At 42.5% G+C, this 58,019-nt stretch overlaps 4 protein-coding genes across 4 annotated transcripts; all 4 read left to right on the top strand.

Annotated features, from left to right (window-relative positions):
* Window positions 1–12,941: 12,941 nt before the first annotated feature.
* On the top strand, window positions 12,942–17,040 carry LOC114867686 (mucin-2-like; the record flags this gene model as incomplete). The annotated part of the gene is made up of 3 exons (XM_055502593.1): window positions 12,942–14,243; window positions 14,281–15,144; window positions 15,187–17,040. Coding segments are annotated over 3 exons (3,951 nt in total), but the record flags the coding sequence as incomplete, so codon positions are not given.
* Window positions 17,041–17,071: 31 nt separating this feature from the next.
* On the top strand, window positions 17,072–18,886 carry LOC114865720 (mucin-2-like; the record flags this gene model as incomplete). The annotated part of the gene is made up of 1 exon (XM_029167082.1): window positions 17,072–18,886. A coding segment is annotated over one exon (1,815 nt), but the record flags the coding sequence as incomplete, so codon positions are not given.
* A 795-nt stretch (window positions 18,887–19,681) lies between these two features.
* Window positions 19,682–21,466, top strand: LOC114867679 (mucin-5AC-like; the record flags this gene model as incomplete). Its single annotated transcript, XM_029170561.3, has 1 exon — window positions 19,682–21,466. A coding segment is annotated over one exon (1,785 nt), but the record flags the coding sequence as incomplete, so codon positions are not given.
* A 567-nt stretch (window positions 21,467–22,033) lies between these two features.
* On the top strand, window positions 22,034–33,827 carry LOC121202744 (mucin-5AC-like; the record flags this gene model as incomplete). Its single annotated transcript, XM_055502588.1, has 4 exons — window positions 22,034–24,010; window positions 33,242–33,288; window positions 33,374–33,520; window positions 33,662–33,827. Coding segments are annotated over 4 exons (2,337 nt in total), but the record flags the coding sequence as incomplete, so codon positions are not given.
* Between the last annotated feature and the right edge of the window lie 24,192 nt (window positions 33,828–58,019).

Raw genomic sequence — 58,019 nt, 5'->3', positions numbered from 1 at the left:
CCTTATATTCAACTATGATGATGAATAACTTGACTTTAGTGCATAATGCCAGGCCCAGATTATGTCACTTTTCATATAAAAAACTGTGAGTGAGGCTAGGCACACACACATTAAATCCTTTTATTAACATCTGTTAGGACTCCAAAGTGTGACTTTTTATATTGAAACTAAATGTTTAATGTTTAATATAAAGTCATGGAACAGTCAAAAACTGAATATTTATGTGTGAAACATACATTAACGTGGTGGAGGAGTTTGTGTGCCTGAATGACCCCGGGAGCTATGTTGTCGGGGGCTAAACGCCCCTGGTAGGGTCTCCCAAGGCAAACAGGTCCTGGGCTGGGGCCTAAACTATACAGTAGAAATACACAGATCTTTGTGGGGTGATAGTACACCTCTAGTAGAACAAGGGGAAATGGTCTGGGCCTGGAACTATGCATCAAAGTTAAGTTATTAATTATAAAAGTTTTACAGTATGTAATGGTATCTTTATTAGGCGACAGTTTTTCTATATATGCAATATTTTGTTTCGTAGTTTTCCATATTTTGAACAGACCAAACGTGTCGCTATGAAAAGAGGAAGTCGCGACGAGCGTGTTTTGTGCTCTGCTGTAAAGCGCGTAATACGGGCGCAAGACGTCTTTGAAGCGCGGCTGGCTGAACGACGGATGAACGAACGACGGCTCACTTGACCGCAGTCGCAGAGGCCCGGGTGCCTTTCTGTGTGGAGTTTGCATGTTCTCTCCTCATGTTTGCACGGGTTCTGAAAGTAGATTGTTTTTAACATTTAATAAACAAAATACTGATGAATGTATTCTAAAACTGAGATATAACCTTCTAAATATTTTGTATTTTAATACAAAAACTTTCTATATTCATCACCAGGTGGCGCCATCACACCTGATAATTTGTTTCTCTGTGATGACGCCTCCCATTATAAACTTACATTTTTTGTGCAGTTTTTTGACAAGAGGTTAAATTGTGATTTGAAAATGAAAATACAGGTTTGGTTTAATCTTTGAAAGAGACCTTTTGGCACGACAAAATCTGAACAAAAGCAAATCGGACCTAACCCGTTAGACCTGTAAATCCCAAGCCTATTTTCTGGATTCTTCTGGAAAATGGCATAGCCAAGGTGACAAGTTTGAGATGTGATGAGGTGTAAGAATTTGTGTAATTGTTACTGATGCAATGTTTAATAATAACAAATAATTAAATTCTTCAGTTCTGTCTGAACATAAATACATTTTCAGGATGAATATCTCTGTGAATAGAGAACTCATCAACTTCTAACCTCCATATAATCATTGCACAATTTGTGAAAATTAACTCAGTAAAAAGATGGTTTTGATAAAGTGAAGCAGGCCAAAATTATAATGATTTCAAAGCAAACAGTCAGATGAGGTTCTCAGTTTTCTACTTTGGATCTCTAATGTTGTAATAATAGTACTATGAGTGATCAATATATCCAAATAACAGTTGTTTATACCTATCTGACTATATATAAAAAGTGTCTAGTCATTGTCCAGGATTGACAGGACTCCAAGCCAGTGAGAGTCACCCAACATGTTTTATGGCCAGATTACGGACCAATAAATCACTTCAGACAAGCCAGAGCCATGGTACCAGCCTCAGCTTGAGGCTCAGATTGAAGACATGCTCCATAACTCCACACAGTTTGCCTTTGCAGGACTTTAGGAGTTTGGAGCTGTTGCCATCTGGTCCAGCTGCTTTCCCTGACCTTGATCTTCCTGAGCTCTTTTCTCATCTGGGTGCTACAGAAGGACAGGGGTTGAAGGAGTAACTCAGAGTGGTGGTAAGTGAAGGTGTGTTGGTGGGATGAGTCGCAGGGCTGATTGAGCCGGGCTTTGTGTAAAGGTGTGAAGGGCTGTGGGGGGTGGTCCAGTGGTGTGAGGTGACAAAAGGTTTGGAGGCCACTGTTTTGCTTGGTCAAACCTATAGAAGTGTAAGTTCAGGTCGTTGACCCAGCTCAGGTCTGCTGGGTCATTGGTGGTCTAATTACATCGAATTACTAGCTACAGTTTTATTTTACATGTTATTACATAGATGAAGATCAACCCTTACAGAGAGAAGAGGAATTGTACAGGGCGATGGCCACCGATAGGAAGGATCTCCGGTGGCGTTCTGTGGAGCACCTAATAAGCCTCTGGCTGAAGGTGCTCCTCTGTCCAGCCAGCCCACTGTGTAGGAGGTGGAGGTGTTGTCTAGGGTAGAGAGGATTTTGACCAGCATCCTCCTCTCAGTTACAGCATGTAGGAGGTCCAGCTCCACCCCCAGAACAGAACCAGCCCTCTTGATCACTTTATCCAGTCTGTTACTGTCTGCTACATTCATCAGGAGGACGTTCTGGGGGCGGTTGGTGAGGTGGTGTGGTGGAAATTTTGGAATAAAGGCAGATGAGAGAGTTGTCCTTTTGTGCGATTTATTGAAATAATAAAGAAAATAACAAAAAATAGTCAAAAAAGCCAGCTGGGGAGATCTGAACATGCACTACGAAGGTATATTGCTGAGATCGCCCCGTTCTGAGGTTGTCTCTGCCTTTTAACCCTTCTCCTGGGGCCTGGTGGAATCTCCTTATCACACTGTGGGTGAAGATGTTTACATTTTCACTCCTGCATTCTGGGTGCCATGCTATCAGAAGGAAAAGGGCACAGAGAATGCACAAGGTTTACGGCCTTGGGTCTGGTGAGGCATCAGATAGAAAGGAGCCAGAGACCAGTGGTAAAAGACAGACACAGACCATAAAAAATCAGTCAGTCAAACACAACATTAGATGTCACCACTTAATGTGCCGCAGAACCTTGATAGGGAGATATATTGTTTGTCTAAGAATGTTCAGTTCTAGGTCTAATCAACAAGTACAGAATGCATGGTTGCTATACAGAGTCAGAAATGAACACAAGAAGCATGAAAGTACAATTTTTCCATTACAGGTGGTTGTAGGTGCGATGGAGCAGATGTATGATGGCGTCATTCACTCCTATGGGGTTGATATGCAAACTGGAGGGGGTCGACTGACGGTTTGACCAGAGAACGCATGGAGTCCAGGATCAGCCTCTCAAAAGCCTTCATGATGTAAGAGGTCAGAGCCACGGGTCTGTAGTCGTTGATGTCAGGTGGCTTAAAAATTGGACCCACATGCACGGAGACCGCAAGGTAGGTTATACATGTTTTAATTTCCACAACAGAATCCAAGTACAGGTACAGTTTTGGCACAAAATTACGGTGTGTGGCAATAAGAGGAGCAGGCAAAATCGGTGGTCAAGGCAGTCCGGGTCAGAGCAAGGTAAGCTCAGCTACGGTACATAAGTACTGGGCTAATGCAAAAAACAGGTAACTGGCAAGGTCGCTAACAAGATACATACAAGGTAAACGCTGGAAACAGCAGATGACTCGCAACAATCTGGCGGAGGTCTGAGGTGAGTACTGGGTGTTAAATACCAGGTCTAATTATCTATTGAGAACAGCTGGTGAGCACGTAGCTGGAAGCAAAGCTAGAACATAGCGTGGATAAACAAAACCTAGAAGTAATTATAAAATAAAACAGGAAATGGTAACCATGATCGTGTCAAGAGATAAAAACATGACAGTTGAGGACTCTGGGACGTGGTGTCTTATTCACTGGCACAATGCATGACTTTGCATTGGAACTCTCTCCAGCTGCAGGCTCAGGTTGAAGATGCTTTGGAGGACACCACAGAGCTGGGGAGCACAGACTTTCAGCACCCTTGGGCTGATTCCACCAGGCCCTGCAGCCTTTGTTGGATGAAGCTTGTTCAGCTCCTTCCTCACCTGATCTGCTGTGACTGTGTGTGAGGTGGGGGTGGATGAGCCCTGTGGGTGATGTGAAGGGGGGCCTATCGTGGACAGCGGGGGTTTATGGGCCCAACCTGGAATCTGTTCAAGAAGTTATATATAATGGCCTCATGCCCACCCCTAACAGCTCAATGTCTCTGTTACAAAGCTTCATTTTAATTGCAATGTTTACAAACACAGCCAGGCCCCCTCCCTTCCCTCCTGTCCTCCTCAGCAAAAATTGTCTAGTGTCACTGTTGAATCCGGAATGAGTGGAATCAGCCCGGTCTCTGCAAACAGCAGGCTGCTGCTTATCATGTACTCCAGCTGATGCCGTCCATCTTGTTGGGAGAAGATCTGACATTTCCCAGATGGATGGGAGCATGGGTCTGAAGTGCTTCTTCTTTGCCCAACGTTGTTTTCCAGTGTGGCGTCCTCAGCGGGTCTTTGACAAACTTAGAAAACATATATTCAAGTTGTGTACAAGTTATGTACACAATATATGTACAATATAATTAACAAAACATGAGAAAAATACGGTTAAATAACCTAAGAACAAATAGAGGGAAGAGGACAGGATCTGTTGTGATCAGCAGTCAGATCGACCGGTGCCTGAAAAAAAGTTATAATTTATATGGTACAGATGACTCTGTGCCATATTGGTATCTTAACAAAGGTAACAAAGTAAATGGAGACTAATAATGTGTAATAGGTTTTTCTTAATTATGTGGCTGTGTTAAATTTCATTCCTTACTTCTAGGGCCCTTTTTGGTTTAAGCTGCTGTAGCAGGTGTTAGAGGCCTCGTTATCACAGTGTTTATTTATCTTGCCTCACAGCATTTTGAGAGAGATTTAGATTAGGTTAGGCCAGGTGTGTGCCCTGTGTTTGCATTAGGTTTGTAATAATATTATATTAAAACATTAATTGTTTTAATGAGCTCTAACTGTAAGGCTCTGCTTTAGTTCCAGACTGTACTGAATAAATGATGTGTTTCCCTTCTTTAAGAGTTCTGTACTTTGCAAAAAGAAACACACAAACCTTTTAAATTTGCAACTATATTATAATTATAATAATATTACTACAACTGAGCATCTTCGTTAGAACAATTGTTGATAAATGCCAGGAATTTGCAGCTCATACAATAAATCAGAGGCCTGGTATTTCATTATGTTGCCTTGTCATGTTGTATCTGGTATCTGGCACTCCTTTTAATAGATAAGCCAAGAAGGAATCTTGACCTACAAAGGCACTGAAACCTAAAATGATCTGACCTACTTTTCTTTTATGTCTAACCTCACAGGGCCATTGTAAGTACTGCCGGAGTTGATCTTCACTTTTTTACAGTGTTCAGCCATTAGCTTTTTTGATCATTTGAATTCTATTCTAAAGAATAAAGCTTTTATTGGTCATTGGTATAATGTGTTGAAAAACACTGTAGATAATATACTGTATACTCCAATCAAATTAAGTATGCAAAAATATTTAAAATAATTTTAACAAGTTTTAATGGGGAATAACATTCAGAGGAATAGAACCATTTACCTACAACAAAGTAAATCCTGGTAATGTCTGGTTGCTGCTCTGACTTTGACAAATGTTGAATACAGTCTAAAGTCTGTATTCTCAATACATAATTTCTCAATCAGCCTGCGAAAGAGAAACAGCAAGTCAAGGCAATGTCCCATGACATATTCATCATCAGGGCAAGTAGGTTTCCTTAAAGAGAGCTCACTGCCTGAATGTTTAACTTCCTTGTCATTTAGGTGTGGCGTGACTGGAGGAGGTGAAAAAACAGGAATATGAGTTTGTACTAAATACAGGTGTGTCACAGTAATTTGATTTTCATCAAAACCTTTTTTTTAATTCATTACTTTAATTAAATTCAGAAAAAAATCAATTGAAAAAGAACAAGAAAAAGGAAGACCATACATACAAGTTATGCAATACTCAATATTTTAGTATCAGAATGTTAATGATTATATATCTTCAGTGTGGCTCTACAAAAGAATCATTATGAATAAAGTTAATCTTTTTTGTGTACCAGGATGGTGACCCCTCTTTGTTTAGAATTCTAACTGGCTAAGAAAGCATGTGGGAACTGCCGTGATGCGTGATGGTGATGAGTATAAGCTTTAGTTTAGGGAATATGAGTTTCTTGTAGTAAAGCGATGTCTGCTTGTAGGATGATTAATTACTTGAAATCTTTTCTCCTTATTATTGAATCCTCAACTTACCTGACCGGTGTGGCTTACTCTTCTTGTGTGCATGTTGAGAAACCAAAACTCCTTTCTTGGCTTTTGTCGTTGCTTCTTGCACAGCAGGTTCTCATAATAAAGGAATGAAATATTTTTTCTCTGATTCTATAGTACAACCACAGCAAGGTCCTAGCAGACACTAACATCAAGCCCATTATTTATATTTCCTAAATTTCTATTAATTTCTACCCAACCGTATTAATTTTTTTTATTTTTTAGAATGGCAGTCTAAAGGTTGCTTCAGGCTTATTATGTGTGAAATCAAAACTAATCACTAATACGGACATAAGGACATAAGAAAATTGATTGCACATTTCTGACATTAGCTGTGTTCATCAATTGTTGTCACAACAAGGTCTGGGCATAAAGGTCAGATGTTAATCAAGAATCATCACTTTGCTTTGTCTTAACGTTTCCAGATAGTTTCCCCTACAGTACTGTAGCAAGCAGTCAATGTGGCTACATTCCTGTAAACATTATCACTTATATTGAGATATGGAGGATACCTAGAGGAACACACATGCAACCTCCTTCATTCAATGCACATGTACGGTTGTAGTACATAACATTTTCTCTTACCATCTACGTCTGAGGGTCATCAGTAATTGTGTAAGCAGCATAACCTTAATGGTGATGCATGAACATACTCATCTTCTTAGGCCCTCTAAGTGTTACGGGTAAATGTAACCATGACAACTAAATAAACCTAAACCTAACAAACATACCAGCCCTCGGGTGCTTTGGGGAGTGAAAAGGTTTTCTCACTTCTCTATAAATACACACAAATGCACGCAGGTGTGTGTCATTTCGAAAAAAAAATTAACCTTTGACATTTTGACCCACCTTTGCCATTTGTCATTTTGAAAAGCCTTACAACAGAAACAGAAACATATTTTCAGGGTACTGCACTATTATATATTAATGAAAACTAATTGTTTTCAAATTGAGACAATTACTGTGGATTTTCTCTACAGAATTACAAATTCATTGCACCTGTCATCAGTGCAATTAAAAGTGATGTCTAAATACCTAAAATGGCCCTTGAAGGCACTCAACAAAAAGGTGATAGTACAAATGAACCTAACAAAACTGTTTCATTGTGGAGCTGCCAATCTTGAAATTAACACTCATATTAGACTGTACACAAAGGAGGATGTCTCCCTGCACATGTGCTTTACCGCTGTATTTTCCAAAATTATCACTCCTCAGTTCTATAACTCAGCTTCTAAAGTCAATTCATAATGACATAACTGATGTGATAAAACAGTTAGAATTCTCCATTAACAGTTTAAGATTGTATTGTATTTATAAAGCTTTTATGTAGCTCTTGATTGTTTTTGTCATTTTTGTTTTTTTCAGTTTTTGGTCAAATAATACAGTTCTTGAAGTTGTTATATGGGTTAGATTTAGACACAAAGAAGGGCATACAGGACATAGTTTTAATCATAATCAGTTGATCATAATCAACGATTAGTCATCTTTCAGTTTCATTATTATTCACACTTCATAAGCTGGTCACATTCTGAAATTAAAGATCACTTTTCGTAAACTTTAATCACTGTGGCTTTATTTTGATTTATGGTTCTGACATATCAGTACTTGGACACTTTGATTGTCTCATTGTACAGTTGGCATGACTTCCAAAATTTGAAGAAGCTCTAATTGAAGTGAAATGTTTAATATCAGAGATGCTGCTGCTTTCATTTCAGTTTTCCTCATTCAATAGACTACAAGTCAGCAATAGTCATACTGTAACTATATATATAAATTTAACTGCAGAGGCCAACATGTAATGTTATGGTTGTAAGTGGTCTGAGATTCCCATTTCAAGTCAAATTATTTCTGCTGAGCAATCAAATAATGCCGTTATCGCGTCTTGTCTTTTTGAAGTCTCCAGACTGCTTTCACTTTGCAGGCATCCAATGTGACTGCTCTCCGGTGAATGTCATCACTCAATAATCCTGCCTGGTAAGTGGGTTAGTGCGTGAGTGGTAAGTGGTGATGCATGAAGAGGCCATTACATTTAGTTTCTATCTATATGCAAACAAGGATGTATGTAGGATGGAGGAAGCTGAATAAGAGTGATCTTTAGGTGTTGCCACATTCCAAACATTTCACATAACTGAAACTCTTCCTTATACATTTAACAGACTACATCCTGTAAGATTACTGTTTCATTGTTCACCATGTGAATAAAGTCTGTAATCCAACTAATTATTAAACTATTATTAAAATTAATAAAAGGACACAAATTTATTTTCACAATGTAACAGACAGAGAGTTATTTTAAAGGACAAGCATTGCAGTTTCCTCTGTTAGCCCATAATACTAGTACTGATGATGATTGCAGCAGGGGCAAAGGATGAGTGTAGCAAGCACTCCAGGGCAGGGCTGACCTTCCTTATCAGTTTGTCTAGTTTGTTCCTGTCTGCCACTGTGATGCCACTGCCCTGACAGACCAGTTCAAGGAGCATGCTCACGCCGAAGAAAATGAGTCCCAATACCAAGCAAGCACACAAGAGCCCTGCAGTGTTGTCAGTTCATGCCAAGTTGTTGTTGATATTTGTGCATAGACACAAAAGACAGATAGAGAAACCAGGCGCTTTCACCTACAGATCTTTTGTTTGTAGACTGCATTTGTGTAGATGGACCTTGACCTGGCCATGAACACACACACACACACACACACACACACACACACACACACACACACACACACACACACACACACACACACACACACACACACACACACACACACACACACACACACACACACACACACACACACACACACAGGCACAGTTGGTGAAGTTGTTGTGACTGCAAATATCATTTTACAATTTGTACAATATGACACACAGGTTGTATAAATTAATTAGAATACATTCTTTAGTGACACATCTCATTAATTTGTGGCTACATTTTGTTCAATTTAAACATGTCAATTAAATCCCCAGGCAGTTACAACATAAGGAATATCATTATGAAGGATGTCAAAAGAAACACTTGTATTTTAATTGTATCATTTCCATTTTACCAACCCAAGAGGTCAGCTGGGATCTATTAACTAATGCTCATCACACAAATTCCTTGTGACCTCACCTTGTTAACCTTTTTGGCTGTTTTCAGATTCTCAGGTAGCAGGTGGACCAATGGTCAGTGTTGAATCACAGATGAATGCTTTTGGGTTCCAGTCAGCAAAATCCCCTGATGTCTGGGTGAATTCTTTCTTGCTTCATAGGATTTTTCCCATCAGCCCGAAATTTGTTATAGTATTAATTGTATTAATTTATCTATTTACATACATTTATATTGCATCACACCATAAAGTTTGACAGTCCACACAGTTCATTAAAGCTGCCTTTCTATGATGATATTGAATATTTTGCATTTCCTGCTATTCCACCTTATTTATTTGTTTTACATTGCTTCCTGTAAAACTGGTAGAACTTCTTTCGATCTATTTTTCTAAAAAAATGAAAGGAGTGTACCATAAAACTGAGCCAAGAATGTGGCCACAGTTCCAATGTAATCTAGTTAATTGCTAAAGCTTCTTGGTAGGTATGAAAAAGGTGCATTAGGCATGACTCACATCATTACTAGCCACTGGTCTGCTCCATATATAAAGGAAGCAAAACAAGTCTCACTTGTCACAGGCACTGCAGAGGAGAAGTGAACTGAAGGAGGAGAAAGATAATTAACCTTTCATCTAAAGCTTCGCATTTAGGGTATGTACATTTTTACTTACTTACTTACTTTTTATTTTATTTTTTATTTTATTTTATTTGTGTCTGTGTGTATGATGAAATGTGAACTGTATTATACTGTACAATTTTTTTTGTTTACCTCTGTCCAATTTTGCAAAGTTTAAATTTCACAGGCATTCATGTGTGATATTTATTTAGTCTGAAATCAAATATTATCTAATTTTTAATTTCATACCAAGACATTGGCCACATAATCTAATAGTGACATAATTACACTCCCGAATATATCCACTGGTATTATATGTTTATCAGGTAGCAACCACATGTTACTTTGGCTGAGTTTAGCCAAATGTGTGCATTGGTTGTGACCTTATTCCAAATCATGTCTCATTAAGAAATAGCACCTAGCAGATTATCCATCTATCCATCTTCTATTCCGCTTAATCCCGTACGCGGGGTCGCAGGGGGACTGGAGCCTAACCCAGCTGGCTATGGGCAAGAGGCAGGGTACACCCTGGACAGGTTGTCATTCCATCGCAGGGCAACACATTTACACACATACACTTACATCTACGGACAATTTAGAGTGACCAATCAACCTAATGCGTGTTTTTGGACCGTCGGAAGAAGCTGGAGAACCCAGAGAGAACCCAGGCGAACACGGGGAGAACATGCAAACTCCACACAAAAAAGCACCCTGTCCGCCTTAGCAGATTATTTAAATGATTTTATCTTTCTTCTATGACAAGTAAAATAGCTGCAGGTCACCTACCGTAGATGTTTAAATTATTCTGATGTAACAAATGTGTAAAACATTCACACAATCTACTTGTAAAAACTTGTACAATGTAATATAATATACTATTCATACTATACATTCAATATACAATATGAAGCAAAAATGTGTTTTTCAGTTTCATGTTTGCCAATACATGGATTAAAAAAATGCATACCTGTTTGCTTGAACACATTTTGCATCCTTATTCCAAGTTGAGTACAGAAACAATGAGGCAGACACTGGTCAAAATGGAATGCAAAAAAAGAAGTACTGCTAGCTACACAGTCACTATAACCACAGTTAGAGTAAATACTTTAAAATTACTAATAATAACTTTAAAACACTTTAAAAATGATTACTTTGCAGTTTACTAGTAAATGTGCTGCTGCTCTATAGAACATTCTTCCTTAACTTTTTCTTTTAACTTTAACTTTTGGCTATTTTGTAAATTATAATTAAATGTAATTGTAAACTTGACCATTGGCTTTACAGATTGAAAGATGGGTCCCGTGTGGATGTCCATGTTGATTATTTTAATAGGTAAGTTCAGTAATACTAAACTCTAAGTGAAATTATACCAATTAAATCCAACAAAGTTGGTTTTGTTGACTGCAAAGTTACATCAAAATTAAATATTATTTATTGCAAAGTTCTCTATATAAACTTACATGCTTGTTTAAAAGATTTGATTTACATTTACAGCAAAAACGGGAGAATCCGAAGCGGCTCTCACAACAACCCAATCATCATCAACAACACGAACTCATCAACCCACAACAACTCAAGCACCTACAGTGATGAAAACAACTCAAGCAACGACAGCACCAACCACAACAAAGGCAAATTTAGTGACCACTAGTAACATAAAAACTCTATCAACAACACAAGCACCTACAACAAAAAGAACAACCCAACAACCCACAACAACTCAAGCACCTACAACAATAAGAACAACCCAACAACCCACAACAACTAAAGCACCAACAATGATGAAAACAACTCAAGCAACCAAAACATCAACTACAACAAAGGCAAATCTAGTGACCACTAGGAACATAAAAACACTGTCAACAACTCAAGCACCTACAAAAAGAACAACCCAACAACCGACAACAACTACAGCACCTACAACAAAGAGAACAACCCAACAACCCACAACAACTAAAGCACCTAAAATAATCAAAACAGCTCAAGCAACCCCAAAGCCAACTACAACAAAGGCAACAACTCAGCCATTTAAACCAAAAAAGAAATCACCTCAAACAAGAAAAAATGAACCATCCAGTAAAAACATTAAAACAGAGATACAAAGTGAAAAACACAAAACAAAAGACACTCAGTCACAACATGACAAAAAAACATCTGAAGAAAGAGAAGAACACAAAAAAACAAAGGAAACAAAACATGAGAAAAAAACAACAACTAAAGCGCCCAAAACTGTACCAACAACAAAAAGATCTAAGATGCCTACAACCATCAGAACTAAAGCAACAACTAAAAGTAAACTAACAACAACCACCAACAAGGCAACAACTCAGCCATTCAAACCAGGAAAGAAATCACCTCAAACAAGAATAAATGAACCGTCCAATAAAAACACCAAAACAGAGAAACAAAGTGAAAAACACAAAACAAAAGACACTCAGTCACAACATGACACAAAAACATCTGAAGAAAGAGAAGAACACAAAAAACCAAAGGAAACAAAACATGAGAAAAAAACAACAACTAAAGTGCCCAAAACTGTACCAACAACAAAAACATCTAAGATGCCTACAACCACCAGAACTAAAGCAACAACTACAAGTAAACTAACAACAACCATCAACAAGGCCACAACAACCACACCTACCACAACAGCAACAACTGAACCAGCAATAACCACAACTGATGCAACAACAGCCACAGCTGAGACAACAATAACCAAAACTGACGCCACAACAACCACAACTAAGCCACCCACAACAACCACAACTGAGGCCACAACAACCACAACTGAGTCGACAACAACCACAACTGAGTCACCCACAACAACCACAACTAAGTCACCCAAAACAACCAGAAATGTGGCCACAACAACCACAGTGGAAGCAACAACAACCACAACTGAGTCACCCAAAACAACCACAAATGAGGCCACAACAACAACAACTGGAGCCACAACGACCACAACTGAGTCACCCACAACAACCATAACTGAGAAAACAAAAATAATAACTGAACCAACAACAACAACATTTGTGGCACCAACAACAACCAAACCTGAGGCAACAACAACCACAACTGAGTCAGCCAAAACGATCACAACTGAGTCAACCATAACAACCACAACTGAGGCAACAAAAACAACGGCAGAGGCCACAACAACAACAGCTGAAGCCACACCAACCACAACTGAGTCAACGACAACAGTCACAACTGACGCAACAACAGCAACAGCTGAAGCCACAACATCCACAACTGAGTCACCCACAACAACCACAACTGAGGCAACAACAACTACAACTGAGGCCACAACAACCACAGCTGAAGAAATGAAAACCACAACTAAGTCGCCAACAACAACCACAAATGAATCATCCACAAAAACCACAACTGAGTCACCCACAACAACCACAGCTGAAGCAACAACAACCAAAACTGAGTCACCCACAACAACCACAACTGAGGCAACAACAACCACGACTGAGGCCACAAAAACCACAGCTGAAGAAACCACAACTGAGTCACCCACAACAACCACAGCTGAAGCCACAACAACCACAACTGAGTCACCCACAACAACCACAGCTGAAGAAACAACAACCACAGCTGAATTCACAACAACCACATCTGAAGTCACAACAACCACAACTGAGTCACCCACAACAACCACAGCTGAAGTCACAACAACCACAACTGAGTCACCCACAACAACAACAACTGAGGCAACAACCACAGCTGAAGCCACAACAACCACAACTGAGTCACCCACAACAACCACAACTGAGTCACCCACAACAACCACAGCTGAAGCAACAACAACCACAACTGAGTCACCCACAACAACCACAACTGAGGCAACAACAACCACAGCTGAGGCCACAACAACCACAGCTGAAGAAACCACAACTGAGTCACCCACAACGACCACAACTGAGGCCACAACAACCACAACTGAGTCACCCACAACAACCACAACTGAGTCACCCACAACAACCACAACTGAGGCAACAACAACCACGACTGAGGCCACAAAAACCACAGCTGAAGAAACCACAACTGAGACACCCACAACAACCACAACTGAAGCCACAACGACGACAACTGAGTCACCCACAACAACCACAATTGAGGCAACAACAACCACAGCTGAGGCAACAACAACAACAGCTGAAACCACAACAACCACAACTGAGGCCACAACAACCACAACTGAGTCACCCACAACAACCACAACTGAGTCACCCACAACAACCACAGCTGAAGCAACAACAACCACAACTGAGTCACCCACAACAACCACAACTGAGGCAACAACAACCACGACTGAGGCCACAAAAACCACAGCTGAAGAAACCACAACTGAGTCACCCACAACAACCACAACTGAGGAACCCACAACAACCACAGCTGAAGCAACAACAACCACAACTGAGTCACCCACAACAACCACAACTGAGGCAACAACAACCACGACTGAGGCCACAAAAACCACAGCTGAAGAAAACCACAACTGAGTCACCCACAACGACCACAACTGAGGCCACAACAACCACAACTGAGTCACCCACAACAACCACAACTCGGTCACCCACAACAACCACAACTGAGGCAACAACAACCACGACTGAGGCCACAAAAACCACAGCTGAAGAAACCACAACTGAGTTACCCACAACAACCACAACTGAAGCCACAACAACCACAACTGAGTCACCCACAACAACCACAGCTGAAGCAACAACAACCACAGCTGAATCAACAACAACCACACCTGAAGTCACAACAACCACAACTGAGTCACCCACAACAACCACAACTGAGTCACCCACAACAACCACAACTGAGTCACCCACAACAACCACAGCTGAAGCAACAACAACCACAACTGAGTCACCCACAACAACCACAACTGAGGCAACAACAACCACGACTGAGGCCACAAAAACCACAGCTGAAGAAACCACAACTGAGTCACCCACAACAACCACAACTGAGGCCACAACAACCACAACTGAGTCACCCACAACAACCACAACTGAGTCACCCACAACAACCACAACTGAGGCAACAACAACCACGACTGAGGCCACAAAAACCACAGCTGAAGAAACCACAACTGAGACACCCACAACAACCCCAACTGAAGCCACAACGACGACAACTGAGTCACCCACAACAACCACAATTGAGGCAACAACAACCACAGCTGAGGCAACAACAACAACAGCTGAAACCACAACGACCACAACTGAGTCACCCACATCGACCACAACTGAGTCACCCACAACTACCACAACTGAGGTCACAACAACCACAAATGAGTCACCCACAACAACCACAATTGAGGCAACAACGACATCTGAAGCCACAACATCCACAACTGAGTCACCCACAACAACCACAACTGAGGCAACAACAACCACGACTGAGGCCACAAAAACCACAGCTGAAGCAACCACAACTGAGTCACCCACAACAACCACAATTGAGGCAACGACAACCACGACTGAGGCCACAAAAACCACAGCTGACGAAACCAAAACTGAGACACCCACAACAACCACGACTGAAACCACAACGACGACAACTGAGTCACCCACAACAACCACAATTGAGGCAACAACAACCACAGCTGAGGCAACAACAAAAACAGCTGAAACCACAACGACCACAACTGAGGCCACAACAACCACAACTGAGTCACCCACAACAACCACAACTGAGTCAACAACAACCCCAACTGAGGTAACAACAACCACAGCTGAAGCAACAACAACCACAACTGAGTCACCCACAGCAACCACAACTGAGGTCACAACAACCACAACTGAGTCACCCAAAACAACCACAATTAAGGCCACAACAACCACAGCTGAAGCCACAACAACCACAACTGAGTCACCCACAACAACCACAACTGAGGCAACAACAACCACGACTGAGGCCACAAGAACCACAGGTGAAGAAACCACAACTGAGACACCCACAACAACCACAACTGAAGCCACAACGACGACAACTGAGTCACCCACAACAACCACAATTGAGGCAACAACAACCACAGCTGAGGCAACAACAACAACAGCTGAAACCACAACGACCACAACTGAGGCCACAACAACCACAACTGAGTCACCCACAACAACCACAACTGAGTCACCCACAACAACCACAACTGAGGCAACAAAAACCACGACTGAGGCCACAAAAACCACAGCTGAAGAAACCACAACTGAGACACCCACAACAACCACAATTGAGGCAACAACGACAGCTGAAGCCACAACAACCACAACTGAGTCACCCACAACAACCACAACTGAGGTCACAACAACCACAACTGAGTCACCCACAACAACCACACCTGAAGCCACAACAACCACAGCTGAAGCCACAACAACCACAACTGAGTCACCCACAACAACCACAACTGAGGCAACAACAACCACAGCTGAGGCCACAAAAACCACAGGTGAAGAAACCACAACTGAGACACCCACAACAACCACAACTGAAGCCACAACGACGACAACTGAGTCACCCACAACAACCACAATTGAGGCAACAACAACCACAGCTGAGGCAACAACAACAACAGCTGAAACCACAACGACCACAACTGAGGCCACAACAACCACAACTGAGTCACCCACAACAACCACAACTGAGTCACCCACAACAACCACAACTGAGGCAACAACAACCACGACTGAGGCCACAAAAACCACAGCTGAAGAAACCACAACTGAGACACCCACAACAACCACAACTGAAGCCACAACGACGACAACTGAGTCACCCACAACAACCACAATTGAGGCAACAACAACCACAGCTGAGGCAACAACAACAACAGCTGAAACCACAACAACCACAACTGAGGCCACAACAACCACAACTGAGTCACCCACAACAACCACAACTGAGTCACCCACAACAACCACAGCTGAAGCAACAACAACCACAACTGAGTCACCCACAACAACCACAACTGAGGCAACAACAACCACGACTGAGGCCACAAAAACCACAGGTGAAGAAACCACAACTGAGACACCCACAACAACCACAACTGAAGCCACAACGACGACAACTGAGTCACCCACAACAACCACAATTGAGGCAACAACAACCACAGCTGAGGCAACAACAACAACAGCTGAAACCACAACGACCACAACTGAGGCCACAAACAACCACAACTGAGTCACCCACAACAACCACAACTGAGTCACCCACAAAAACCACAACTGAGGCAACAAAAACCACGACTGAGGCCACAAAAACCACAGCTGAAGAAACCACAACTGAGACACCCACAACAACCACAACTGAAGCCACAACGACGACAACTGAGTCACCCACAACAACCACAATTGAGGCAACAACAACCACAGCTGAGGCAACAACAAAAACAGCTGAAACCACAACGACCACAACTGAGGCCACAACAACCACAACTGAGTCACCCACAACAACCACAACTGAGTCAACAACAACCCCAACTGAGGTAACAACAACCACAGCTGAAGCAACAACAACCACAAATGAGTCACCCACAACAACCACAATTGAGGCAACAACCACAGCTGAAGCCACAACAACCACAACTGAGTCACCCACAACAACCACAACTGAGGTCACAACAACCACAACTGAGTCACCCACAACAACCACACCTGAAGCCACAACAACCACAGCTGAAGCCACAACAACCACAACTGAGTCACCCACAACAACCACAACTGAGGCAACAACAACCACAGCTGAGGCCACAACAACCACAGGTGAAGAAACCACAACTGAGACACCCACAACAACCACAACTGAAGCCACAACGACGACAACTGAGTCACCCACAACAACCACAATTGAGGCAACAACAACCACAGCTGAGGCAACAACAACAACAGCTGAAACCACAACGACCACAACTGAGGCCACAACAACCACAACTGAGTCACCCACAACAACCACAACTGAGTCACCCACAACAACCACAACTGAGGCAACAAAAACCACGACTGAGGCCACAAAAACCACAGCTGAAGAAACCACAACTGAGACACCCACAACAACCACAATTGAGGCAACAACGACAGCTGAAGCCACAACAACCACAACTGAGTCACCCACAACGATCACAACTGAGGTCACAACAACCACAACTGAGTCACCCACAACAACCACAATTAAGGCCACAACAACAACAGCTGAAGCCACAACAACCACAACTGAGTCACCCACAACAACCACAACTGAGGCAACAACAACCACGACTGAGGCCACAAAAACCACAGGTGAAGAAACCACAACTGAGACACCCACAACAACCACAACTGAAGCCACAACGACGACAACTGAGTCACCCACAACAACCACAATTGAGGCAACAACAACCACAGCTGAGGCAACAACAACAACAGCTGAAACCACAACGACCACAACTGAGGCCACAACAACCACAACTGAGTCACCCACAACAACCACAACTGAGTCACCCACAAAAACCACAACTGAGGCAACAAAAACCACGACTGAGGCCACAAAAACCACAGCTGAAGAAACCACAACTGAGACACCCACAACAACCACAACTGAAGCCACAACGACGACAACTGAGTCACCCACAACAACCACAACTGAGTCAACAACAACCCCAATTGAGGTCACAACAACCACAGCTGAAGCAACAACAACCACAACTGAGTCACCCACAACAACCACAACTGAAGCCACAACAACCACAACTGAGTCACCCATATCGACCACAACTCAGTCACCCACAACTTCCACAACTGAAGTCACAACAACCACAACTGAGTCACCCACAACAACTACAACTGAGGCAACAACAACCACGACTGAGGCCACAAAAACCACAGCTGAAGAAACCACAACTGAGTCACCCACAACAACCACAACTGAAGCCGCAACGACCACAACTGAGTCACCCACAACAACCACAATTGAGGCAAAGACCACAACAGCTGAGGCCACAACAACAACGACTGAGTCACCCACAACGACCACAACTGAGTTACCCACATCGACCACAACTGAGTCACCCACAACTACCACAACTGAGGTCACAACAACCACAAATGAGTCACCCACAACAACCACAATTGAGGCAACAACGACATCTGAAGCCACAACATCCACAACTGAGTCACCCACAACAACCACAACTGAGGCAACAACAACCACGACTGAGGCCACAAAAACCACAGCTGAAGCAACCACAACTGAGTCACCCACAACAACCACAATTGAGGCAACGACAACCACGACTGAGGCCACAAAAACCACAGCTGACGAAACCAAAACTGAGACACCCACAACAACCACGACTGAAACCACAACGACGACAACTGAGTCACCCACAACAACCACAATTGAGGCAACAACAACCACAGCTGAGGCAACAACAAAAACAGCTGAAACCACAACGACCACAACTGAGGCCACAACAACCACAACTGAGTCACCCACAACAACCACAACTGAGTCAACAACAACCCCAACTGAGGTAACAACAACCACAGCTGAAGCAACAACAACCACAAATGAGTCACCCACAACAACCACAATTGAGGCAACAACGACAGCTGAAGCCACAACAACCACAACTGAGTCACGCACAACAACCACAACTGAGGCAACAACAACCACAGCTGAGGCAACACCAACAACAGCTGAAACCACAACGACCACAACTGAGGCCACAACAACCACAACTGAGTCACCCACAACAACCACAACTGAGTCACCCACAACAACCACAACTGAGGCAACAACAACCACGGCTGAGGCCACAAAAACCACAGCTGAAGAAACCACAACTGAGTCACCCACAACAACCACAACTGAGTCAACAACAACCCCAATTGAGGCCACAACAACCACAGCTGAAGCAACAACAACCACAACTGAGTCACCCACAACAACCACAACTGAAGCCACAACAACCACAACTGAGTCACCCATATCGACCACAACTCAGTCACCCACAACTTCCACAACTGAAGTCACAACAACCACAACTGAGTCACCCACAACAACTACAACTGAGGCAACAACAACCACGACTGAGGCCACAAAAACCACAGCTGAAGAAACCACAACTGAGTCACCCACAACAACCACAACTGAAGCCGCAACGACCACAACTGATTCACCCACAACAACCACAATTGAGGCAAAGACCACAACAGCTGAGGCCACAACAACAACGACTGAGTCACCCACAACGACCACAACTGAGTTACCCACATCGACCACAACTGAGTCACCCACAACTACCACAACTGAGGTCACAACAACCACAAATGAGTCACCCACAACAACCACAATTGAGGCAACAACGACATCTGAAGCCACAACATCCACAACTGAGTCACCCACAACAACCACAACTGAGGCAACAACAACCACGACTGAGGCCACAAAAACCACAGCTGAAGCAACCACAACTGAGTCACCCACAACAACCACAATTGAGGCAACGACAACCACGACTGAGGCCACAAAAACCACAGCTGACGAAACCAAAACTGAGACACCCACAACAACCACGACTGAAACCACAACGACGACAACTGAGTCACCCACAACAACCACAATTGAGGCAACAACAACCACAGCTGAGGCAACAACAAAAACAGCTGAAACCACAACGACCACAACTGAGGCCACAACAACCACAACTGAGTCACCCACAACAACCACAACTGAGTCAACAACAACCCCAACTGAGGTAACAACAACCACAGCTGAAGCAACAACAACCACAAATGAGTCACCCACAACAACCACAATTGAGGCAACAACGACAGCTGAAGCCACAACAACCACAACTGAGTCACCCACAACAACCACAACTGAGGCAACAACAACCACAGCTGAGGCAACAACAACAACAGCTGAAACCACAACGACCACAACTGAGGCCACAACAACCACAACTGAGTCACCCACAACAACCACAACTGAGTCACCCACAACAACCACAACTGAGGCAACAACAACCACGACTGAGGCCACAAAAACCACAGCTGAAGAAACCACAACTGAGACACCCACAACAACCACAACTGAAGCCACAACGACGACAACTGGGTCACCCACAACAACCACAACTGAGTCAACAACAACCCCAATTGAGGTCACAACAACCACAGCTGAAGCAACAACAACCACAACTGAGTCACCCACAACAACCACAACTGAAGCCACAACAACCACAAATGAGTCACCCACAACAACCACAATTGAGGCAACAACGACAGCTGAAGCCACAACAACCACAACTGAGTCACCCACAACGACCACAACTGAGGTCACAACAACCACAACTGAGTCACCCACAACAACCACAATTAAGGCCACAACAACAACAGCTGAAGCCACAACAAACACAACTGAGTCACCCACAACAACCACAACTGAGGCAACAACAACCACGACTGAGGCCAGAAAAACCACAGCTGAAGAAACCACAACTGAGACACCCACAACAACCACAACTGAAGCCACAATGACGACAACTGAGTCACCCACAACAACCACAATTGAGGCAACAACAACCACAGCTGAGGCAACAACAACAACAGCTGAAACCACAACGACCACAACTGAGGCCACAACAACCACAACTGAGTCACCCACAACAACCACAACTGAGTCACCCACAACAACCACAACTGAGGCAACAACAACCACGACTGAGGCCACAAAAACCACAGCTGAAGAAACCACAACTGAGTCACCCACAACAACCACAACTGAGTCAACAACAACCCCAATTGAGGCCACAACAACCACAGCTGAAGCAACAACAACCACAACTGAGTCACCCACAACAACCACAACTGAAGCCACAACAACCACAACTGAGTCACCCATATCGACCACAACTCAGTCACCCACAACTTCCACAACTGAAGTCACAACAACCACAACTGAGTCACCCACAACAACTACAACTGAGGCAACAACAACCACGACTGAGGCCACAAAAACCACAGCTGAAGAAACCACAACTGAGTCACCCACAACAACCACAATTGAGGCAAAGACCACAACAGCTGAGGCCACAACAACAACGACTGAGTCACCCACAACGACCACAACTGAGTTACCCACATCGACCACAACTGAGTCACCCACAACTACCACAACTGAGGTCACAACAACCACAAATGAGTCACCCACAACAACCACAATTGAGGCAACAACGACATCTGAAGCCACAACATCCACAACTGAGTCACCCACAACAACCACAACTGAGGCAACAACAACCACGACTGAGGCCACAAAAACCACAGCTGAAGCAACCACAACTGAGTCACCCACAACAACCACAATTGAGGCAACGACAACCACGACTGAGGCCACAAAAACCACAGCTGACGAAACCAAAACTGAGACACCCACAACAACCACGACTGAAACCACAACGACGACAACTGAGTCACCCACAACAACCACAATTGAGGCAACAACAACCACAGCTGAGGCAACAACAAAAACAGCTGAAACCACAACGACCACAACTGAGGCCACAACAACCACAACTGAGTCACCCACAACAACCACAACTGAGTCAACAACAACCCCAACTGAGGTAACAACAACCACAGCTGAAGCAACAACAACCACAAATGAGTCACCCACAACAACCACAATTGAGGCAACAACGACAGCTGAAGCCACAACAACCACAACTGAGTCACCCACAACAACCACAACTGAGGCAACAACAACCACAGCTGAGGCAACAACAACAACAGCTGAAACCACAACGACCACAACTGAGGCCACAACAACCACAACTGAGTCACCCACAACAACCACAACTGAGTCACCCACAACAACCACAACTGAGGCAACAACAACCACGACTGAGGCCACAAAAACCACAGCTGAAGAAACCACAACTGAGACACCCACAACAACCACAACTGAAGCCACAACAACGACAACTGAGTCACCCACAACAACCACAACTGAGTCAACAACAACCCCAATTGAGGTCACAACAACCACAGCTGAAGCAACAACAACCACAACTGAGTCACCCACAACAACCACAACTGAAGCCACAACAACCACAAATGAGTCACCCACAACAACCACAATTGAGGCAACAACCACAGCTGAAGCCACAACAACCACAACTGAGTCACCCACAACGACCACAACTGAGGTCACAACAACCACAACTGAGTCACCCACAACAACCACAATTAAGGCCACAACAACCACAACTGAGTCACCCACAACAACCACAACTGAGTCACCCACAACAACCACAACTGAGGCAACAACAACCACAGCTGAGGCAACAACAACAACAGCTGAAACCACAACGACCACAACTGAGGCCACAACAACCACAACTGAGTCACCCACAACAACCACAACTGAGTCACCCACAACAACCACAACTGAGGCAACAACAACCACGACTGAGGCCACAAAAACCACAGCTGAAGAAACCACAACTGAGTCACCCACCACAACTGAGTCAACAACAACCCCAATTGAGGCCACAACAACCACAGCTGAAGCAACAACAACCACAACTGAGTCACCCACAACAACCACAACTGAAGCCACAACAACCACAACTGAGTCACCCATATCGACCACAACTCAGTCACCCACAACTTCCACAACTGAAGTCACAACAACCACAACTGAGTCACCCACAACAACTACAACTGAGGCAACAACAACCACGACTGAGGCCACAAAAACCACAGCTGAAGAAACCACAACTGAGTCACCCACAACAACCACAATTGAGGCAAAGACCACAACAGCTGAGGCCACAACAACAACGACTGAGTCACCCACAACGACCACAACTGAGTTACCCACATCGACCACAACTGAGTCACCCACAACTACCACAACTGAGGTCACAACAACCACAAATGAGTCACCCACAACAACCACAATTGAGGCAACAACGACATCTGAAGCCACAACATCCACAACTGAGTCACCCACAACAACCACAACTGAGGCAACAACAACCACGACTGAGGCCACAAAAACCACAGCTGAAGCAACCACAACTGAGTCACCCACAACAACCACAATTGAGGCAACGACAACCACGACTGAGGCCACAAAAACCACAGCTGAAGAAACCACAACTGAGTCACCCACAACAACCACAACTGAAGCCGCAACGACCACAACTGAGTCACCCACAACAACCACAATTGAGGCAAAGACCACAACAGCTGAGGCCACAACAACAACGACTGAGTCACCCACAACGACCACAACTGAGTTACCCACATCGACCACAACTGAGTCACCCACAACTACCACAACTGAGGTCACAACAACCACAAATGAGTCACCCACAACAACCACAATTGAGGCAACAACGACATCTGAAGCCACAACATCCACAACTGAGTCACCCACAACAACCACAACTGAGGCAACAACAACCACGACTGAGGCCACAAAAACCACAGCTGAAGCAACCACAACTGAGTCACCCACAACAACCACAATTGAGGCAACGACAACAACAGCTGTGGCCACAACAACAACGACTCAGTCACCCACAACAACCACAACTGAGTCACCCACTACGACCACAGCTGAGGTCACAACAACCACAACTGAGTCACCCACAACAACCACAATTAAGGCCACAACAACAACAGCTGAAGCCACAACAACCACAACTGAGTCACTCACAACAACCACAACTGAGGCAACAACAACCACGACTGAGGCCACAAAAACCACAGCTGACGAAACCAAAACTGAGACACCCACAACAACCACGACTGAAACCACAACAACGACAACTGAGTCACCCACAACAACCACAATTGAGGCAACAACACCCACAGCTGAGGCAACAACAAAAACAGCTGAAACCACAACGACCACAACTGAGGCCACAACAACCACAACTGAGTCACCCACAACAACCACAACTGAGTCAACAACAACCCCAACTGAGGTAACAACAACCACAGCTGAAGCAACAACAACCACAACTGAGTCACCCACAACAACCACAACTGAGTCACCCATATCGACCACAACTGAGTCACCCACAACAACCACAGCTGAGGCCACAAAAACCACAGCTGACGTAACAACAACCACAGCTGAAGCAACGACAACCACGACTGAGTCAGCCACAATGACGACAACTGAGGTCACAACAAGCACAACTGAGTCACCCACAACAACCACAACTGAGGCCACACCAACCACAGCTGAGGCCATCACAACCAAAACTGAGGTCACAACGACCACAGATGAAGCAACAACAACCACAACTGAGTCGCCCACAACAACCAGAACGGAGTCAACCACAACAATAAGAACTGAGGCCACAACAATTACAGCTGAAGCAACCACAACTGAATTACCCACAACAACCACAACTGAAGCCACTACGACCACAACTGAGTCACCCACAACAACCACAACTGAGGCAACGTCAACAACAGCTGAGACCACAACAACTACAACTGTGTCAACCACAACATCCACAACTGAGGCCACAACGACCACAGCTGAAGCAACCACAACTGAGTCACCCACAACAACCAAAACTGAGGCCACACCAACCACAGCTGAGGCCACCACAACCAGAACTGAGGTCACAACAACCACAGATGAAGCAACAACAACCACAACTGAGTCACCCACAACAACCAGAACGGAGTCAACGACAACAACAGCTGAGGCCACAACAACCACAACTGAGGCAACAACAACCACATCTGAAGCAACAACAACCACAAATGAGTCACCCACAACAACCACAACTGAAGCCACTACGACCACAAATGAGTCACCCACAACAACCACAACTGAGGCAACGACAACAACAGCTGAGGCCACAACAACCACAACTGAGTCACCCAGAACAACGACATCTGAAGCAACAACAACCACGACTGAGTCAACCACAACGACCACAACTGAGTCACCCACAACGACCACAACTGAGGTCAAAACAACCACAACTGAGTCACCCACAACAACCACAACTGAGGCCACAACAACAACAGCTGAGGCCACAACATTCACAGCTGAGTCCCCCACAACATCCACAACTGAGGCCACAACAACAACAGCTGAAGCCACGAAAACCAGAACGGAGTCAACCACAACAGTCACAACTGAGACCACAACAACCACAGCTGAAGCAACCATAAGTGAATCACCCACAACAACCACAACTGAAGCCACTACGACCACAACTGAGTCACCCACGTCAACCACAACTGAGGCAACAACAACCACATCTGAAGCAACAACGACCACAACTGAGTCACCCACAACAACCACAACTGAGGCCTCAACAACAACAGCAGAGGCCGTAACATCCACAACTGAGTCACCCACAACAACCACAACTGAGGCAACAACAACCACAGCTGAATCAACCACAACATCCACAACTGAGGCCACAACGACCACAGCTGAAGCAACCACAACTGAGTCACCCACAACAACCACAACTGAGGCCACAACAACCACAGCTGAGGCCACAACAACCAACACTGAGGTCACAACAACCACAGATGAAGCAACCACAACTGAGTCACCCACAACAACCACAATTGAGGCAACAACAACCACAGCTAAGGCCACAACAACAACAGCTGAAACCACAACAACCACAACTGAGGCCACAACATCCACAACTGAGTCACCCACAACATCCACAACTGAGGCAACAAAAAACACAGTTGAAGCAACCACACCTGAGTCACCCACAACAACCACAACTGAAACAACAACAACAACCACAGCTGAAGCAACCACAACTGAGTCACCCACAACGACCACCACTGAGTCAACCACAACAACCACAACTGAGTCAACAACAACCCCAACTGAAGTCACAACAACCACAGCGGAAGCAACAACAACCACAACTGAGTCACCCACAACGACCACAACTGAAGCCACAACAACAACAGCTGAAGCCACAACAACCATAGCTGAAGCAACCATAACTGAATCACCCACAACAACCACAACTGAAGCCACTGCGACCACAAATGAGTCACCCACAACAACCACAACTGAGGCAACGACAACAACAGCTGAGACCACAACAACTACATCTGTGTCAACCACAACATCCACAACTGAGGCCACATCGACCACAGCTGAAGCAACCACAACTGAGTCACCCACAACAACCAAAACTGAGGCCACACCAACCACAGCTGAGGCCACAACAACCAAAACTGAGGTCACAACAACCACAGATGAAGCAACAACAACCACAACTGAGTCACCCACAACAACCAGAACGGAGTCAACCACAACAAAAACAACTGAGGCCACAACAACCACAGCTGAAGCAACCATAACTAAATTACCCACAACAACCACAACTGAAGCCACTACGACCACAACTGATTCACCCACAACAACCACAACTGAGGCAACGACAACAACAGCTGAGGCCACAACAACCACAACTGAGGCAACAACAATCACATCTGAAGCAACAACAACCACAAATGAGTCACCCACAACAACCACAACTGAAGCCACTACGACCAGAAATGAGTCACCCACAACAACCACAACTGAGGCAACGACAACAACAGCTGAGGCCACAACAACCACAACTGAGTCACCCAGAACAACCACAACTGAGTCACCCACAACAACCAAAACTGAGGCAACAACAACGACATCTGAAGCAACAACAACCACGACTGAGTCAACCACAACGACCACAACTGAGTCACCCACAACGACCACAACTGAGGTCAAAACAACCACAACTGAGTCACCCACAACGACCACCACTGAGTCAACCACAACAACCACAACTGAGTCAACAACAACCCCAACTGAAGTCACAACAACCACAGCTGAAGCAACAACAACCACAACTGAGTCACCCACAACGACCACAACTGAAGCCACAACAACAACAGCTGAAGCCACAACAACCATAGCTGAAGCAACCATAACTGAATCACCCACAACAACCACAACTGAAGCCACTACGACCACAAATGAGTCACCCACAACAACCACAACTGAGGCAACGACAACAACTGCTGAGGCCACAACAACCACAACTGAGTCACCCAGAACAACCACAACTGAAGCCACAACAACCACAACTGAGTCACCCACAACAACCAAAACTGAGGCAACAACAATGATATCTGAAGCTACAACAACCACGACTGAGTCAACCACAACGACCAGAACTGAGTCACCCACAACAACCACACCTGAAATCACAACAACCACAACTGAGTCACCCACAACAACCACAGTGGAGGAAACGACAACCACAGCAGAAGCCACAACATCCACAACTGAGGCCACAACAACCACAGCTGAAGCAACAACAACCACAACTGAGTCACCCACAACGACCACAACTGAGGCCACAACAACAACAGCTGAAGCCACAAAAACCAGAACGGAGTCAACCACAACAGTCACAACTGAGGCCACAATAACCACAGCTGAAGCAACCATAACTGAATCACCCACAACAACCACAACTGAAGCCACTACGACCACAACTGAGTCACCCACGTCAACCACAACTGAGGCAACAACAACCACATCTGAAGCAACAACGACCACAACTGAGTCACCCACAACAACCACAACTGAGGCAACAACAACCACAGCTGAATCAACCACAACATCCACAACCGAGGCCACAATGACCACAGCTGAAGCAACCACAACTGAGTCACCCACAACAACCACAACTGAGGTCACAACAACCACAGCTGAGGCCACAACAACCAAAACTGAGGTCACAACAACCACAGATGAAGCAACAACAACCACAACTGAGGCAACAAAAAACACAGTTGAAGCAACCACACCTGAGTCACCCACAACACCCACAACTGAAACAACAACAACCACAGCTGAAGCAACCACAACTGAGTCATCCACAACGACCACAACTGAGGCCACAACAACAGCTGGGGCCACAACATCCACAACTGAGTCACCCACAACAACCAAAACTGAGGCAACAACAACCACAGCTGAATCAACCAAAACTGAGTCACCCAAAACAACCCCAACTGAGGCCACAACAACAGCAGCTGATGCTATAACAACCAAAACTGAGGTCACAACAACCACAGATGAAGCAACAACCACCACAACTGAGTCACCCATAACAACCAGAACAGAATCAACCACAACAGTCACAACTGAGGCCACAACAACCACAGCTGAGGCAACCACAACTGAATCACCCACAACAACCACAACTGAAGCCACAACAACCACAACTGTGTCACCCACAAAAACCACTCCTGAGGCAACGGCAACCACATCTGAAGCAACAACAACCACGACTGAGTCACCCACAACGACCACAACTGAGTCACCTGCAACAACCACAACTGAGGCCACAAAAACAACAGCAGAGGCCATAACAACCACAACTGAGTCAACCACAACAGTCACAACTGAGTCAACAACAGAGACAGCTGAAGCCACAACATCCACAACTGAGTCACCCACAACAACCACAACTGAAACAAAACCAACCACAGCTGAAGCAACCACAACTGAGTCACCCACATCAGCCACAACTGAGGCCACAACCACCACAACTGAGGCCACAACCACCACAACTGAGTCACCCACAACAACCACAACTGAGGCAACAACAACAACAGCTGAAATCACAACAACCACAACTGAGGCCACAACAACCACAACTGAGTCACCCACAAAGACCACAACTGAGTCAACTACAACAACCACAACTGAGTCAACAACAACCCCAACTGAGGTCACAACAACCACAGCTGAAGCAACCACAACTGAATCACCCACAACAACCACAGCTGAAGCCACAACAACCACAACTGTGTCACCCACAACAACCACAACTGAGGCAACAACAACAACCACATCTGAAGCAACAACAACCACGACTGAGTCACCCACAACGACCACAACTGAGGTCACAACAACCACAACTGAGTCACCAACAACAACAACCACAACTGAGGCCACAAAAACAACAGCAGAGGCCAAAACAACCACAACTGAGTCAACCACAACAGTCAAAACTGAGTCAACAACAGCGACAGCTGAAGCAACCACAACTGAGTCACCCACATCAGCCACAACTGAGGCAACAACAACAACAGCTGAGGCCACAACAACAACAGCTGAAATCACAACAACCACAACTGAGGCCACAACAACCACAACTGAGTCACCCACAAAGATCACAACTGAGTCAACCACAACAACCACAACTGATTCACCCACAACAACCACAACTGAGGTCACAACAACCACAGCTGAAGCAACAACAACCACAACTGAGTCACCCACAACAACCAAAACTGAGTCACCCACAACAACCACAACTGAGGTCACAACAACCACAGCTGAAGCAACTACAACCACAACTGAGTCACCCACAACAACCACAATTGAAGACACAACGACCACAACTGAGTCAGCCACAACAACCACAACTGAGGCCACAACAACAACAGCTGAGGCCACAATATCCACAACTGAGTCACCCACAACAACCAAGACTGAGGCAACAACAACCACAGCTGAATCAACCACAACAGAGTCAACCACAACATCCACAACTGAGGCCACAACGACCAAAGCTGAAGCAACCACAACTGAGTCTCCCAAAATAACCACAACCGAGGCCACAACAACAGCAGCTGAGGCTACAACAACCAACACTGAGGTCACAACAACCACAGATGAAGCAACAACAACCACAACTGAGTCACCCATAACAACCAGAACAGAGTCAACCACAACAGTCACAACTGAGGCCACAATAACCACAGCTGAAGCAACCACAACTGAATCACCCACAACAACCACAACTGAAGCCACAACAACCACAACTGAGGCAACAACAACCACAGCTGAAGCAACAACAACCACGACTGAGTCACTCACAACGACCACAACTGAGGTCACAACAACCACAACTGAGTCACCAACAACAACCACAACTGAGGCCACAAAAACAACAGCAGAGGCCACTACAACCACAACTGAGTCAACCACAACAGTCAAAACTGAGTCAACAACAGCGACAGCTGAAGCCACAACATCCACAACTGAGTCACCCACAACAACCACAACTGAAACAACAACAACCACAGCTGAAGCAACCACAACTGAGTCACCCACATCAGCCACAACTGAGGCCACAACCACCACAACTGAGTCACCCACAACAACCACAACTGAAGCAAAAACAACCACAACTGAGGCCACAACAACCACAACTGAGTCACCCACAAAGACCACAACTGAGTCAACCACAACAACCACAACTGAGTCAACAACAACCCCAACTGAGGTCACAACAACCACAGCTGAAGCAACAACAACCACAACTGACTCACCCACAACGACCACAACTGAAGCCACAATTACCACAACTGAAGCAACCACAACTGAATCACCCACAACAATAACAACTGAGTCACCTACAACAACCACAACTGAGTCACCCACAACGACCACAACTGAGGCCACAACAACCACAGCTGAAGCAACCACAATTGAATCACCTACAACAACCACAACTGGAGCCACCACGACCACAACTGAGTCACCCACAACTACCACAACTGAGGCAACAACAACAACTGAGGCCACAGCAACCACAGCTGAAGCCACAACAACCACAACTGAGTCACCCACAACAACCTCAATTGAGGCCACAACAACCACCACTGAAGCAACAACGGCCACATATGAGTCACCCACAGTAACCACAACTGAAGCCACAACAACCACATCTGAAGCAACAACAACCACAACCAAGTCATCTACAACAACCACAACTGAGTCACCCACAACGACCACAACTGAGGTCACAACAACCACAACTGAGTCACCCACAACAACCACAACTGAGGCCACCAAAACCACAAATGATGCAACAGCGACCACAACTGAATCACCCACACCAACCACAAATGAAGTCACAACATCCACCACTGAAGCAACAACAACCACAACTGAGTCACCTACAACAACCACAACTGAGTCACCCACAACGACCACAACTGAGGTCACAACAACCACAACTGAGTCACCCACAACAACCACACTTGAGGCCACTACAATCACAACTGAGGCAACAACGACAGCTGAAGCGACAACAACCACACCTGAGTCACCCACAACAACCACAACTGAGGCTACAACCATGACAGCTGAAGCCACAACAACCACAACTGAGGCCACAATAACCACAGCTGAGGCCACAACAGCCACAGCTGAGGCCACAACAACCACAACAGAGTCAACCACAACAATAACAACAGAGGCAACAGCAACGACAGCTGAAGCCACAACAACTACAACTAAGTCACAAACAACCACAACTGAGTCCATAACAACCACAGCTAAAGCAACTACAACCACAGCTGAAGCCTCAACAACCACAACTGAGTCACCCACAACAACCACTACTATGGCCACAATAACAACAACTGAGTCACCCACAACGACCACAACGGAGGTCACAACAACTACAACTGAGTCACCCACAACGACTACAACTGAGTTTACAACAACCACAGCTGAAGCCACAACAACCACAGCTGAAGTCACAACAACCACGACTGCACCGACAACTACAGATCCCACATCTACAATTGTTTCAACTAGATCTTATGCATCTTTAAGTACTTCGACAGCAACAATCAGTTTGACTCTACCCACGACTTCCACATCTGTATTAGGTTCTCAATCACTAATCATAACTTTCAGATCTGTTTCAAACACATACACAAGCGACTTGGCAAATTCATCATCTCCAGCTTTTAAAGCTCGTGCTGCAATGATAATCCAAGAGGTAAGTCCTATGTTTAATCCACCTATCTATGGATTGTATTTCAAAGCTCGACTGAGGTTTTGATGAAGGTTATTTATATCTGGTAAAGTTTTACTGTGATACGGTTATGTTCATTCCATAATCCATGTGTCAGGTATCAGGTTGAAGAACGTTTTGTTTTTTTGCCAGCTCAGTCCAGACCCAGTCTCAGAATTGTTACATTCCAAAGCACAATGCAGCATTGGAATGGTTCCAGGACATCTCAAACACCCACACTGGTTTATTTAAGGTCTAGCCTTACAGCACATAATACATTTGTAACGAAACTGTAAGATAACAGTTCCCACCAAATCTCATATAGCACAATCGGGTCTGGCCGATAGAATGGCATAATTCCCTGAATCAAAATTGACGCCAGAAGCGCATTGTCTCATATGAAAATTGAAAGCTTTCAAGCACTTTAGGAGTACATAATTATTTCCTAAAATATTTCTCTTAGTAGATCATGCTAGAAGGAGTGATGAAACTCAACAAGATAAATAAAACAAAACCTAAACAGAGAGAAATATATATTTTTTTCTTTTTCTACAGCTGATTCCCTTCTTGCAGAAAGAATTTGGCTCATCATTCCTTTATATCGCCGTAATTGAATTCCGGTAATTGATTAATATTTTTTTTTGCAGTAAATAAATCATATCTTATTTCCGGCATTCTAATGAAATCTCTTTTTTCCCTCTTCAGGCAGGGATCAGTCATCAACACAGTAAACTGTACCTTTGTCGGCCCAATTGATTACAAATTGATTGCCAATGTTCTGGGATATGCAGCCAATAATGTCACTGGCTTTGACATTGAAGGCAGCAGCATAACTGTGAATGGATTATGTATGTAATATTGAGTGCTACGCCAACATTTTATTAATGGAAGTACACAGAATGCTATACCTTATAATTAATCATTTATTTTTAATCTCTCAGGGCAATTTTATTTTCTATATATCTGAACTGCAATTTTTTGAATGTCTTACAGCAATTCCAGTCACGGCTTCAACTACAACTACACCTGCAACATCTACAATCGCCGCAGCTCCATCTTATGCACCTTCAAATACTTTGACATCCCTAATTACTTCGACTGTACCCACGACTTCTACATCTGTACTCGGAGGTTCTCAATCACTGATCATAATTTTTAGATCAGTTTCAAAACCATATACAAGTGACTTGGCAAATTCATCATCTCCAGCTTATCAAGAGCGTGCTGCACTAATAGTCCAACAGGTACCGTAAGCCCTATACTAAGTTTACCTATCTATGCATACTCTTTATTGAAATATGGCAAAGAAATAACCAATGAATCGCTTTTAAACGCAAACTTTTCTATTTCTGCAGCTGCTTCCGTTGTTGCAGAATGCATTCGGCTCATCTGTCGACCTCGTCATTGTTCAATTTCTGTAATTTGCTAATACTTTTATATCAAAAGTACATTGCTTTTTAACACATTTCCGATATTCTAATTTTTTTTTTTTCTTCAGTCCAGGATCAATCATCAGCAAAGCAAATTGTACCGTACCAACCCGGTCTGTTTCCAATAGGGCACTGATTATCGAAGTCCTAAAGAATGCATCTACTTCTGTTACTGGCTTTGACATTGAAAGCAGCAGCATACTTGTAGCTGTGGATGGAATATGTAAGTTATATTGATTGTGACTTAAACTGAAATTAAAATTGAAAGTATTTTTTGAACATTATTTGATTTATATTCTTTTCTGTTACAGCTTCGAGTGGAGTAACACAAAACACCAGTCTTATTACAGCCTTATCCTGTCTGGGACTGTTGTCATGGCTACTGTAATTCCAAAAAAAAAACATTTGTTCTTTGCTGTTTGTACAGCTTATTTTAAAAAAATATACTTTCCATTATCTGAATGACATAATCATGTATCTAAGTTTTGCACCTCTAAAGTTAAACTGGTGACAACGAAAATTCAGAATCAGAATCTTCTTAATCTTATTTTTTAATAGAAAAGCCACACGTGACATTGTCTTAAGTTGTTTTTGTGTTTTAAGAGTATTTTGCTTTAAATATATATTTTTTTACTTTTAACTTGGGTAAAGGCACTTTATAACAGAATAAAGGACCCCATGCAACTCTCGCACAATGGGTGTATACACTAGAAGGCACTGACACACATATACTTTTGTCAAACTCAACATAATGATTATATTTATGTAAAAACAATGTTAATTTATTGTATGTATGCCTTTACTTTAAGGTACAATATTTATCTATTATGGTGTAAGGACGAGACTTGAAATTAATTATCTTACTTTGTGATTACCTTTTATGTGTTTGTCTCTAACTGGATTTGCTCACTCTTTTAGCCATTTATCAATATTTGTGCAAATATAATAAATAATAAACACTACAAAACATATAATTGAAGTTCTGTCGAATTGGTTGTTTGTATCTGTTGTAATACCACCTTTTTCAGTAGGGTAATTTTTGAAAAATACTGTATAAATGTTTCAAATGACCAAAATGACAATATTGTCCAAGAAATAAAAAAAGAAGCTTGTGTGATTTCTTGTAGTGATTAACAATAATATTCGCAGAAAAAGCCTTTTTCAAAACTTTATCTAAAAGTGCTGATGAGCAAATAGGATAATAAGAATTTACATTTCTTAGCTGTTCTTAGATACAGTAGGATCTTAACTTAATTCAAACTACAATTATGTACAAAAAACATAAAGAATAAGAAAACCTTTATATATGCCAGTGGGGAAATTGCATCTTACAACAGCATAGGACAAATGAAATATTGTAACAGTTGCAGAAAACTGGGGTGAGCGAGGACCTCCAGAGACTAGACAAACAGAACCGAAATGGAAAATCATTTATGGCTGATTAAATGAGGTACAGGAACACATGATGCAGGGTATGGAAAGAATGGATTAGCTAACAGATTAAACAGAGCAAATTGTTACGCCTCTTTGTAGGGCATCTAGTGTCTGTCTACCCCACCTGTCAAGCCCAAGTAACCAAACCACAAAAAACAGTATACGTTAATCTTTGTTTGTGCAACTACAGATGGAGCGGCAAATTTTCGTTGCCTCGTTGCTGCAGGATTTCACACTGATTTTGTCATGACATTAGCATGACTTAGGTATCATTCCACCAAGCCCCCCTACACCAGTCATGACCCCCCACTGTGATATACTTAATGTGTGGCTGCCTTGTTAACGCCCCCTAAACTTTTTTTAAGAAATGACCTGCAATTGCACATTCATGAAAGTGCATGAGGTTTGTGTACTATATATATACCACTCTATTCTCACCCTCCGCGGGTGGTCTCATCCACTTTCCAAGCTCGGGTCCTCTACCAGAGGCCAGGGAGCTTGAGGGTTCTGCGCAGTATCCTTGCTGTTCCTAGGACTGCACTTTTCTGGACTGAGATTTCGGATGTTTTTCCAGGGATCTGTCGTAGCCACTCCTCCAGTTTGGGGGTCACAGCCCCTAGTGCTCCGATAAATATAAATATATATATATATATATATATATATATATATATATATATATATATATATATATATATATATATATATATATATATATATATATATATATATATATATATATATATATATATATATATATATATTATATATATATATATATATAGCGCGTCTTAAATGTATATAGAGCGTCTTAAATGTAAAGTAGTTTATAACTGAACTTAAAGCTATTTATGTCTAAGCAAGTAGAAAATTACAGCTGTTATGGATACAATGCCCTTTAGTCAAACATTCAGTCAACATCCACATGGATATTTTATTTGTTTTAATTATACTGTATCGTATGTATTACTGTATTGTAATGTTTAGCTCTAAATTTACTGGCATTTTTTGACAACTGACAAAGACCAAAAGCTTCCTCAGTCTGAGGGAAGTTCCATATTATCCTCCAGTTTGGCTTCACTTCATACTTGCAAAGAACTGGCTCGTTACGTGAACAAAAGACACAAAAGTGAGTAGGTGTGATGAACCCTCCCCCAAGAAGGAAACCAGACTGAAAGAGTTGACATGACTCAACTTCCACACAACTTCACCTGAGCCTTAATCTTTAAAGGTTCCACTCAAATCAAGGCTCTGTTAACATAATGCTGTATGAAGGAATTTAGTTACTGTCCATACAGTAGGTCTCCCTCAGAGGACCAACAGCCTAGTGGTTAAGGCACAGAAGCTCCCAGCTAGAGACTCCTGGTGTAAACTTGCCTCCGGTGTCTTTCGTTTACCACACAAATTCAAGTGACACAAAATACAGAGATCTGCATACATATGTGTTATGAGTTATGCCAGCTGATATTCTTTCAGTTCTGTGTCATTTCAGTCACCTTTTTACTGCCAAATGTCACCACAATCGGCTGATTGTGACTGCTCAATAATTTTCAAGTTAATTTACAGACTTTTCTTAAAGCAGAAACATTACCAAAAGTGCAGGAACCTTCAGTCTGAGTAAAGTTAGGCACTATCCTCTATTTACAATAGGCTTCACTTCACACCTGTAAAGAACTGGCTCATCAGTTGAACAAAGGACTGTGAGAAGGTGTGAAGACCATGTCCCCCATGAAGGACATTTAATGTAGAAGCTCCTTGAAAAACATTTCTGCTCTAAAAGAATGTAGTGACCCAACTTGGTTTAGAAAATGGTCAAATGAACTGGACGTTTATAAAATCTGTAAATAAAACTTGTTAAAAAGAAAGTGTTAAGTCTATGGCTTTAGGATATAAAGGTTTCTTATTTTAAACCACCAACTAACAAAAACAGTTTAGTTAAAAACTGTGGGTGAGAAGTTGTGTGCTTTAATCACTAGGCTCTTATAAGTGATGGATGGATGAAGTAGTTCACAAATGTATCTGGTTACATCAGGTAACAGCACTGCAGGACTCTGGTGCTTTGGGGAGAAGGGGGTGGTGTGAAACCAGTCTAACTGGTGCTGTGGATTGGTCGTTCTGTCTGAAAAGAGGCTCTCTATTGTTATGTTCATCTAAGCTTGATTAGAACATTGAAATGTTCTTTTTTTAATTTAATACAACTCCTGAAGCAGGCAGACTGACACACACTACATTCAAGTGAATAAGAATAATATATAGAATGAGAATTTAATAATTTCATTTGTGAAGTCCAATTCAACCTAATACAGCCAGTAACTGATAAACCTCCAGAAGGCAGCTGTGGCAGCGTGAGCTGCCGATGCTTATCTATGATTAAAAAAAAGATAGTACAACATTCAATTCTGAAATGAAGTCAACTTTTCAAGTTTTCTCAACTTTTTAGTTGACTGTTTAGACAGACTATTGTCTGTCTGTTTGTCTGTCTGCCCTAGCAAACAGTGTAGAACTGACATTATCAGATCTATGTCCTGTTCTCAGAACTGTGCCTATACTTGCTGTTTGACTCTAACTCTACGGGTCAGATACTAAAGCTCCACCTTTTGGTTTTACCCTGGAATTGCGTCTTTGGTGCTAAAATGGGGGTGGCCTCATTAACATTTTTAACGCCTTCCCCAGACAGACCAAAGAGGGGGGCTGCTGACAGTCGGCTGATGAGGGTGTGATAAGTGTGTGATCAGCGTCAGAAAGGTGACTGACAGTCGACTGAAATCAGCGAAAATGAACCGCTCCACCTGTACAGTAACAGCGATTCTTGAGCTATTTCATAAGCATGATGCAGTGTCCCTCTGAAAGAGCTGACATAATCTAAAATGTTTTGTTTCCTCTGTCGGCTTCTCCGACAGCCACTTTTCCTGAAACAGATGTAATGGTCCGTGTACAGTATGCCCCAAAACCAACTCAGGATGACTGAATCCCAACGATTCCTGACTGGTTTCTTATAATGCCTCCTGGCTCTCTGGGTGGTATGCGTTGGTCTGATGCTTCACGTTTAGCTCTGTCATAACTTGTGCAATTTAGACATAAAGTTCGATCCTTGGTCACTCTGAATGCGTTTAGGGAGAACGGAAGTTGAGAAAAACTTAACAACTCTCTAACAATAGTGCGAGATTTTAATGATCTTAGAGGGATCGTCTCGGGGTAATGTGTCGCGGCGCACATTATGGTGAGAATATATTGATTTCCTGATTTCGTTTTGGGCAACGGGCCCACGCAGTCCACCATCAGATGGTCAAAAGATTTGACTGGTATTGGTCGTAGTGGAGCAATGGGAACGAATTGGTTTGGTTTGCCTGCGATTTAACAGATGTGGCAAGAGTGGCAGAACTTTACAACATCGGACTTAAGTCCGGGCCAAAAAACGTATCAAAGAATGCGTTTATATTTCTTATGAACCCCTAGGTGTCCAGACATGCATTTCAGGTCCTTAAAAAGCCCACAGCTTATTCAAAATGCTGCAGCCAGAGTTCTGACAGGACTTAGAAAGAGAGATCACATTTCTCCTACATTAGCTTCTCTGCACTGGCTGCCTGTAAAATGTAGGATAGAATTTAAAATTCTCCTACTCAACTACAAAGTACTCAATGATAAAGCTCCTTCTTATCTTAAAGACCTCATAGTTTCTTATGCTTCCAGCAGAACACTTTGTTCTCAGAGCGCTGGGCTACTTGTGGTTCCTAGAGTGTTTAAATGTAGAACGGGGGGCAGAGCTTTTAGCTACCAAGCTCCTCTCCTCTGGAACCAGCTCCCTCTTCAGGTTCGAGAAGCTGACACACTCTCCACCTTTAAGATTAGGCTTAAAACCTTTTTTGATAAAGCTTATAGTTAGAGATGGTTCAGGTCACTGGCAATTATTGTTAGTCACAGGAACCATCTCTTAGTTAAGCTGCAATAGACAGACTGCTGGGGGACTTAATTTATACACTGAGCTCCTCTGTTTCCTCCTACCTCCTCTGTCCAATAACCTCCCATCATTGTCCCATGTTTAACTAATCTTGTCTCTTTCTCTCCAGTAGTTGTGCTTCTCTCCCTCTTTCTCTCTCTCTCACTCTCCCTCTCTGTCCTCACCTACAGGTATCATAGGACTCAAAGTTTGGTGTCTGTGATGGGCAGCTACGGATCCAACCATCCTGCCTGCATCCAGTCCCTGGTCCTACCATCCTGCCTGTGCTCTGTTGTTGCTTGTTGTTGCTTGTTGTTGTTGCTGTGCTTTTCTCTCTCTCTATCCTCTCACCCCAACCGGTCGAGGCAGATGGCCGCCCACATCCAGTGTGGTTCTGCTGGAGGTTTCTTCCTCGTTAGAGAGGGAGTTTTTTCCTCTCCACTGTTGCTGTCAAATTAAATGCTTGCTGTATGTGGGATTTGTTGGGTTTAGTTATGTGAGGTTTTAAACCTTACTTTGTAAAGTGCCTTGAAATAACTTTGTGATTTTGCGCTATATAAATAAAATTGAATTGAATTGAATTGATCGCGCGCCAGACTCAGAACTTGAACTGAAATGAATGCGGGACAACAACCTGGTACACGGACTCAACTGCAGATTTAGTGCATGGTATCCAGCGTCACTTACTTGGGACAGATAGCCTAACAATGAATCCGAATGAGTTAATGAGTTAATCTCTGTCTACTGAGAGCGACAATTTGCTCTCATCAAGCAGCGGTTCAACACTGATAATATTCGGAGTGTCCTCGATTGGCACACTCGTACGATTGGAGACGGACTACGTTCCCCAACCTCTAGGCTTGTGCATGGGTTACGGCACAGACAGGATTAACATGCACAGTGGAACCTGTCTCGTCCAAATCAAATGATGGAGTCGCAGTGAACTCCGGCGATGGGAATACTTGGCCTCCGGCCAGATCATTTCCAAGGATTAAGTCTATCCCTGCGATTGGTAACTGGTTACGCACTGCAACCCTACACCTGTTGGTCACAAAATCAGTCTTTAAATTAACCTAATGTAATGGAACAGAAATGACAATTACCTCCACTCTTCAAATTAACACATCTGAACCACAATAGGTTTGAGCAGAAAAAGGCCACACATCACCCCAAATCAGGGACTCTTTGGCACCAGTGTCTCTCAGTATGGTGATCGGCACCGGCTTTTCTTCACCCAGCAATGACACAAACCCATAGTAAGCAAAAGGTTTGAATGCCTTGTCAATGCACCCGGGCTCAGGCTGCGCCAACGGAATAGCAGGTGGCCTACTCTGATATGGATTTTTTTGCTTATTTTCTTCCAAGAGTGGGACAGACAGCGATGAGATGCCCTTGCTCATGACAATAAAAACACTCTCGCATTTCCGATTTATCTGGGAGTGAACGGCAACTACTTCAGGGAGATTTTACCTTGCTTTCACTAAAAAGCAAGTTAAACTGAGGCCAACCGGAGCTGCGAAAATATTTTAATGGGTTAAAGCCAACTCATCCACTAAGATGGCAGCTGCAGCCAGAGAGGTGACTTTCTGTTAATTCAGATAAATAACTATCCTCTCCAGAAGACGGTTCTTAAATCTAACAGAATTAGTTCACAGAAGTCATTCAGTCTCGACTTTGCTCAACTGGCACCATTTATGAAACAACACCTCCTTCTCTCCTGCAAATTCACCGTAAGTCTGTAGAGGTTTTTCCACATTTTCTGAATTTTTGTTGAAAAGCCTCTGACACCAGCTCATACGCACGGAGCACAGAGGTTTTGACTTTGTCTTAATCCAGGCTATCTTTAATGGATAAGGATAATGCCTACTCACGTCGAAAATGCTTTCAGCTGCGGCCGACGGGGGTGCAGGACTGGTGGGACTGGCCGGAGGAGCGATCTGCTCCAGTTCCAAGGCTTTTACCCTGAGCGCAATGGCCTCAACCTCCAACTCCTGGTGTTGCACCTCCACCTCTTTTATTTGGAAAGTTAGCCCTAATTTTTGAAGTCCTTCAACTTAAACTCCATGAAACTCCCACCCTCAAAAAGAAAAACGGCCAAACAGACAAACCAACAATCACCACACACCAACAACGCCACACTGGACATTGAACCAGACGACATCAAACACAAATCCCGGACGAGCCCCCAAATCGTGTTCCGTCTCTGTCTAGAGTACAACAAAATATCCGTCTTTCCCCATTCCCCAGCATTTATTTGCCTTGGAAAAGAGCAATGCCCAAACAAACCCTGAATGTCTGGAGGAGTTACAGTAACAAACAAAACAAATCCTCCACACCCTATTTGACCATCTTAAAATAAATAAGGAAAACAAAAGACAGGGTGACCTCCCTAGGCAGGCGGAGAAAGGCCGATATCCGCCACTTAAGCTGATGGCCATCGTTCTTTTGACCAATCTGGAGCTACCACCTGCAATAAGCGACATCTCCCCTATACACCCACACCTGATGACAAAAGAAAAAAAGAGACAGTACCCACAGAAAACAAAAAATAAAGTTCCACGAAAACTCGTACCGGAATCATCAGTTCTGTTGGATGCAAACAGGAATGAGCCCTGGGCTCCTGAGACTTTATTCGAAGTGAGGTTTTAGAAAATACAATATGAAACAGAAGCAGAACCAGCATGGAAACTACAGTAAAGCATATGAAGGAGAAGCTGTGAGTCAGATCTAAACATCACAAACACATTCAGACATAACCTGGTCCATGGTAAGAAGCTTGGAAAGAATGGCATGGCTGCATGACATAGAAATGTAAAACTCCAGCGACGTGAAGAAGGCAGGAGGGCTCACAGGAACAGGTGTAATCAATTAAACATAAAGCTCACAGAAGACAGGAACACTGGAATCAGAGAATTAGCCATCTAAATAAAAGGTCCAAACAGGGAGTAACCATGCCGATCCTGACAAATGCAGTATCTAAAGAAGTAAGTTCACAGAAGAAAGTTTCCAACATAACCACAAGATCTGTAGAATATTTTTCAAATAATTTTCAAAATATTTTTCAAAGAATAATTTTTCAAAATATTTTTCAAATTTTTCAAAGAATATTATTCCATGTTTAACTAACCCTGTACCTTTCTCTCCAGTAGTTGTGCTTCTCACACATTGTGTTAACAGCAACATAGAAAAGAAAAGATTATTATAACACAAAGCAGAACAAAATTGCAAGGATTTTGTAAAAAAAAAAAAGTCAGGCTAGATCTTTTTTTTTAATGTAAACTAATATATTTTCATGCATATAACTATGAAAATAATCAACATAACCAAAACAACTCTTATCTGTAAATATCTAACTAATATTCATTCATTGAGTCAAAAAAATGACAACAATAAGCCACTAGAGGGGCGAGAGAGATCGGGCTTGAAGACTGTATATCAGCCCCCCAACGTCCGTTCGAGGCCAATAAAGGCTTGTTCGAATCGTTACAACCTATAGATTTGTGTGGTACATGTACCCACCAACATGAGATCAACAGCTATGGCAGTCAACAAGTATGACCCTTATGCACCTACATCAGCCACGTCGTCACAAATTGGAAAATCACTTATTTCAAATAAAATGCTTTAGACAGCAGTGATGGGTCCGGCAACACCAACGCGTCAGCGCATGCATCAAGCTCATAGAGCGAACCCTTGTGTCAGTGCACGCGTTGGAAACCTCACATGAACGATACAGTGTCTGTATCACTCACTGTCTGACGCGCCAAACTGTGTTCATAAAGAAGCACATGCATCTGCCAAAAGGAATCCCTGAGCATTTGCCGTTCATCGTCAAATTCATCTATAATTATGGAGCAGCCTCTGTAATGTTTTATAACTCCCAATTAACCAGACACGAGGCTTCATATGTGGTTAGCTCCGAGTTCCAGCTCCATCACTCATCACTTCCTATTATCCTGTACTGCCACCTACTACTAGTATATGTATAAAACACACTATGAATACAGCCTCAAGCCAAAAGAAAGCTTTCCGCCGTGCGGCACCATTTTGATCTCATATCAGAAAATAAGGTATCTCTTAATTTTCTTTGTTTCATCCTGTTCAAGTTTCCACTTAATCCATCTGAATTCAGATTAATTTCAAAGTGATCATATTATTTTCTGCAGGTTTTTCCTATTAAAACAAAAACACCTCACAGTTTGTTGACCCTAGCAACACTTCTAGACCCCAGATTTAAATCTGGCTCCATAGCTCCATTAGTGGACTGCACAAATTGGAATTGGACGTACAAATGATGCCCAGCCGGAACTGTCTTTACAGCAGCTGTCTGCACCCACTCCAGCATTATTTGTTTCTTGTTGTTTGGAAATCATGTACTAAAATGTCAATTTGTTGTTTTTTTAGATGAACATTGACAAGATCTCGTCATTAAAGTAGGCAGGCAGACCAAAAGTGCCACAGCTGATTCCATCCAGGAGGTGCACAGATACCTGACAGATGGCAGTATCACCAGGTCCCAGGATCCTATACTGATAGATACTGGGTCAACCAAAAGACAATCTATCCAAACCTTTTCCAGCGGGCATTACAATTTCTCTGCACTCCAGCCTCATCTGTGTCATGTGAACGGATCTTTTTTACAGCTGGAGAAGTTGTATCAAAAAAGCATAGCAGACTCATTTTTAAAACGTTGGAAAAAAGTTTTTTTTTTTTTATAAAAATTTGTAAAACATCCCCATTCACATGTTTACTTGAAATTTTACATTATGATACATGTTCACTTTATCGACTGTATCTAAAAATATTATTTTTAAATTTTAATGAAGTTATGAAATAATACGATATAAAATACAATGACTTAAATTATATTATTGTACATATTAGATAATCAGTGTCAGATGAGTCTGTCACTAGGTTGCCTGTAGGGATTACAGACAATACTGACACCTGCTGGACCTTAAAAATCCCTACAGGCAATCTAGGTGACAGACTCAGCTGACACTGATTTGGTGACTTAATTGTAAGTGGGCGTAGACAGCTGCTGTTCTGCCTGCAGTCTACTGACGGCCTCATTGCACTTGGAGGAACTGCGGAACCAGTGATTTAAATCTAGGGTCTAGAAGTTGCTGGGGTCAACACACTGTAAGGTGGTGCTGTTTAAAATAGGAAAGTTCTGTCAAACAAATGCGACATTTAACTTGCATAACACATAATTAGTAAAGAGTCACTTTCAATTTAATCTGAAAAATGAAAAAATAATTTACTTAAAATTACTTAATTATTTTATTAAAACGCTTTTGCTTTCATACGAGATGAATTATAGATGAATTTGACGATGAACGGCAAACCTTTCCTTCCTTTCGGCAGATGTATCCCGACACATGCGCTTCCTTATAAACACAGTTTGGCGCGTCAGAAAGTGAATGATACAGGAACTGAATCGGTGACTTTCCCAACGCCATATGCGCCCCGACAATGTTTTGGTCCTTGAGCTCAACGCATGCGCCGACGCATCGGTGTTGCCGGTCCCATCACTACAGTTTTGCAATGTGTCGAAACGCTTTATGACGCCGCATCTACCTATCACTACTAAAAACGACTGCAAAGACAGGGGAACTAGTAACTACGCACACGTGATATTAATACAGAATACTTAAAGAATCACTGCATAAGCAGGCAAGTTAAACAAAGGAACTAAACATGTGAATAAAGACAGAGACAAAATATTCACGCAGCCGAACATGTGCCTTACCATGAACTCATCTGAACTAAGGTTGACATACACCAACAAAGACTGTGTACAAAATGAGAGCTTCAATAATAACCGAAAAGTGTGACACTAATCAAACTAATCACAGGAAGTGACATATAAGGGAAAAAAGACAAAGACCCAACCAAGAGGGTACTAACACAAAGGAAGTCAGGGTGCCCTCTCGTGGCATGGAAGCTGACTCACAACAAAATTAAAATTAAAATTTTAAATTATACAAAAAACGTGAGCATCAAACGCTATTGCTATTTTTTATTTAACACAACATTACTCTAAATGTTTAGACATCGTAATCAAAACTAATTCAATATAAATGATGATATACAGTCGTTTTAACAGATATTATACAGTAGTTATTGCAAAATTAAGCTTGAAGCATTGAAGCTTTTTTTGAATTAGTTTGCTCAGGGACAAAGCTTCTTGAGGCTTTATTTGTTCTACCTGGCAACTGGAAAAATAACAATCAACTGGAAAAAAAACCCTCAGTGGATTGTGCTGGTCATGCTGGCTCTGGATGTTGAGTCACAGCATCTTCTAGGTGCCCATAACACATTCATGCACCTAAATAATTTTAGCTCTATAAACTTAATACACGACATCAAGTTTGCCATGTGTTTATTTTTCTATTTAAGTATTTAGTGTGGATATCTAGCTTGTAAGTGTTTGGGAATGGACACTAGAGGGCAATGCAAACTACTCTTTGGTTTCTTTTAAACCCCCTATTTACAGAAGGGAGTAGACTCTGATGTTTTTATCAGTATCTGAGGTATTATCAATGACTAATGCTACAGTATCTACTGTGACGTTTGCAGTCTTGTTGTGAAAGACACAATGAGAGTTGTATTTTTCATCTGAGCTCAAAGAATAGGCTTATTTTTAAGTGCTGGTTGCTGGGTCTACTTGTCCAGAACAATCCAAAGGTCCAACACTGAATAATATTAAACATTTAGCATCCATAATCCAACAACTGAGTCCATGAATTGGTCTACAGAGGAAGACTTAGAGTACAGATCAGGGTGAGGCTTGGTTCAGGGTTGGGGAGAGGTTAGGTTCAGGCTACTAAAGGGCAGAAGAGTGGTTTGAGCGACAGTAAAGGGCGATGACAGCAGGCAGAAAACAGGTTTGACCAATTTTGAATAGTGGAAGGAGTAAAACCACCAGCGAGGAATCAAACCATCAAACTAAATATGGGCATGACAGGACGTGGAGCCCTGAAACTGAACCTTAGTAATGCTAGGAGTTTAAATGCAAGAAGCAGTAATGTTTAAAGAAAATCAATTATGGATGTATGATTTCCTGATTCAATCCCACACGGATGTTTCACGATCTAGTAAGTACTCCCTTTGTTGTACTGTGAGTCAGGGTTTGTTCAGACAGAGGCAACTACAGGAGAAGTGACCAACAGACTGCTTTAACTACAGTATGTGATTCTTATTTATTCAGACACTGTCATAATGTATGTCGTATGTCATTTCTCTTTCACTTCAAACTCAGCATAACCATTAGCAGCAACCACTGTCTGACGCCAGTATCCATTATGGTTATGTCAATAAACAAACAAACCATTTTGTCATTGTGCTACAATGTGAATGTTACTTTAAAATAAAATAAAATAAAATAAAATAAAATAAAATAAAATAAAATAAAATAAAATAAAATAAAATAAAATAAAATAAAATAAAATAAAATAAAATAAAAAGGTGGTGTGGTGGGTAGCACTGTTGCCCCACAGCAAGAAGGTTCTGGGTTCGATTCCCGGAGGCGGCCCTGGTGCCTTTCTGTGTGGAGTTTGCACGTTCTCCCCGTGCTTGCGTGGGTTCTCTCCGGGTTCTCCGGCTTCCTCCCACAGTACAAAGACGTGCATTAGGTTGATTGGACTCTCTCCATTGCCCATAGGTGTGAGTGTGTGTGTGCATGGTTGTCTGTCTCTGTGTTGCCCTGCGATGGACTGGCGACCCGTCCAGGGTGTACCCTGCCTCTCGCCCATAGCCAGCTGGATTAGGCTCCAGCACCCCCCGTGACCCCGCATTGGAAATAAGCGGCTTAGAAAATGGATGAATGGAAAATAAAATAAAATAAAATAGGACGGCACAGGACGGCACAATAGGACGGCACAGTGGTCACTGTCGATTCCTGGGGCGGAAAGGGTGCCTTTCTGTGTGGAGTTTGCACGTTCTCCCCATGTTCACGTGGGTTCTCTCGGGGTTTTCTGGCTTCCTCCCACAGTCCAAAAAGATCCATTAGGTTCATTGGCCACTCTAGCTTGCCTGTAGCTGTGAGTGTGTGAACGGTTGTCTGTCTGTGTGTGTTGCCCTGCAACGGACTGGCGACCTGTCATGGGTGTACCCCGCCTCTCGCCTGTAGATAGCGGGGATTGGCCCCAGCACCCCCACGAACCCGCATGCGACTAAGCGGCAGAAAATGGACGGATGGATGAAAAAACAATAAATAAATACTGTAACTGACAGGAACAGCATCCAGTTGTAGTAAAGCGTCTAACTCACTAGGTGGCAACGTAGAGTGGAGTGGAGTTTTAGTGGAGTTTAAGTGGAGTTTTGAGTGGAAAGCAGTTGGACTGTAAATGCAAGTAACATGAAATTTGTAATACTGTACATAAAATATAATTCACATGTTACTTAATAATAAATGTAGATTCATTACATTATAATTCTAACTGAATAATAATAATAATAATTGTATAGTTATAGGCTGTCAGGCTGTCAGGACTAAATGCTGACATGGCATAGAGGCTGGCATTCAGATATTATTATAGCAAAGAGTAATTTTTCTTACATCAATGGATTTAAAAGAAAGCAAACATGGTTCAAGCACAAAAACACTCAAGGAATGTGTGGGCAGTCTTGTTCAGATAATTACTTCTTTCCCACCAAACAAGTTCCAGGTGTTGTTGTTTTTTTTTTGTAAGTGATTAATGTTAAACCAGTTCTTCCAGTTGTCAGACTGGAACTACAGTAAGGATTGCTAAGAAATCCTTAGTTCAAATCTGACTTAACTAAAACAATCATTACACGAGTCAATGTCCGCAACTAGGATAATAAAAAAACAACATCAACTGAAATTTAAAGTGAAGTTAAAACATATTTAAATTTTTTTGACTGTGAATATTACAAAGGTGACAGGACACATGCAATGCAATGCAAAAGTAGTGTTATGGAAAAACTGTTATTATTAATTGTTGTTGATCTATCAAAAAGAATTAAAGAAATAAAAAGCTTCTGTGTGATTAATCATCTTTTAAATACATGCAGATAAGATCCATTGCTCCTTCTGACCAGTATCTTCATCTTTGATACTCATTCAATTTGATTCAATTCTATTTATACAAAAGGTATCTTAAGGCAAGGTTTAAGAACATACTCAACTAAAATTCATCATAATGACATATATTTTTAAGAGACAGTAATACTGGAGAGGAAAAACTTAATGTCGGCTGCCATCTGAGGGAACATGAGTAACGTAGACCACCTTCACTCTTCACCTTCACCCAATAAAACCCCAAACTGTTTGATTACCAAATTCAATTCAATTCATCCATCCATCCATTTTCTTAACCGCTTACTCCCTAGTGCGGGGTCACGGGGGTGCTGGAGCCTATCCCAGCTGGCTGAATTCAATTCAATTCAATTTTATTTATATAGCGCCAAATCACAACAAATGCCCAATGAACCCCAGGAAAAACCCAGAGCCAACAGGCACAGCAATAACAGGTCGAATTTCCCACAGCTGGATGACACAGTCAAGCAGGGCATTGCTATTTGTTTATTATATAATGTGGAATCTGCATAATCATCAGACTTTATACTTGCTCAGTGAGTCAGTTGGGGTTTGTTGAAGTTTTTTTTTTTGTTGAGAAAGTGAAGTAAAGTGAGAAGTGAAACGTAATAGATTAAAAAAACTACTGTACACAGAAAAATGTTTGATCAACGTTTTTGTGATGCCAGTTTATTTTTACTCTTTTAAAGTTTACCAAATGCCTAACAATAAAAGAAATATCAATAAAGAGCTTATACAACATTATGGATGCTAAAAATAGATTCAGAAGCATGATTACAGGGCTGCAGAAATCTGACATCCACTGCTGTATAACAGGTAGAACAAGTTCCATCTGGAGCTTGTTATTGATACTGACTGTTGAGCATAAGCCTGCTCCGCTCATCAGGAAGAAGGAGCAGGAGAAGGTTGAGAAGTACCAAGGGCTGAAAGAAGAGGGTGAGGTCGAGGGTGTGTACGAGTGGTACTCATGGTGATAGGAACACTGGGGGCTGTTACTCCCAAACTGGGAGATTGGCTCAAGCAGATCCCAGGAAGAGATTTCTGTCCAGAAGGGTGCAGTCCTAGGAACAGCTAAGATACTGCACAGAACGGTCACACCATTGCACCTGTGTGTGCTACGTTCCCTCTCAAATTGCAACAAATCATGACACTGGTGCAATGAAGGACTTTTTTGTCAGCACAAATTAAGCATAATTGAACTGTAAAATAATGTATTTTCTGCCAGTATAATTTAACAGTCTTACACCCAGTTAGTGTCTTTGTGTGGCTGGAAGAGGTTTGTTTTGACAGAGCACTGGGAGCGGCCCACAGAGTCAAGGTCATATTCACTGTATTCACATACCACTGGAACAATATATCTGCAATTCACATTAGTTGTATATAAACAAAACCAGTACAGCATCAACCACTGTCGGCAACAATGATAAGTAGTGGTGGGCGGTACTGCAACACAGGTACAGTACAGGTTTCAATTGTTTCATTTTCGGCTTGAAAATTTAACCACACTCTAGTCACACGCCCTAGTCGCTGGGTCACAAGAGATCTCAAAGCAAGAGGGAGGGGTGAGGGTAAGGGAGGGAGGAGAGGGGTGAGGGTGTGTGTGCTTCGCTCTGGCATACTGGTGCAGCAGGCACTCACCTTACACACAGGCACTTAGAGACGCAGACAGACAAAATTGTTACATGTAGATTGTCTTTAAAAAAAAAAACGAAGTTAAAATTCCATCAAAGTATAGATATGTTTGTCGGGGTATCGATCTATATCAATACTAGCGTTGGTATCGATATTATATATACCCCTAACGATAAGCACTAAACATCAAGAAAAATACATCAAGGTCATATCAGGTAAGCGAGTCAGAAAAACTCAGTAGCCTGCAAGATAAGAAGACAAGAAGAACAGTGGGGAAATTTCAACATTGCAGCAGTGAGGAATATAGAAATGGATAAAGGTGGCATTGCATTGCACACAAAAGAGAAGCAAAGAAGACACAGACTAAGAACATTCAGAGTACTATTCTCTATTCTAAGTGGCTAACTGGGAGCAGCTCTGATCGCAAAGTCTCACAGCAACAGGGAGAGAGGACTTCTGGCGTCAGCTCACCATATCACTTTTATCTGATTAGTTAACTGCAGTTGCACAGTACATCTGCTGGGAACATATTGTATATCATAACATTCATATTAAATATTCATAATATGTCAATAATACCAAACCAAACCAACTGCAACATACTATACTGACAGGTGATTCTACGAAATTCTATGAGCACAAACCAACATTTTGGTGGTTTGATCCTTGGGTTCCAAAAGGTCCAAACATCCTTGGCTGAAATGCCAGAACCCTGTAGCAACATCATCTTGTACTATAAGTAAAGATGCCCAACACTTTCTGATAACTGCTGATATAACACTTTTTTTTGTATTTTTGATTGTCAAGCAAGAAAAGATGTCTCTTAGACTCTGAAGACAGAAGCAGCCTCACTGCTAGAAACCACAGCATCAAATCTCTCTGATTTAATGGGACCACGGAAACCAGTTCAGTTTGCATGACTGAACTGTAAAAACCTGTTTTGAAATCACCTGCAAAGACCTTTAAGTGAAGGGGAACTCACTGTCAGTTTGATTGACAGCCTTATTCAAGCATTAATACAATGAAATAAATACACAGAACAGATCAAGACATATTGATAACTGATGTAATGTCATGTTTTATGGTTTTGTTTGTATATTTATTGTGTGTTTGTATTTATTTAATTGTTCGAAGAAAAGTTATTTTGTGTTCTGCCCGGACATATTTTGCTGTTGCACAAAAGAAAGCAGAAGCTTGTGGAAGAAAGAGAAAGTATAAGCGAGGCAAGCTAAAGTGTTTCACATGGTTTTTATTTTTGGTATGTTGACATTTGGATTAATTTCCTCATATACGTACGTGTGTAGCCAGTGAGGTCTGTTTGCTTCCTGTTGTGTTTTTATTCATGTTTCTATTTGCTTTCTTTACAACGTGATAAATGTCTTTACTGTGTTGCGTTGTGTTTGTTTATTGTAGTTCGACGGTGGATGCAAGAAAGGCAAGGACAACAATCGTTCATCAAGAATGAATCTATCAGTGAATGAAAAATGTATCAAAATGTTCACATGTTCTTGAAGGAAGTGACGGACAGGAATGGAGCACACCTAACTAATTAGGTCCAATTAATAAATGAATTGCAAACCCACTGACTAGCTATAGACACCCAAAAGAGATTTTTATGAAAATATTACTGCTTGCCAAAAGTGGAACAGGACAGGAACACAAGAGACCCAGAGATGACATACTACCCCATGCAGGTTGGAGAAGTTATAAAAACCTAACAATATTCTGATTTCAACCACGTGTGACATGATCAAACTCAAAATGCAAGCATATATTTAAAAGTTTATATAATATATAATTTATTTTTCTTTCTTTTTTCTTCTTTTTAGTTTCTTTTCTTGCATTTCTTCCAGCTACAGTTCACCTCAGCAAACCTTTGTGTTCCCTATCACTTGCTATCATACTGGTAGATCATCATTCTCGAGGTGGAATGTTTTACAGTTCATTCCGTACTTCTTTCAAAGTTCAAAAGAAGGGAGGTTACCAGGTAACTAAACAAACAGATTGACAAACACTGTCCTGTGATTTAGTTTTGTTCTTCAGTATCATTTCACAATAATCCAGAAGACATTAATCATGCCAACGTCCTGTGTCCTGTCGTTAGCCTTTGTTCCATTCTAAAATATAGAAAACCTCCTACTGACTGTTATGAGTAGAAACCTTTTTTCCAGTAAGATAAAAAAAGTTTAATTTTCTACAGTATGTAGTGGTAGCATGGTTGGTTGTTATGAATGATGATGGTTAAAATTGGTAGCAGGGTGGCGTACTGGTACTGTAGCATTGTTCATTACAAAGATGTGGGCTGCAGTGTCATAATAATAGATGAAGGTGAGAAAATCATATCCCTCCCCTGACACAATACTTGGATTTTCTCTGAGTCATTAGGGTGGAACTATTCTAGAAAATGTCGTGGCAGAACATCTGAATCCTGGGCGTTTCTCAATCTTTTGTTGTTTACTGTACATGTGTTGCACAGCCTTGAGAGGCATCATCCGCCCAATTATTCATCCAATTAACATACTGTACAAAGACATACAGAACGAACAATTAGGTGCTCTGGCTCCGCCCACTTTATCTGGGTTGCACTGAGCACATCATGCTTTTTGAATAACTTTGCATGAGTGGCAGATCAATATACCATATCACTAAATAACCTGTTATTGGTCCTGCTTTGCTTTACTTTGATCTTTGAACGTGAAATATCTGGTCCTAATTCACTCTAAAGTTGTGTTGAGTATTTTACTGTTTGAGAAAAGAGGGTGTGAATAACCAACTGAGAATCTCTAGTGACAACCAACAGTCAATGAGCTGCAGACCATAACATGTACAAGCTGCAGAGTTACTGACATTTAACGCATGCTTGCTGTCAGAATGACTGATATTTTAAGGCAGTGCAATTTGAAAACACGGGCAAAACGAAAGCGTTAAATTTTGACAATGAACACATTACATACAGTATAACATTATATATAATGTGTTTGCTGTTCACATGTTCACTTTGAAATGAAAGCAGCAAAATGAAAAATGTTATTTCAATAAATGAAGACACTTTAAATTTCCTCACACTCAAATTGACCATAACAAGAAGTCGCAATCCTAAAAACTTATGTGTGTGTTCGTATATATATATATATATTAGATGTGCTTTTACTGGTAGGACTGGTAGGGTGGAATGTAAAACATCTTTCATGACTTTGTCATGAGAGCACTTTGTTAATGGGCCAAGAATCTGACAAACTGACAAGTAAAAAATTGTATGCTGTGGTTTTGTTTATTAGTGATGTTGCGCAACATTTCTGAAGAAACAAATTATTCACCCTTTGTAAATTTTATCACCATTTGTTCCCTCATTTCAAAATCTAATGGAGTTAGTACTCAACTCACAACTGCTATTAAACAAAACAACAAACATGAAGATGGCAAATTCATACGTTTCGTAATGTGACATACTGTACTGTATTTGACTTAGAATAAGAAAGCCTAAAACCTAAAAGTACCGGGTTGAAACACAGTATCAGATCAGATAGCACGGTACAATACTATACATGGAGTAAAATAAGCAGTGTACAGGGCTATGAGAATGATTATTGCACATAAATATTGTACAGGAAAACATTAACATGTTAGCATAACCACTTATGCAGTGGGTGAGTTGAGTTATGGACAGTGGGGTAATTAACAGTGCTGATTGTACAGTCTGATTGGGAGGGAGGAAGGATCTGCAGAATCTCTCCTTCACACAGTGAGGGTGAATCAGTCTGTCACTGAAGCTGCTCTCCAGTGGGCGAGAGCCATAGTCCACTATAGATGTGAGTTTAACCAGGACCCTTCTCTCACCCACCTCCTGCACTGCGTCCAGAGTGCAGCCCAGGACAGAGCTGGACTTCTTGATGTCCAGCTCTGTCTGCATCGGTGAGATGACATGCAGACTGCCGTGGGTGAATATCTACCACAATCTCCTTGGTTTTCCCAACGTTGATCAGAAAGGTAGTTTCGCTGGCACCAGGCTACAAATTCAATATTTAGATGGATGTTTGTAGAAATATGAAGGTATTCATCTATTCAATATTTATCACAGTGAGAAAGGAGGCGACCAGAAAATCTGATGAGGCTATACTTACACAATACTTCACCGCTGAAAAGCAAGTTGTGTTATAAATATTCTACATTTTATCAGCAAAAATGAGTAACAACATTTAACACTGATGAAGCAACGTGTGTTGTGGCTGAATATGGTCATATCCTACAACAGAATGCATTGTACCCTGATGATGATTGAACCTACCAGGTCCAATCACTGGATTGAATGATATATAATGATTTATAATGTATTCGTTATAGTGTATAGTGTATTATTGAGTTGTTAATTCAATTAATAAATTGTTGATATAATTATGTGTAAATTGTGCATTTGTATAAGGCAACACAATCCTCTGATTTTGCAAATACTCATGGAAATCCTGCATGTTTCAATGGAGCCAACTGAACTGTAGCAAAAGTGAGAATCATGGGAACTACTGCACAACTTGCACCATATTGTCAATCAGGCTGACCAAACAAAATAAACATGAATCAGAGCTAAAAATTTTAAAACAAAATTCAGGCTCTATTCGGTTCCAGTTCAAAATTGATTGAGAAGCGTATCTCAGGCCAGTAGTGATCAACAGCATGCTCCTCCTGTGAACCATCGTTTGTCTGTATTTGTATTCAGAGCCAGTGAGCAACAAACTCCAAATATTAATATTAAAAACAAACTGTGTTAACGCAGTGTTGCCCAGCAGTAAAATAAATCCATTAATCCTGACAGGACCTCTATACAGTAAATAGCAAATAAAAGTATGACGAGGAACTAAATTTGCAGTGCACCTCCCACCCCCTACACAGTGTGCTGGCTGGACAGAGGAGCACCTTAACCCAGAGACTGATCAGTATTAGGTGCTCCATAAAACGCCACCGGAGATCCTTCCTACCGGTACCATCAGCCTGTACAATTCCTCCTCTCTCTGTAAGGGTTCATCTTCATCCATGCAATAACATGTATAATAAAACTTTAGCTAGTAATGTAGATGTGTTAGCATTCATATTTTTAATCTCCCAACCTTCTTGTTTGTACCTCCAACTGTGACAGCAATAAAAGTGTGCAAAATAATTTTCCTCTAGGATTAATATAAGTTGTTTGAATCTTGAATGTTTATGTGGAAAATAAAAATTCTGATGACACAGCATTGGAAGCCCATTATTTTATGAGTCATTAAACTATTAAAATACATAAGACTCTGTTACACCCAGGGATTTACTAAATTATCTGAGCTATTGAAGTAATAATGTGTAGTACTGTGCTCTTGCAATTTCAGGATAATTACAAGCTGTCATGTTAAGTGTTGCTTGCCAGACCAGTCTAACTAGTCACACTGGAAAAGAACTTACTCTTGCCTGACTTTACCTGCAGAGTCATTGAATTGAAAATAATGTATGCAGAGAAATTTACATGCTACTAGTTCAAAGTCAGTATTTTGCAGAAATCAATTGGGGGCCATGTAAGTAAGATATGCTTAAAGTGCATTCATCCTTTGTTAATGCTTTCTAATACCGCTATTGTGTTGTGTCCCTGAGACAAGGGGGCTGGGCTGCTGCTGCTTGTCCCTTAGGGCACTGGCTCGGATCCTGGGATTGATTATTCTATTGGATTGAACATTTGCTTCTGCCTTCTTCTGGGTAGGGAGGAGGGGGGTGGCAGTGCTGGCCTACCAGCAGCCTGAACTGGCTCCTCCTGTTCTCACAACATCTGTCCTACTGACCCTGGTTGTGAGACAGTGTTCAGTTCTGTGGGTCTCTTCTTGTTGTCTGCTGGACTGAGTATAGCGGCCAGGCCCCACGTGTCACTTTGACATACGAGGCAGCACTTGACTTTGAGCATGTGCATGAAGATGTACAAATATATGCATCATTTTGGGGGATTGAACATAAGTGCATTTTCTTTTGCATTTTCCAGTTTTGTGAGAATTTGCCAGGAACTGGTCTAAGTGAGAAACACCTAGCTTAAAAAAATATATGCTGCTGCAGACGTTAAAGGACCTGAGCCTCCATAGAAAGTACATCCTGTTCTGAGCCTTCTTGTACACATCTGAGGAGTTCTTTTTACAGTCCAGTTCATTGTCCAAGTACACTCCCAGGTATTTGTACTCGGTCACGACCTTCACCTCTTTTCAATAGTGATAGAGGTGACAGGACTCCCAGGTTTCCTAAAGTCTATCACCAGCTCCTTAGTTTTGCTGATGTTCAGTTGCACAGTAGGTGGTTCTGTCCACACCAGTCCACAAAGCTGTCCACCACTCCCTGATACTCTGAGACGTCGCCACCCTTCATACATCCTGCAATAGCAGAGTCATCAGAGAACGTCTGCAGATGACAGGACTGTACCTGAAGTCTAAAGTCCACAGGGTGAAGAGGAAGGGAGACAGGACTGTCCCCTGTGGAGCCCCTGTGCTGCAGAGCACAGTGTCAGACACACAGTTCTGCAGGCGGACGTACTGGGGGTGAGCAGACCCTTCAGCACCCTTGGGCTGATTCCATCAGTGTCACACAAGTGTCAATTAAACATTCTCCTCCTTTACGCCCACTAAAAAATTCTACCTATGTTCAGGCAAGTTCATTAACCTAGATGCTACATGACAGCTACAGTAACAAACATAGGAAATATTAAACACTTGCATTGTGTTTAATAAAGCCAGGAGGAAAATTTAGGGCCTCAGCGCCATGCCTTTAAGAAAGCAGGAGCTGTCATTTTCAGTCATGTGACTAACAAATGGCTTGACAACAGCAGCCAACAGCAGAAAAAACTAATAAGAGGAGCTGAAACCTAAGTAGAGTGGTAGCAACAATAAGGAATTAGAGAAGATAACATTTCAGGTTCTGAAGCCCAACCCAAACAGAGCTACTGTCATTCGTGGGAAAAAAATTCACTTCCTCTTTTTAGTGCAGTGCAGCTCACTGCAGACACTGTCCGAAGGATTGAAATGTCAAGCTTCAGAGCAGTACACACTGTATATAAAGACAAGCCACTCGGAGACAGACTGTGTGGAATACATTCATACAGACACTAACACATTTCTGAACATTTCATCAGCATTACTCTGTCCCATAACCTCCCATCATTGTCCCATGTTTAACTAACCTTGTCTCTTTCTGTCCAGTAGTTGTGCTTCTCTCCTCTCCCCCCCCCCCCCCTTTCCTTTTCCCCCCCCCCCCTTCTCTTTTTTCCCCCTTCTTCTTTTCCCCTCCCTTCCCCCCCCCTCAGCACCACAACTATGGTAATGTAGCCTTTTGTTGACGACTACCACCCCTTTTCTTTTATTTTGTTCCTCCCTTTGCACATTTGCTCCACCCCACCTCAGATCAGACCCTGCCACTACTGCTCCAGTCGCTCCTGGGATAAAACAACCCAATTCATTCACTCTTCTATGTGTCTTACGCGGCAGTGCCCCCTTTATGCACTCACCTGTCCAGACATTATGTTCTACGCCTTTAAGCCGTATCGCAACCCTTCGTCACAGATCCTTTAATTCGAGTTAGTGTCACCCCCCTTACACCTCGCTATATAATTCACGACAATTGCCCACCACTCTGTCGATGAACTCAGGACCCCTTGGCTGTCGGTTATTTATACATTTTCTTTTCACCTTTTATTACCCACGCACCCCACCCCCCACCCTCAACACCCCACCCATTTTTTTTTCCGAATTCATTTTCATTCAGCTATTTTACATCTGTCCACATTCACAACCTCATCATTTGTACCAGTTAAAATTTTAACACCTCTTTTTGTTCAGTTGCTGCTCCAAAGTGTTGCCTGATTTT

Source organism: Betta splendens, chromosome 2 (genome assembly GCF_900634795.4).
Source record: "Betta splendens chromosome 2, fBetSpl5.4, whole genome shotgun sequence".
Lineage (NCBI taxonomy): Eukaryota > Metazoa > Chordata > Actinopteri > Anabantiformes > Osphronemidae > Betta > Betta splendens.
Note: the sequence above shows the minus strand (reverse complement) of the source record. Positions and strands in the feature narration are given on the sequence as shown.